The 72,089-nt window shown below is 39.7% G+C and overlaps 1 protein-coding gene and 1 pseudogene across 6 annotated transcripts in view; both read right to left on the bottom strand.

The window, feature by feature from the left end:
• Nucleotides 1-24,134, bottom strand: part of LOC129765356 (hemicentin-2-like) — a 958,618-nt gene extending 934,484 nt beyond the window's left edge. For 5 of the 6 annotated variants that reach the window (XM_055765587.1, XM_055765588.1, XM_055765589.1 and 2 more), the window contains exon 1: nt 21,685-24,134. The gene's annotated coding sequence lies outside the window, so the exon portion shown is untranslated. The remainder of the gene's footprint in view (nt 1-21,684) is intronic. The other variant, XM_055765590.1, reaches the window with a different exon arrangement.
• Nucleotides 24,135-47,643: 23,509 nt separating this feature from the next.
• LOC129766067 (ecotropic viral integration site 5 ortholog-like) lies at nt 47,644-66,306 on the bottom strand (annotated as a pseudogene).
• Nucleotides 66,307-72,089: the final 5,783 nt, after the last annotated feature.

Here is a 72,089-nt window from a genome sequence, read left to right as displayed (position 1 = left end):
AATACTAGAATATATTATTATAATATTTTATATAAAATGTATCGATTTTACAGTTTTTCCTTCTCAGGATACCTAAAGATAATCTCTGCCGCGTGTTGTAACACATAAGATTTTCGGATTTTTGTTTTGTCGAGAGGTCAATTTTCACATTTACATAATCACATCACTTACCGCAATGAATCCTGATTTTTCTTAACCATTCCCACTAACAACTATCCCTTCCATGATAAACGCTAGGGAACCACGCTATAGAGGCGACCCTTCTGGCCTTCGGGCGGCGAATATCATACTAACGTTCCTTCCCTTCCTCTGGTGACTGTAAGGACGTGGCCGGCGTCGTTATTGACCATTTAAAGCTCGAATCACCGAAAATTGCACAACGAGAATGATTTGCTAGTCCCAAGCGTCATTCTGTGTGTTCTTTGTGCAATTTGGTTGGTTCAGGTCAATCACGGAGAGCAACTACGAATTGTACAGTCTACCCAAGCTCAAGCTTAATATCAGCACTTCATAAACTAGTAACGAAAATCGAAAAAAAAAACACTTGAAGTCAAAGAGTTGCTGCTAGCCGCGGTCTTAGATATTGAAAGAGCATCCCACAATTCAATGAGAAATGCTATGATACAGCGTAATTTCGATGAACTGTTGTAAAATGAACGTTTCAAATGCTACAAAAAAAGAGAAATAACGTGTATAACGTGTAGAAGGGTCTACAGTTACGGTAAGAACTGTGAAGGAAGTTCACAAGAAGGGATTCTTTCACCTCTGTTGTGATCATTGATAGTAGATAACCTATTGTCACTTCTTGAAACTATAGGATTTGAAATCATTGGCATTACAGATGATATTGTAATTGTGGTTCGTGGAAAATATGAGCATGTAATCAGAGATACATTGCAATAGGCTTTATACTTAACTATAGTACGGTGTAAGGATGAGGGTTATCCTCATAAAACTACTGTTGCTCTTTTTACACGTAGAAGGAAAATGAAAATACCAGATTTGCATTTGTTGGGAACTAAAATAGTGTTTTCTCCAAAGAAGAAATATCTAGCAATGACTCTTGAACAACTATTCAGTGTGGCTGAGCCAAGCCGCACGGAATGGGAGTCATGGGGGACCTGATGTTTACCTAGGATCTATATTTTTTCTACACTGATGGTTTCAGATTGAACGAAAGAGCCGGGGCTGGAATAACCGGTCCTGGAGTGAACATATCAATTTCAATGGGCAAGTGGCCAATTGTATTTCAGACAGAAGTAAAGGGTGTGTCACATCAAATTGCATCACGGAAAAAACGCTGTAGAAATTCGCCCAGTAGACCGATCCTTTTGAAAATTTTAGACAGTAAAATAAAAACTGTTAAACAACTTTTGGCATTTTCTTTTTATTCATACTTCGAGCCCAAGCCCGTATGCTCGCACCTTCCTCTTTACCGCGTCCATAAGGTTCTATACAACGTCACCGGCGCGTTGGGCGGGTTTATTTCCTTTGGCACGAAGGTGACCCCGTTGGCTTCGTACCACTCCAACACGTCCTTTGAATAGTGGCACGAAGCGAGATCCGGCCAGACGACGGTCGGGCCCTCGTGCTGCTTCGATAGTGGTAGTAAGCGCTTCTGTAGGCACTCCTTAAGGTAAACCTGCCCGTTTACCGTGCCGGTCATCACGAAGGGGGCGCTCCGCTTTCCGCAAGAGCAGATCGCTTGCCACACCATGTACTTTTTGGCAAACTTGGATAGTTTCTGCTTGCGAATCTCCTCCGGAACGCTGAATTTGTCCTCTGCGGAGAAGAACAACAGGCCCGGCAGCTGACGAAAGTCCGCTTTGACGTAGGTTTCGTCGTCCATTACCAGGCAATGCGGCTTCGTCAGCATTTCGGTGTACAGCTTCCGGGCTCGCGTCTTCCCCACCATGTTTTGACTTTCGTCGCGGTTAGGAGCCTTCTGAACCTTGTATGTACGCAGGCCCTCCCGCTGCTTGGTCCGCTAGACGAATGAACTTGACAAATTCAGCTTATTGGCGACATCCCGGACCGAACTTCTCAGATCACGTCTAAACTGCTTAACTACGCGCTTGTGATCTTTTTCACTGACGGAGCATCCATTTCTGCCGTTCTTCACCTTCCGGTCGATGGTTAGGTTCTCGAAGTATCGTTTTAGTACCCTGCTGACCGTGGATTGGACGATTTCCAGCATCTTACCGATGTCCCGATGTGACAACTCCGGATTCTCGAAATGAGTGCGCAGGATTAATTCACGACGCTCTTTTTCGTTCGACGACATTTTTCCAAATTTACGAAAAATTGACAGTGAAGCATGGCCAACGTGATCTATACACTCTTATCTGATTATAAGCGAAAGATATAATTCCTAAAAATTAAATTTCTACAGCGTTTTTTACGTGATGCAATTTGATGTGACACACCCTTCACACGGAATTATTGAACATGCTAACTTATGCATTTTTTCTGACAGTCAAGATGCATTGAAAGCATTGAAGTCGGTTACCTGTACTTCTAATTTATTTTGGGAGTGTATCCAACTTCTTCAAGAGTTAGACAAAAAAAGGACACTGAACCTATTCTTGGTTCCTGGGCACTGCGGAATTAAAGTTAACGAAAAAGCAGATTTGTTAGCTAGATGTGGAACATCGAAACCATTCCTAGGACCAGAACCATTATGTGCCGAATATACCCTCAAAATGGAATTAAAGAACTGGGAAAATTCAAAGATAAATCCGTCAACTTTTAAACTACAGGACCGATTCAGATAATCGTCGTATAAAATTAAAGCCAATTAGTTGACATGCTTTGAAAAACTGCACTAGCAGAAAAACTTGATCTCCCATGTTCCTATATTCTGTCCAATAAGCTACCGCAACTAAAACATCTTAACTTTGGAAAATCATAACTGAAAAAGGATCCAAATTCACATGTCTGAGTTTTGGATATTTTATGTTGGAAAATCTCAATTTTCAAAAAAAAATATGAAAAAATATGGCACCCTTGGTCCCGAAACCATGTAAACTATAAAAAGCAAATACGAAAACAAAATACAACTTTTTGCGAGTATAATATTTTCCCGAAAACTAGCTAATTGACTTTAATTTGATCTGATGATCATCTGAATCTGTTCAGTAGTTCAAAAGATATTGTTCAAAAAATGCATTTTTGCTGTTCGAAGTTTGAGGCAAAAGTGTTCGGAATATGAGCCAGTGACAAAAGTGGTGTTCGGAAATTGAGACAAATGAAATTGGACTTTTTTTTAGTTTTTCACCATGAATATGTATTTGTACATCAATTTTTTTGTAGTTAAATAAAAAAAAGCTCTATTGTATCCAAAAATGGAATTATTTTCGCAAAAAAGTTTCATTTTGAGCAATGAGACGCTGTTTGATGGCCAACAAAGCTTAAGTGTCTGGAATTTGAGACAAAACCGTATAATGAAAACTTTCGAAAAAAATACTAAATATTAGTAATTGCACTCGCCCAACGAGCGGTGCTCATTTTCCGGCGATGCAACATCAATGTTCGATCATGGTAATGACACCTAAAAGTTCCGTTGTATTGTGTGCTTACCCTCACTTTTTGAGAGAAGTATTTTTGCTCAAACAAACCTGCACTCAAAGGCGGGGGCGCTCATTTTCGCGCTTTCGATCGTTTCGCGCTTTATTCTTCATGTAAGTGTTTTCCAATTTCCGGTACTCTTCTCGACAGCAGATTCGTGTTAACTGTGTACACGTGTACAGGGTGGCAATGGTTGGGTTGGAGGTGGCTAACCGGGAAACATTTTACGATTCGGGGAAGGATGTGTGCAAAACAGATTAATACGATACAACATTCAAAGGTGGTTGGTGGATTTGCACTTCGATGGTTTCTCAGAGGTTGATGTCGATTGCAATCGAATCGAATGTTTAACCACCACTTTCGGAAGTCTTGCCTTTGATGGAGACGCTTGCTGTATTTCAACGTTTCGATGTGTAGTGCGTCTCCACCAAAACAGGTTGGATTCCCGCAACTGCTTCAATCAACCTTTTTTTCGAGGCAAGTTCACGTAACTTTCTATATCAATCCCAGGAACAGAAGAAAGATTATCCTTTTTTGTTGGCTTCTTTGAATCCATACTAGTCAGTGTTGTTGATTGCTGGAAAACGAAACGCCAATTCAATCCAAAGATGGAGGATATTTTTCTAGAAAATTGGGCAGCAATCTCAAGTCGGACTTTCGTTCACTGAATCGAAACTGTTGATTGGGACCAGGATGGTCATTAGAACGCAAAGTCGACAATAACAATAAAAGCCTCCGACTGAAATCCATTTCGAAATAAGCACAGTGCTATAGGATCATGTAAGAATCTCCTATCGATAGGTTCTGATAGCGCTCAGGCAGACCACCACCATCAAGAGGAACGCCGGATGGCAATCAAACAGCGCGTGGTTAAATGCATACATATCCTTCGGACCGTTTGTTGTTGATTCGGGCTTCGCACAGTGCCCCTGTTATCGAATGCCGATTTCGCGTCCGAAATAACATTCCACTTTGTTGCGGGCCTGTCCAATCACATCACGAGCGTTTCCGGACGGCAAGACGTGCTCGATGGTGTGTTCGCTGTAATTACGACCGTAATTTTAAGAAGAATGGCACTTCCGATTGAGTTTTAAGCTTCTCCGGGATAGGGTGATTCAATTAATCCTGACGTGGCTGTTTTGGGGGACGAATCGTGACAGTGGGATTGACTGTTCCGGCATTTAATGTGATTTAAGCAAGACATTTTAGGACAGAAGTTCTGAATGGTTTTGACATCTTGAATGTGAATAATTGAGATGATTGCCTAACACCCCGGCTCCCAATTTAAATCTTTAAATGAAGTCGATGACTACCTCGCTGAACAAACAAAACCACAAAAACACAGGAATATTGATTTTACCCACTAATTTCAGAGAAATTGTTATATCATTTAAATCATTTTATTGGATGAGATACACTTGATACTTCTATCAACTCATCCACCTGATTTTAGAATATACGTGACAAACTTATTATAATTCGAATGAGGCTTCTGTTTTTCTGAATATCATGAGTTTAAAAAATATTGATTTTAACAAGCTTTGTGGAGACTGTTTTTCGCACAGAGCGTGTTGTCACGTCACACAATGTATGCCGATTTTTCAAAGTTCTTGCGAGTTTTTTGTAAAACTTAATATACAGGAATCCACGTTCATCCTTTGTTGACAAATCATAGAACAAAGTTTATTCGTAAGTTTTGAAACGGAACTGAGAATACAAAATTAATGGTCAAAAGTCGGAAACCGGCAAAAGAAAGGTGTTGTCACGTCACAAAAGTATTGATTTTACATTCTTCTGGGGCCGGAGGAATATTCAACCGAGGAATAAAAGTCCTGCCCAGTAATTTAATCGAAAACTGGCAGGCATTACGTTTTGTCGTCCATAGCCACACTATCATTAACGTTTATTTGCGGCATTTGAAGGAAACTGGGCCATTTAAAGTGGAAGGATTTGTTTTTGCAATAGCAAAGTAAAGAAGTGGAATTTTAAATTTTTTTTTCGAAATTCATTTATTTTGGTCCAAGGAGATTTGTTCTAACTACTTTTTGATTATGATATCTCGTAAATGACCGCCTCTGGCCTTGACCGCAAAATGTGCCCTTTTTTCGGCATTTTCCATCACTTTGCCCAATGTTTCGGCCGATATGGCAGCAATTTCTTGTCGGATATTGTCTTTCAGCTCAGCCAGGGTCCTTGGTTTACCAGTGTATACCTTGGATTTTAAATATCCCCATAAACAAAAAAGTCAGGAGGCGTCAAATCAGGTGATCTCGATGGCCAGTCATAATCGCCGTTTTTCGATATTAATCTTCCGGGGAACATTTCGCGCAATAATTTGGTCGTGGCAGCCGCTGTATGGCATGTAGCGCCGTCCTGTTGGAACCAGTAATTGTCCAATTCATTTTCACGAACAAATGGCAATAAAAAATCGGTTATCATTGTCCGATAACGCTCCGCATTAACGGTTACCGTTGCTCCATTTTCGTTTTCAAAGAAGTACGGGCCGATGACTTTATCGGCATAAATGCCACACCACACAGTAACTTTTTGGTCGTAAAGAGGTTGCGTTTCGATGAATTGAGGGTTTTCAGTAGCATAAAACCGACAATTTTGTTTATTCACTCCTCCATTCAAGTTGAAATGCGCCTCATCAGACATTATGATTTTTTGCCACGTTCATTTTTGGCCATTTCGATGGTCCATTTCGCAAAATGAAGTCGACGTGGTAAGTCAGATGGGTTAAGTTGTTGAGCCATTTGAATTTTATACGGAAACATTTTCAAATCAACACGAATTACGCGTCGGAGAGTGGTTCGAGCGATGCCTAACTCTTGCGAACGATGGCGACCTGATGTCGATGGAGTCTCTGCAACACTTGCTCGAACGGCATCAATATTCTCGTCGAAACGTCTTGGTCGTTGTCTGGACAGATGACTGGCATTACCAACACTACCAGACGATATAAATTTGGCATATAATCGACGTATAGTGTTGTCTCCAGGCGATGTTTTAACTTTATTTTTATTTTTCCACGCACGTTTAGTTAACACAATTGAGAAGTTATATTGAATGTACAGCTGAACAATTTCAGCGCGTTGTTTAGGTGTGTATTGTTCCATGGTTAACATTGTACTGAAATGACGCTTCCAACGCGGTATGACATTTGTTAATCTGACATCTCTGTCAAAAGTTATGGGGTTGCCAGATGCTTCCACTTTAAATGGCCCACCCTGTATATATGACTTTACATAATGTGGGATTTTCAAAACTATGGTATTTTATTTGACGGATTTCGCGCCAACTCGTCTATGGGGTTGGCATGACCTATTAAGAATTTAATGAAACATGAAGATCTTACCTAATAAAGCAACTTGGCATACCTAGTTTTCCGAAAATTTATCTAGACTAACTTATGGAAAGGGCCAAATATTTTTTACCATTTTTTTATAAAATTTGTTTTGTTTGTTTACTCGAAAATGATAAGTCCTACAAAAAAGTAATCTATGGAAGAGTTTTAGGGAAAAGATTGAATTCAGAAAAAATAACCGAAAACACTTTTGAAATCCTACACTGGATAAAATCGATTTCAAAGACTAAAAGTCGATTTTCTCAAAATAGTCATCTCAGATTTTGATAAAATGGTAGATAAATGATGGATAAATATGTGCCCTACAACTCTTCCATACATCGCAACTTGTGCATATTTGAGGCAAAAAAGTTATTCTAACAAAAAAATTTAATTAAAAAATAATAATAATAAAAATGTTGAACGAGTGTTTTAGAGGTCTTAGTTTCAAATCAAATGTAATAAAACTTATGAAATTTATTATGAAAATCAAATGTAATAAAACTCATGAAATCAAATGTAATAAAACTTATGAACGAGTGTTTTAGAGGTCTTAGTTTCAAATCAAATGTAATAAAACTTAAAAAACTTTATGAAAAATGTAATAAAACTTATGAAAAACAAATAGAGTTATCACAGTTCCGTTTTTGTGTGAAGAACTTTCCTCCGATATAATGATGAAGACATTTTCTCGTACCATGTCAAGACATTTGAAAAAAAATCACCTGGCATCCCTGCGACGCACAACCGCTTGCATTCTTGCTTGCATTTGTTTTGATGACATTTGTACCGTTCGCCCCAAAGTATATAGAAATAGCCTCCAGGTATGCTACATTACTCAATGCATTATTGTGAGTTCTTATATTCAATGTTAGCGTTTATTATAATTAATGAAAAAATTTCAACAAAACATATAAATATGACAATTATATTGCAAGTGGTTTGTGTGGTGGTTGTCTCGTTTCAAATACACTGCGTTTAGCAGTAAAACATATGCCTTCTATATTTGTTTATAGCTTGCGTAATGAAACACAGCATACCTGAAAATTTTATATGCGTTGCTCTCAAACGATCAATTGGTGTGGCCAACGCCCCTCTAAATATGAAAAAGAATATTCATGAAATTTCAATAAAAATAATTTTAAAAGCGATTTCCATTACCACTTAAAGCTAATACGTACAATAAAGCTTTGTTTTACGTTTGAGCCGATTTTTTTTCATGGTTATTAACCAGTTTTAGAACACATTTTATAATGCGCAAACCGTGAATGATTTTTGGCGAAATCGGAACCATGTCCGTATTTTTTAACCTACTTAATAAAAAGTTTTTCCGATTTGCTTATTTTTTTGTATCAGCAATTCGCTATTTTTCATCCATAGATCGCTAATTTTTTGGACGCTCAGATTCCAAGATATCGTCACTGACCAACTTACCCATATGACCAACTAGCCCCGCCCTACCCTACTTAATTCTAATTTCTTCGTAGCCTTGTGCGAAACTGAGCTGAGTTCTCGTTATAATCAAATAGATAAAACATGGAATTAAAATGACGCGTGATTGCTCGTATTGGTTCATTACCACTGTAGTCCTGTCTCCATCGTGGCAGGCGAAAGAATTCGAAGGTCCTAAGTGCGTAGCCAGGACCGTTTATGTCCACTAGTGCCAGGAGGTTAGGTGCGTCGAGTTCGACGTTCAGCAGCTTAGCGGCAAAAACAGCTTTCGCATTCTTCCTCCTTTGTTCTAATGTTTCCAGTCCTAGTAACTGGCATCCGTCCTGGTAGGGCAGCAGATTGACCGGATCGTTCCACGGCAAGTTGCGAAGCGCAAATCTCACAAATTTACGCTGAATGGCCTCTATGCGATCGGTTACGGTACTGTGAAACGGATCCCAGATGATCGAACCCGTCTCAAGAATGGGACGAACCAGACTGACATACAGTGATTTCAGTGTGTAGGGATCTTTGAACTCCTTGGTTACCTTTCCAATAAAACCAAGCTGTCGTCGTGCTTTCGAAATTACTTCTGAATGATGGTTTTTGAATGTTAAGCTCGAGTCCAAAGTAATTCCGAGATCGCGCACCGTCTGCACGCCCGTTAAGGGTGTTCCATTGATAGTGTATTCGAATTGCAGGGGGGCTTTCTTACGATGGAAGCTGATGATGTTGCACTTTGGAACGCTGAGGTTCATGTTGTTGGCTCGGCACCATAATGCAAACTAGTCCAGTAGCTTCTGAAGCCGGCGACAATCATCTTCGTTATCAACGATCACGAAAATTTTTGTGTCGTCAGCGTATATCAGATAGCACCCGTTCTCCAGAAGTAAATCTGCGTCATTCATGTAGAGCGAGAATAGCAGAGGGCCAAGATTGCTTCCCTGAGGCACTCCTGAGAGATTACAGAACCAGTCTGAGGTTGATGATCCAACCTTGACCGCAAGAGCTCTATTACAGAGATACGACTCCAGCCATTGAACACAATTTTCAGACGAGCCCATTTTACGCAGTTTACGTAGAAGAATTGAGTGGTCAACACGATCAAAAGCTGCTTTCAAGTCGGTGTAGATTGTGTCCACTTGTTTGCGCTGACCAATATTTCTGATACAGATCAAGGTAAACTCAGTAACATTTGTGGTTACACTCCTTCCGGGATAGAAACCATGCATTTCAGCAAGGCGAGCAAGGCAGATGAGTGACTTTAATATTGTTTGAGAAAACAAGCAATATTATCATTTCTACTTGAACAGATGGGAAACGATAAAAATGCAATCTCATCGTAGTGAAGCCTTCAAGTCGATAGCCTAACATAGCACCTGTTTAACTCGTTCGGAAGTGTGAAGCACAGATAGAATGAAAAAAAAGACAGCAAACTTTTCGTTTGCTCGCATCTCTCCAAATACAGTGTTGAATTCGAAAGCAGCGGATACATTTCTAATCAATAATCTGCACACGTTATACCATGTGCACATCGTCGTCGTACAATACATATTTGCATTTTTGAGTTCCTAGGGTCGTACGCCGGTGTTCTGGCATCGGTGAAACGTGTCCCGCATGATATCAGGTGTGGTGTGGTGGCGTTCATTTCGCACCATGATAGCCACCCGATTTCCAAACCCATGAAAAATCCACCGCAACCGCAAAGCATGGTGCGGATGGTGGAGGCAGCGGGGGAAAATAATCCCTAAAACGCACATCTGAATGAATGTTTTCCAGCGAGTACGGGGGGATGGGGGGGACGGAGGCCGAGGAGCGTGAGCACGAGAATATGGATGACATCCTCGGGTTGCGCCGCCGATCCGGGATATGAAAAATTCCAACGCCCATCCCCATCAGCCCGGGTACACTAATCCCAAAGTGGTTGAACAGCACGTGGCGCTTTTTCAAAACTTTCGCTGCCGAGCCAACAGACAGCTGGGATCCGGAGTGGATTGTGTCATTCCCGCCCAGGCCCGTGCTTCGAGACCGAATGGAAGGAGAGCACATATGAACCAACAGAAGATTATCATAAACACATTATAATTTCAGCAAGGCGAGCAAGGCGGATGAGTTGGGGGATGTGAGGGAAAATTACGAAGAGTGTTTCTAGGCGTTGCGGTTACGAAAGGAATCTACCGTGACCGTCCGTCAGCCCAATCGATTCGTGACAACTTCCTCCCAAGTATGCCACAAAGTTGCTAGGATGGTTTAGTGCCAGACGATCAAGCAAAATGGCAGACTGTCTAAGCTGATGTTTTGTTTCGTTGTTTTGCAAGCAGATCGGTTTGGTGGTGCAGACTCACTTTGTGTGGACAAGCAATTTGCGAAGTAAGCAGGGTCTGCCCTCAATCCATACCAAAAGAGGGAGAGCAGATTAATTCAGGTTGTTGGATGAAACTTAATTTCGACTAAAAGCTCTAATGAGATTATGCCCCGCATGTGAGAGCAGTTGATGTGTGTACGTGTTCATGCGATGGTCAGTTCTTGTCAGTATTCAGGTGTTCTTTACTTTTTTGCTCTCTGGCGATAGATAGAACAATGTGATCACATTTTGACAGGACGGATTATCTGGGCTTTGGTGCTTGTTGCGAACGGTCTGATGCAAACCGAAATTCATTAGAAATCCTCGCTGGGGTCCGACTGTGGGGCAGCTCGTGGTGAGCGTTCGATTGGAAAGAGTGATTAGGTTAATTGTGATGGCAGTGAAAAGCAATCGATTAGTGGGATGGTTTTTCGGAATTAGGGCATTGTTTTACTCCAGTTGGAAATGGCGAGTGAGGCTAACCTTTTATTCACTTTGTAGTTGTTCTCCGCGATTGACCGGAATCAAATAAATTGCACACTGAATGTTGTTTGGAAGTACCAATACATTCTCATTGTGCTAGTTTTAGTGTTTCTAACTTGGGATAGTCTGTTGCCGACTGGCCTAACAACAACCAGTTTGGAAAGTAAGAAATGTTAGTATGATATTTGACTTGGTAGCTGATTTTTCCGGAGGTGGAAGAGGATCATATTTTATGAAAAAGGACAGTCATTGAACTTTTCTTGTTTTCATATTTAAATTATTGTGAAATGGCTACATTTTAGTAGTAAAAACCTGAGAAGTTAGTCTTTTCTTGAGCATTTCATTTTAACTCTTTCTCACAAAATGCATGTTGAACTTGATTGTTTGTACCAATTGAATAGAAGCTCTCTATCCACTATATCTTTTTCTTAAAAATTCAACTCCTATCTTTCAAATTTCACTCCAATACCCTTCAAACATTTTACGATTGTATTGACATGTAATTCATAGTTATGTTCTTTTGAATCGAATAAAACTTTTTAAAAATACTAAATTTATTTTAAATTTATTTTTATTTGGACACAACCTAGCACTACAAAATTACGTAGGAAAAGAAGCCGAGCCACGTTGTCGGGGATCTTCTTCACGCTATTTGTGCTTATCTTGCACATTCCTATTGTTGCTCACTTGTCTTGACCAATAGCATTCGTTACATCATAAATCACAATTTTGCTGAAGATGTCAACCTCCTATCGGCTGTGTAACATTTACCCGAATACGATTCACTCGAAACATGTTTACCCGAAGCACATTGATCTAAATGTAGCAAATACTCGAATGTATCGTTTACCCGAACGGAGAATGAAGAAATCTGAAAAATCTGATTTTGAGTTTGTTGCGTTCAGTGTTACCCCCACTTAATGGCCTACCCTTGCATTCGCGCTGCACTTGCGTCTGGAAATTTCTAGTGCGTTTGCTAGCATCCGCTGTCACCAACACATACACAAGAGGAGCAAAATGTGCATGTTTCCCCCTCCCATGTTAGAATAAAATCAGTTCTAGTTCGATCACCGCACAACGAAGTTTAGGTTTTTTACTCCCGTTTTTCCCGAACAGTGCAAGCACGTTTGTACTAGTTCAAATTTGGTTTGGTTTGGTGAAAAATTGTCCCGCTTGGATTCCCTCCCAGTCACAACAGAGTTTGATCAAATTTTCGACCGGTCAGAACGCGTGATTTTCATTTGGATAATATCTGACATTTTCCAGTTCTTCAATAGTTAAATTCAAAAAAATGTATTTTTATTATTATAACTGGGTTGTAGAAATATTTATTAAATCGCAATATTACCTCTCTCATTGTCCTTAGAACGAACGCTGGATTTGATTCGCAGTGGTTTATAAATATTGTAAAGGGTGTGTCACATCAAATTGCATCACGGAAAAAACGCTGTAGAAATTCGCCCAGTAGACCGATCCTTTTGAAAATTTTAGACAGTAAAATAAAAACTATTAAACAACTTTTGGCATTTTCTTCTTATTCATACTTCGAGCTCAAGCCCGTATGCTCGTACCTTCCTCTTTACCCCGTCCATAAGGTTCTGTACAACGTCAGGTTGTAGTTTTTTTTTGAACAGAAATCCATTTTCTCTTGAAGTCCGCCTCCGATTTGACAACTTTTGGGTTCTTCCGGAGGGCCTGCTTCAGAATCGCCCAATATTTCTCTATTGGGCGAAGCTCCGGCGCGTTGGGCGGGTTCATTTCCTTTGGCATGAAGGTGACCCCGTTGGCTTCGTACCACTCCAACACGTCCTTTGAATAGTGGCACGAAGCGAGATCCGGCCAGAAGATGGTCGGGCCCTCGTGCTGCTTCAATAGTGGTAGTAAGCGCTTCTGTAGGCACTCCTTAAGGTAAACCTGCCCGTTTACCGTGCCGGTCATCACGAAGGGGGCGCTCCACTTTCCGCAAGAGCAGATCGCTTGCCACACCATGTACTTTTTGGCAAACTTGGATAGTTTCTGCTTGCGAATCTCCTCCGGATCGCTGAATTTGTCCTCTGCGGAGAAGAACAACAGGCCCGGCAGTTGACGAAAGTCCGCTTTGACGTAGGTTTCGTCGTCCATTACCAGGCAATACGGCTTCGTCAGCATTTCGGTGTACAGCTTCCGGGCTCGCGTCTTCCCGATCATGTTTTGCCTTTCGTCGCGGTTAGGAGCCTTCTGAACCTTGTATCTACGCAGGCCCTCCCGCTGCTTGGTCCGCTGGACGAATGAACTTGACAAATTCAGCTTATTGGCGACATCCCGGACCGAACTTCTCGGATCACGTCTAAACTGCTTAATTACGCGCTTGTGATCTATTTCACTGACGGAGCATCCATTTTTGCCGTTCTTCACCTTCCGGTCGATGGTTAGGTTCTCGAAGTATCGTTTTAGTACTCTGCTGGCCGTGGATTGGACGATTCCCAGCATCTTACCGATGTCCCGATGTGACAACTCCGGATTCTCGAAATGAGTGCGCAGGATTAATTCACGACGCTTTTGACGTAGGACTACGTCTAACCGGAAGATATAGGGGGTGAAATGGAAATCTAGGCACTCAACAAGTAGGAAAAAATGCAAGATTTGGAACGCTTATAACTCGAGCATTTCTCAATAGATCGCAAAGGTTTTTGCATCAATTGATAGGAAATATATCTACGCATCTATCATAACGAATAACGTTTCATTTTTCTTGAGATGAATAATTGAATAATTGTGAAATATCAAGCATTGTCAAAATGCACCATGTGCCCATTTTTGATTGGTCCATTTTGTGCTCCTCAAATCGTACCGACCAAAACGGGCAACCAGAGCAGCAGCGAAATAGAATGAAGCATGATTGGAAAGGAAAAAGAAAAAAATGAACGAGACATTGGTCGCAGTCTCACACATGCGTAATTCTCGAGCCAGCCAGTCAGCTTAAAAATCCCCGCTCCGCTGCCGTAACGATCATTCTCATTCAAACCGTACACCACATCGGTTCGCATCACAACACATCAACAAACCAACCCAAGCAGCCATGTCTGGACATGGTAAAGGAGGAAAAGTGAAGGGAAAGGCAAAATCCCGCTCGAACCGTGTTGATCTGGAGTTCCCCGCAAGGGTAACTAGACCGAGCGCGTTAATACCAGTGCACCGGTCCACCTAGCCGGCGTTATATAGTTTCGGCCGCCGAAGTGATCGAGTTAGCTGGCAAAGCTGCTCGCGACGATAAGAAAACCCGCATTCGGAACAGAACACATTCGGTTCGGTGGACATCAAGACAACAGGCAGATGCAGTGGCGAGTGGCGAGTGGCAAACGCAATCGTAAAACGGCATCAGGTAGCAGAAGAAAAAAGTTTGTTCTTTATACAAACTGCTTTGGTGGCAAATCCAGAACAAGGCGCCATCGAGGGCGTTCGAAATGGATTTTTTCAAAACCACGAGTACTAAGTTTTCTAAATTGGAATCATTCCATAAAACAAGGCGCTTTTCAGGGCCATTAAGCCTTCCAAAAAAGAGTTTAGGAAATACAGTTCAATGCTTTCTAAAACATTATCCAAAAGAATAATAAAACACAAATTGCTTTTTTCATAATTTGTTTGCCAGGATCTGATGAGTATGTGAATTTTGCAGTTGTTCTGAGCTTATTGGTAGTTGGGGACTTTCCTGATTATTCAATTTTCACCAATTCTTAAATTGTTTCTAGATTGAAAGTACAGTAATTTACAATTAGTTCGACATTTAGCTAATTGGACGGACATGTAATGCGACTTATTTAGTTGGACATTTTTGTAAACATAGAGATCCAAATTATGACCCCATTGAAAGTCGACACTGTACCACTGTCATCGCAAATGTTCAATTACAGTTTAAAATCGCCTCCAATGCGACACTGAGTGGCGCTTCGGCACGTCGCATTGAATGTAATTTACTGAACAACATGTCACAAGCTGTATGGGAAGAAATTTTCCAACTGTGAAAGCTGTGGCGAGTGGCAAACGCAATAGCTAAACAGGAAGGTTTAACCGAACAAGATGGGAATATCGAGTGATAACAAAAATACAACACCAAAGGTTCTTTTCAGAACCATCAACATATTCATAAAGAGTAAACAGTAAACTAATCCATTTTTCAGGTAGATAGGTAGGTATTCACGTAGGAGAAGAAAATAAAACAATATATTTAAAATATATATTTAACAAAAGCTGTCCCCTTTATATAGTCCTACGCCACTCCGGTTATGTCCCCGACATTACCCACCCGTCTTTTTTTCGTTCGACGACATTTTTCCAAATTTACGAAAAATTGACAGTGAAGCATGGCCAACGTGATCTATACACTCTTATCTGATTATAAGCGAAAGCTGAAGATATAATTCCTAAAAATTAAATTTCAAAAGCATCTTACCGATATCCCGATGTGACAACTCCGGATTCTCGAAATGATTGTACAGGATTAATTTACGACGCTCTTTTTCGTTCGACGACATTTTTCCAAATTTACGAAAAATTGACAGTGAAGCATGGTGATCTATACACTCTTATCTGATTATAAGCGAAAGCTGAAGATATAATTCCTAAAAATTAAATTTCTACAGCGTTTTTTCCGTGATGCAATTTGATGTGACACACCCTTTACCTCTTTTATGACAATATGACAATCACTTCATTCGAAAGATGAAATTCTACGAGTACCAAAAACAAGCTTCAATAGCTCAAAAACTGCTTTTGAACGCCGTCTTCATGCTTCACAGTAACACGAGCAGCATTCGTCCATGTAATTCGAGAGTAAGCTTACATGGAATGGTTTCTCTCTCCGATGTCACATTGCATCGAGAAGAGGAGGGATAACAATTAGCCAGTCTGTGGATACAAAATTCAGTTCCACTCGAGACAGTGATCATGCTACATGTTACATGGGCTGAAAAGTCCCGGGATTTTTAATGAAAACAATCGTTTTTTCGGCGAAGCTGTACATAATTTCTTTCGAGGGCAATACACTTGGTATAGCGAGTTTCCAACATTTCGATTCCCTTTCCGTATTAGGAAACGTCTAAGTCTTAGGAAAATATGCCTCAGTGCCACTCTGCAGACTGTCTATTGGACTCAGAAGTGTGGTAATGGATCCACGTTTCATCCATTGGCACAAAACGTCGAAAGAAGTCCACTCGATTACGCTTCAACAACGCCAAACCGGCTGTTGAATCATCAACGCGCCACAGTTTTTGGTCGACGGTCAGCAAACGCGGCACCCATCAGGCGGATAGTTTTCTCATGTCCAAAATGTCGTGCAAAATATATCCCACTCCCACTCCCACTCTCGCTATCTTACTCGATGCACTTTTTTTATGATTTCTGGATTCGTAGCCTCTTTTGGCCTTCCAGAGCGAGGTGCATCTGCGGTTCTCGTACGGTCCATTTTAAATACACTCAGGTTTTTTTTTACGCGGGGGATACGTACCTCGTAAAAAAAACCGCGTTAATTGGAGAAACCGCGTAAAAAAAACCGCGTTAATTGGAAAATCCGCGTAAAAAAACCGCGTTAGTTCGAAAATCCGCGTAAAAAAAACCGTGTTAATTGGAAAATTTGCGTTAATTGGAAACTCCCCGTAAAGAAAAAAAGGTCACATAAAAATCCTCTTGAGAATCGTGATGGGGTGCGGCATACGCTCTGAGGGAGCTTGAAAGGGAGAGATATGAACTGAGAGAGAGAAGTGATGTTGCTCAGGTTTACGCGCAAAAATCGCGCTTATTTCATTCCTAAATGGGATTGATGCTATGCATGAATTTCATTGTGTGTGGCTCTCGACGAGCGGACTTAAATACATGTACATGAATCTTTCTTCCCCCAGCCGTTATGTGAGGTTGGATGAAACTTCGTTGCACACGAAGGTTGTACGGAGGATTTCTGCTTCGCAGTGGTGTGCTCATCAACCCATTCTTGCACAAGCTTTATGCTATCTCGAGATACTTCTTCTTGCACTTGCAGATTCATCAGCTAGCGACCCAGCTTGTATTTCTCCTGGAAATGCTTTCTCTGCAGCGCTAATTGCCTCTGTTCCAACTCTAACTGCTTCTGGTCTAATTCTTTCTGTTCTGTCAGGCATTTGCGTTGCAAAATCTGTCCTCCGACTTGACGTGGTCGTTCCCATCGAAACTGGCATAGGCGGTGGTGAACAACGCGGGCAAATTGAATCTGTGTTCGCTACAGATGCATCGAACCTGGCACATAGGTGCGGCACTAATATCCGTCAATAGCACTAAGTTCCGTCATATGGTCTCAGGAAGCATGAGGGACAGATTTGATATTGCCCAGTTTTTTTTACGCGGTGACCGCGTTAAAAAAACCGCGTTAATTGGAAAATCCGCGTAAAAAAAACCGCGTTAATTGGAAAATCCGCGTAAAAAAAACCGCGTTAATTCGAAAATCCGCGTAAAAAAAACCTCGTAAAAAAACCGCGTAAAAAAACCGCGTAAAAAAAAACCTGGGTGTACACTAAACCGCCAATAATCTGTTGTTTTCGAAGGAGCAGAGAAGGAATAACATTTCGTCAACCACTTGATTGATTGTTCAAGAGTTTTTCCCATCAAGAAGCAATGTTCAATCAGAATATGATGTTTCTCTTTTTCCATTTTATAGACGAATGCTCAGGTGGTAACAACACTTAAACAACTGTAGTTTGTGAACAAATAAATGGAATGTCATGAATATTCACACATAAGCTAGTGACAGATGAACCTCTCGAAATGGATCTTGTTCATTTTTAGTGGAGCCAAATCCTGGGACTATTCAGCCTGTGTGTATATATGTATTTTTTTTTTCATTTGGTATTGAGGCAGGAAGGGGCGAACAAGAAATTATTGCGACACCGAAACTGTCATGCCTATTTTCTTATAATGTTTAGAATCAAACCAAAATTTTAGGGTAGTTTTATACATATATTTACTTCAAAAATCAAAAGAAAAGTTAATCGATGGAGCCTTGAGTGTAAAATTGAACGCATTTTCGCTTGATGCCCTCCATCGAAGTCTTTACAGTGTCATCCGGTACCAGTTTCTCAGGAAATGGAAAATTTTTTTATAACATGTCCTTCTCGTCTTTGACTGTCTTCTTGCTCTTCCGAAGTTCCCGCTTTATTATTGCCCAGTACTGCTCCACCGGGCGCAGCTCCGGACAGTTTGGCGGGTTCATGTCCTTTGGAACAAAATGGACAGAATTGGCCTCATACCACTCCAGGACACTTTTAGAATAGTGGCATGATGCCAAATCTGGCCAAAATAGCGGAGCTTCGTCGTGCTGCTGCAAGAACGGCAAAAAGCGCTTCTCGAGGCACTCAGATTTGTAGATCTCGCCATTTACTGTGCCCTTTGTCAAGAAAGGCTCACTCCTCAGTCCGCAAGAGCAGATGGCCTGCCAAACGAGATATTTGGAGGCGAACTTCGACATTTTCTTCTTCTTAAGTTTGTCGTCCACATCGAACTTGCTCTTGCCGGTGAAAAACTCCAACCCCGGAATTTGCTTAAAATCGGCTTTTATATACGTTTCGTCGTCCATCACACAGCAGCCTTATTTTGTCAGCATCTTCTCGTAGAGCTTCCGTGCCCGAGTTTTAGCCGTCGATTGTTGCCGCTCATCGCGGTTTGGGAAGTTCTGTACCTTGTATGTATGTAGTCCAGCTCTCTTCTTTACATTCTGGACGTAGCTCTGCGACATGCCGATCTTATTAGCCAAATCACGGCTTGAGACGTTGGGATTTGCTTTAACCATCCGCTTCACCATTCCCTCCGTCTTTTTGCTCTCCGGTCCCGGTTTTCTTCCAGCTCCTTTTGCCAACGTCAACCGCTCCTGGAACCGCTTCAAAACACTGGAGACGGTTGAATGGTGAATGTTCAACATTTTTCCCAACTGCCGGTGCGACAGGTCAGGAAATTCCAGGTGTTTGGAAAGAATTTGTTCTCTCGACTCGCGTTGGTTCACCTCCATTTTCGTTGAATCGAAAAACACCAATTTCGAGTTTGACAGCATGTAGACAATACACATTAATGAGAAAGTGTGCAAAATTTGGTTGATTTTTACCCAATGGTAAAAAAGTTATGCCCTGTTGAATGTGTCGCAATAATTTCGTGTTCGCCCTTTATTCTAGTCTAGAGATTTGAAAAAAATAAAAAAAAAACTTCATATTTCTGAAGTTTAGGCATTCAAGATATACCCTAGAAAGGACTTTTCGAAAATCTCACGATTTACCAAATTATCGTCATTTTAGTGATGCGGTATCTAATCTAGTACGACCATAACAATTAACTTCAAACGCGTTTCATTGGAAGGAAGTTTTATTGGAAGGAAATCCACAATTCCATTTCTTCTTAACAAATGTTTTCGATACTCTCCACTGCCCCACATCAGAAGAAGGCTCAGACAAAGGCCCACTGGTAGTGGACACTTACTAACAGAACCAAATAAAAGGGATGGGGAATCTAATTGCAAGCAAAAATGAAATCCCAGCGGAGCTTACTTGCTTCGAAGGGTTTCACTATATAAAAAAATATAAAAAGAAAAGACTAAACGATTTTAAAGTAAAATAATTCATGCCTCTATAGACTACAATAAACCAAACTTCTGGAGATAATTATAAAAACAAAAAGAAACTGCATGAATTGTTAGGTGGTTGACACTATTGAAGATGTGGAGCCGATCTGGCGTAGTGGTAACATCCATGCCTCTCACGCTAAAGGTCACGAGTTCAATTCTCACTCCCGACATTCTTCCAAAAATGGAAGTAAAAGTGACGAACTAGCCAAATGAGTTGAAAGTCACTATAATACAGACAAAAAAAAAACTATTGAAGATTATATTAATTCACAATCCTGATCATATAGTGTTTCGGTGAAAAGTGCGTTATACTTGAGATCTTGCCTGCTTTTTGCCAAATCTAGCTTACTATCTTCGTTCTTCTAAGCCATAATAACACCACCCTTACCAACCCGAATGTACTTAATATTCAATAATTCCTGAGATCCTCTAAGCTCTTTAAGGGGGAACCCTGTCTGGAAATCCAGAAAATAATGAATTTTCGTGAATTTTTTTCGAATGTTACGAATAAAGTGAAGGGTTCGTGTATTTTGGTTATGGTTTAAGGAATGTCTTAAAATGTATTTTCCATTTTTTGAGTGCGCGAATAATGAATATGACGCTGTTGACAGCTGGATGCGTAGATGCTTTCTGAAAATCGGTTCTGAAGCAACGGGGTGTCGTTGAACAAATTCCAATGAATATTTTGAAACTTTAGGACAATACCTGAAGCGTTACATAGGGGTTTTTCAAAATTCGAAAATTGCCAAAACGGCGGCCATTTTAGTTAAAAATAGGATATTTTTCAGGAAAAATCTTCAAATAGCGATTTTTAAAAAATAAAAAAAAATGAAATATCAAAAAACGCCTTAGATAATTCATTTTTACATGCTGATAAAAAATTTCAGCCAAACCGGTCGAGTAGATCCTGAAGTATCGATACCACCAGTTGAAATAACATGGTTTCGAGAAAAATGCGTTTTAAAATTCGTACAGCCATACTATATCCCTTGAGGTGACTTCATTCTATTAACTGTAACTTTCCAAGGAAATCAAATATCGAAGAATCCCTTTAGGCCAATATTTTTGATGGCATAAGCTTCCCAAAAATTCAAAAAACAAAAATTCATTTTTTTTCGATTTTCCAGATCGGGGTCCCCCCTTAAACAGTTCCAGTTATAATGGGGTAAGCTCATCGCGCAATGTCACGTTCATTGCTCTCCTATTGAAAATGAATTTTGAACAAAATCAGATTTATCTCCCAGTTCTAAACGGTTGAACACTTTTTCAATAGATGGGTAAGAGATGGTACAATCGAACGAGGATTACTACGAATAAAAATGTTTATAGATTTTCCTGAGAATTATGTGTTTTTCCATCGAAAAACCGGACTATTTCAACTTGCACACCCAGTATATGCGGTATTCAGTTCCGATTCTAGCCGCAAAATTACACATCACTTAATGCAATTCACTAGCCATCATAAGTTTCAAAACAAACAACAAAATGCGAACGCAGAATACCTCCTAATACAATAGCATATCAATAACCATCAAAATAAACAGCGATTTGGCTATGACACAAACCCACATGGCCTGGTTTCCCACGGAAACCAGCAAAACATAAACTACCCAATAAACCGTGACACTAAACAACAAGTGGAGCACACACATTCTTCCACATGGCCATCCACCCACTTCTCCTCCTCTCGTTCGCGAGCAATTTGCGAACATCGATGCTCTCTAATGTCTTATTCACATCACATCCGCCAACCCGACGCTGTATCGGTAGTCATATTACAAGCCTGCCGAAGCTGCCCCCACCCCCACCGTTAGACGCAAAAAATCATGAATACCTAAGTGGGGAAAATTCTCGCGGGAAAAGCGCGAATAGCATTAACATGAAATTAATATATTAACATACCTGGGCGTTTCGTCAGTGAAGCTTCCGCGCGAGCTCTGGTTCTTCTGCTTTTGATTGATATTCCACAGATCGATGCCCGACGGGTCTCCGGGAGTTTCCCACAGCCAACACAGGCTGAATTGCAACAGTTATTGCTGTTTTATAGACACACCGCACAGAAGCGATTGAGAGGGAAGAAAAAAAACATGCACCACCCACGCAGCACAAATACTTTTTTTTTCACCCCCCAAAGGCAAACAAACAAATCAGCAGTTTGTGATCTGTTGTGCAAAATAACGAACGGGGATGGTTAATGTGTGGCGCGCGGAAACCAGCCTTCCAAATCACAATTTATGGCGTTTTACTATGCTGACGTGGCCCGCCTCCGTTTTCCCTCGTTTTCCGATCACTTTCGTTGTTGTAGCTTTTCGGGACACTAAGCGCAAATGCACCCAAAACCACTCACACAAATTTTAAATTCGAATTTTTCACACCTAGTACCAACGGAAATCGATCACCGACTGAGTTGGGTCGATTTGCCCCTTCCGGTGTCGCGAGGGCGAATGTCGCAGCGCGGGCGGGCGATGTAGGCGGTGAATATTTGATGCACATAAATTTTTGGCGCTGACACAAAAATACTGGATTTTTTTTCCAATGGCGTCACCAAAACGGGGTCTGTTTTGCACTGCTATAGTTGGGTATTTTTGGAATGCACATCCACATCGGGGGGCTGCTTGCAAACGACCCACCGTGGACCAATGATTTTATGATTAATAGGATGCTTCGCTTCAATGATGACGGCGTTGATGCAGCTCCAACGGAACACACCGGGGACATTAATAATTCACCTTGTGTTATCTGCTAGTTAGGAGATTACTTTTTTTTCTCTCTGTTTTCATTCCGAAGAATCGAGCTTGGTAAATGGTTTCGGAGCACACACCGTGATGGGTTATACTTAGAAGCGCAGTTATCGTCGACAGGGGACACAGCTCATCTTATAAGTATTTCGATCGCGTGCTGAACTTACAATGGGAAAATGAATCACTGAGGGATACTTCACTGTTTGTACATGATTAGCGGCAAGTGTTTGCTTTTAATCAACCTATTATTATCTTCCAAGGAAAGACCACATAGTTGTTGGGCGTAATACTTCAAGTCACAAGCTTTTATGGAATGGAAAGAAGGTTTTGGTACACATCACTATTTTATCCCAACCGTAATCAATCAATTATTCTGTAATGACTTTGATTTGATTTATATTCAAACACTGGAAATCTCTTCAAAACTTGTACAGGAACACTCATCGGGAAACAATTTCCATTTTCAGCACCATATTACTTTACCACCAATCACTCGTATGGTTTTTTTGTGCAATATTATCAACATATATCCCATCTGCTTCAATATCTCCTGAAAAGTGCAGCAAATATCCAACCGTTTTAAAATTTGCCTATGTCTCCTCAATTAGATCTACACTTGTGACAAAATCAAAAACTTTGTTTTTTTGCCACAATTTTCCTCCCTTTTTTCCACATGAAACACTGGTTCACAGAAGAACGCTCACAAGTTTCACTAGAGCACAACTAATCCATGTTTGCTCGATTTCCGACCATTGGTCATAACATTACGTGGAATCTCCTCTCCTACGGAAATACACAACGATTGTAAAGGGACATCGGTCCGATTGTCGCCCTTGGAAGGCCAACCATCCGAGCACACAAATCTAGGCCACCGCACCGAAACTTAGTTCACGGTGTGGACACCGTCCATCACAAATCCTAAGTGGCCGGAAAACTTGCCCCCAGGATCGAAAAAGTTCAGCTTCCGGAGCACGAGTTTTAAACACCGCTACAGGCGACCCACCACCGGTCAGTATAAAACACGACTCGCACGGCTCGAGCAGCACGACTGTCTGACGATTCGTACGGCTCCAAAGCAGGACACACTCCGTGCCCGATTCGACGGGGTTTTTTTTCTTCTGCGAGGATTCTCAAAAACACGAATATCCTCGTTCTAGTACTGCACTCACGTGAGCCGACCAACACCTCACACACCCCAGTGGCGGTGGCACGGACCAAGTTTCACAACTACACGCTCAACCTACAATCGAATCCAAAGCTGCAGCTGATCGGTGTCGAATTCTCCCGCTCACAAGAAACGCGACATTGCCATCGGCGAGAAGAGATTTTGCAAAGCAAACTCCCACCATCCATCAAAATTACTTCCTTTTATACACCATAATCACACATAACGAGTTGCGAATATCCATCCTTCCCAATTACGACTAACAACATTTCATCCATAAGAAACGCTTTTTCAGGTTGTCAACTAAAACACAATTCGCACTCATGCGAATCCACTTGAACAGACTGCTTCGGGTTCCAAAAGCTGACACAATTTTCACAAACCGCAAAACTTCTTGCGAAAGCAGCAAGAATTCAAAACTCGCCCTATTTACGACTGCCAACCCCCAAAACAACTTTCGCGTGAGTTCGGGAAGCCACACACTGATCTGAGTCTGAGAGTTTCTGTTCCTCTCCAGCGTCTCACTCATTCAGCAGTCTCTCACTCTCGTCCTCTCCCAATTCAGCACCCGCTGAATCGAATCGCTTCGAAGACACACGTGAGAGCGGGAGTCCTTTTTCGCAGCCCTCTCAAACTTTCCTTCCTCCACGGGAATTTGTTTTTCGCCATGTCTGGTCGGAGGTTTGGCCGCCGCCTGTCGTCTACACTCCGAAAGGAGGTGGTGATGGTGGAAACTGTTTTGAACTCTCGCACTCTTTCCTCGTCGCGCTGCTGTTCGTTTGCTTGCCGATGCTGCCGACATTTTTAACCACCTTCCCTCGGATGCGTAGGTCTTCATCATTTTTCGTTCGCCCTTTCCGCCCTTACCCCACCTTCCCACCTTCCCGAACGGATGGGCAAATATTAATCAATCTCCTCAGAAGAGGGGGGGGGGTAGGGTTTCGCCCAGCGAAATGGAGGGAAACGAATACAAATTTGTTAGGATAAAATGGACCGCGCCGATGGATTCCACAGTCTGACGGCTGGAAGAGGCTGGCTGCGCCACCGACGAAGAGGTTGATGTTGAACGCCGCGAACGAACAGTGTTTTCCGCTGTTGGTAACACGAGAACTATCGATGTGCGCCGGGCTGGAAAACACATGGCGTTTATTTACATACTTGCGAGTCGTGAGTGCTTTGCGAACATATTTGCTCACAAGTTGCCAAGTTTGCTCATTGGGGCGTAAAGGGGGAAAAAAACAAGATCTGCTGATTGATACAAACGATGCTGTGTCCTAGTTTACATGTGTAAATCAAATACTGAACTGTCCATATAATTCGAGCATTTCATTAATGGAATAGTTAAACAGTTTATTCATTCTGCACATACCCTTACTGCTTCGTTCGAAATGGCGCTTCTTAGGAAACCATGTAATTTGCCATCAGGCCACCATATTTTAACCATATTCATAATTGTTCAAACAAATCAACAATTGGAGTGCTGTTTTATCCAATACCGTTTATTCGGCTGTTTTGACATGTCTTCAGGATTTTTTAGCTTCACAAAAAGATACATTCCGTTTCACAACTACAGAGCTTCTATTTCTAATTTTGACAGAGCAGGAGAAATTTGTCGAAATTATATAAAACTAGCTTTACAACCTTCATTGTTTTAGACGAGAGCGAAACATTCGAAGATGACCAAAATGACGGTGTTTCATAACTGTAGAGCGAGATTATTCCTTATCTTCTAAATTAGCGTCAATTTAACCCTGACAATGCCGAGGATTCAATTTTGTAACAATTGAACTTGTAAACTATGTTAATGATGCATATCGTTTTCCTGGTCGGAAACGAGAATTATCATAATAGCTCTCCGGTCCGTACTTGTTTAATGTTCACAATAAATTAAATTCTCGTGATACAAAGATACATGATTAACTTTTCCTGATATTAAGCTGTACCTAATCATGGATATTGCTACTTGTCAATCGACCAAATACACTTGTCCAGAACGAAAATCCCGAATTATTTTCCCTGCAATGAAATGTTTCGAAGCTTTTCGAAACAGTGCTAGATAATTCATGAAACCAGAATATTTGACGATTTAAACAACATATAAGGAGATTACGTCCAATGAATAACATTACTTTAATGAGGATAATGTGTGTAAGAGATGTCGCAGAGTTATTGCTGAAGAAATAAGTTTCAGAGTGTAAAGTACTCAAGACAAATTGTTCGAATTTCAGATTTTATATAACATTTGGTCATCAGGTTGAAGTTTGATGATGAAACTAAGGTGAATATATCGTAAATAAATAATCATAAAATAACATAAAAAAAATCAACACTTCTTCCACTTCTGATATTTTATCCTCATTTTATTTATCGTAGAAAATTTATTGCAACTGTTCGGAATTTATTGCAACTGTTCGGAAGTCTAGACCGGATAACCTATAATTTCTCTAATTTCTGCATCTCCATCTGTCGATAAATTTCCGGTGCTCGCAACTGGACAAAGACCAAGGCAGAAAAGTCGTGTCACATCAGGGCAACGTTAAACTTCATGTCTTTTTGGCAACACGGCAAATTATTTTGGAGTCTGGCTAGAAGGGGCTATCCCACCACCCAATCTACTTCAACTATACAACTTCAAGTCCTTGAAAACTTTACTCAAGCGCAAGAACTACGACTATATGGATAACATATAAAAAACCTTGAACAGTTTTCTACGAGAAAACAAACATATCCAGGGATGATAGAATTTTTGAGGTCCGTGAAAGATAGCGCAAGATTGTGGAACAAAACTGTGCATATAAAATTTGATATATGTATGTCTGCCTATAAAAATGATTGTTTTATTTTCCCAAAAATCGGCACGCACCCTCCGGACAACCCAATATGGTCTATCCTGATTTCTTCCTGAATATTATTTCCATTCTTCCTGATTTTTGAAAATTTTAGTTGGTAGCCCTGGTCATCGCCATTGCTATTCACACCGTAATCATCCCACTGCACACGTTTACCAGTGCGAAATAGAGGAGATGTGTCTGAAACGCGTCTGTCGGGCAATATGATCCGCCTGATTTTCTTGTAAACCAGCAAGAACAGAAATGCAATGGTTCTAGGTAATCGTTCTAGTCAATGATAGAATCCCACCATGCGAGTTTCAAATTTGCAACATGCCTTAAAAAAATTTGAAAAATAATTTTCTTTGGAAGCGATTATCGATGTAATGTTCTACATCATTTCTATAAGGTTTTTGTAGCTTGAAACCGATTCAGAGGCGATAACTGTAAGTCATATTTATTGAGTCGAGTTCCCAGTGGATATCTCAGATGAAGAAAATGGTAAGAAAGGATTCATTACCTTCTGAATTTGATATTGTCCGCATTAGCTAAACATCGGACAATACAGCATACCCTCGATCAGGGCAATTTGCTCGCTTTCGGCCGGAGAACATTCTCACGAGAGAAATCGCTGATATGTGAGCGATGCCAGATGATTTTTTTAAATATCTCTGCATGACACGAATAAATGTCTTCAAATGTAATCATAATGAACAAAAACGAGCAAACCATCACGATATTTCTAAATCACATACTTTGAAATGACCTCAGTAAGTTTTCACAAAATTAAATATCTTCAAAACGAAAACATGTCTTCACATCCGGTATCTATATTATGTGCTCAGAGAATGTAGGAAAAAAAGAGCGCGGACTGGAGAAATAATGTACGAATAGGGTAACACGGGGTGATTTGGTCATATGGGGTGATTTGGACCACCCCTTTATCTAAAAAATTACGGCTCAACTTGGATTTTTTATAATGTCATTTCCTTCTATTGTTGAACCGTATGTACCTAAAGTAAAAAAAACTTTGGTAAAACTTCACAAGTAGAGGGAAACGGTAGCATAAACACAGCAAGCACTTTGATCGTCAAAAAATGTGAGTTTTCCGATAGTGGTTTTAAGATTTTCCCCGCTAATTAAACAAACTTTTCGTGTATTGTGCAGTACAGTTCTGTTCGTCTAAGGTAGAGGAACAATTTGATGCAGCTGTAAGTTTGATAACAATAAATGAAATTAATTGCATTTTAATTTTTACGTGTTGTGTGTGGTGACATGGACACGTTTCTGTGGGGTGAATTGGTCCTACAGGTATGAGACTTTTCTTTACTTTACAAATTTACTTTACAAAAATAGGATGGACAGACAACGTTGGAAGAAGGAGGAGCTTGAAAGAGCAACGCAGGCCATCGAGAACGGATTTTCTTTGACCAAGCATCAAAAGTGTTTGAAAATGCTCGACCAACAGTGAAAAGATTCATGCAGAATTCGAGATGGTGTCAATCCAACTTTTCTGGTCTGGAATCTGGCCAAGACACCTGGTATCGATCCCAAAACATTGTTACTGATTGTAACATTATTCCAAAATACTTTACATTTTTTTTTCCTGTTGGGTACATTTTCCACTACGACCAGTTATTTCATCTATTCTGGCGGACCCCTATTTGTTGTAAGCCTTATCAGGGTGTCGTATCGCTATTAGTTGGAGTGATTTCCACTTGCTGACTGTAGCATGATCCCAATAAGGTATTATAGCACGAATGAACTTTATTGCCTCATTGGGGGAAGCTATCCAAACATCTGCAGGTTGCATTAAACCTTTATCAAAGAAATTGCGCCTTCTATGAAAAAGTGCTTCGCAATTGCATAATAAATGTTCCGAGCTTTCACTTTCTAGGTTACAGAAACGAAAGGTATCATCTTCTAATTTACCTAGTTTCTTTAGGTGGTATTTGCTTGGACAATGTCCTGTCACTAGGCCAGTGAAAGTGCATAGGTCTTTTTTTGTTAGGCTGAGAAGTCTTTCAGTTACTTTTTTACTTGGTGATATAAATGATTTAGCCTGTCGAGCTACTGTACTATGTGCCCAGATGCCATCAATCTTTGATTTTTCCCAGTTCTTTAATTCCATTTTGAGGGTACATTCAGGGGCCCCACAAAATGGTTCTGGTCCTAGGAATGGTTTCGATGATCCACATCTAGCTAACAAATCTGCTTTTTCATTACCTTCAACTCCACAGTGCCCTGGAACCCAGAATAGGTTGCTTTCAATGCAGCTTGACTGTCAGAAAAAATGCATATGTTTGCATGTCTATAATCGCGCCTTAGACAAATTGTTGCACATTCAATAATTGCCTGCACTTCTGCCTGAAATACAGTTGGCCACTTGCCCATTGAAATTGATATGTTCACTCCAGGGCCGGTTATTCCAGCCCCGGCTCTTTCGTTTAATCTGGAACCATCAATGTAGAAAATTATAGAAAATACTTTACATAAACATAAGTATGTTTTTTTTCGATGAAACACACACTAGACCAAATCACCTCACAGACGGTCCAAATCACCCCGCATCGAATTTTAATGTCCAGGAATCATCTCTTTTATTTTATGATATATTTGGTAGTTTGAAGCTTGGTGTAATGATTAAACATTATTGATTGAGAGAAAACAAGTGTAGCTCAGTATAAAATGTGACATTTTTGATTTAGACCGTATTGGTTTGGAAATATTAAGCGATTTGCTTAGGTGGTCCAAATTCCCCCCTTTTCCCCTACTGGGAGAACACCCTCACCGGAGAAACGGTTTCTTCTCTTCGCTGGTGGGCATGAAGTGAATAGATTGATGGAATCTCTGATTCATACAAGATATTTCTCTGAGCTTTATAGTCTCTGAGAGAAACAGCTTATGAGCATATTCTACTCCTGGTGGGCCATTTAACACCGTTTGATTGGAAAATATAAAATTTGGGCGCCTTCCAAATAAAATTCGTCGCACTTTGTTTATTCCGTATCTAAAATACCGAACGATTACAGATGACTGAGGGTTAACTAATCTACGTACTGACATAGGGGCTGTCCACATACCACGTGGACAACTTTAGGGGTGGTAGGGGGTACGAAAATGTCCACGCTTGTTCACGGTGAGGGGGGTGGGGGTACAGATTATGTCCACGTGGACACATTTTTTTTTTAAATACATTCATATCTGTTTTTAAAAATAAATTTTCAAGAATCTCTAAACTTTCCGCCCATTTTGAGTACTCCATATTTATCCATAAAATGGTGGTTATGTCGAATATTTTTCCATATCATCGAATTTCTGAAATATGTATTCTGCATGAAACTCACATAAACGGTGAGCGATCAAGCTTCTATTGGTAGTAGATGATCATTGTTTTCAACTTCTAAGCTACGTCATATTTGAGTATAAACTGATCTCTGTGTTATAGGTCCAGGTCTACGTGAGAGTAAATTTGACATGGTGGACTACTGATACGTTTCTATCTGCAGAGTACATGTGGGATGTTGATAACATGATGAAATGAACGGAATATTTAGAGGATTTTTCAAATAATTTGAGAAGGACTTAGCGAAACGAGTGCTATACAAAATTTTATAATACCTACTCAAAAACAGAGTTCATGCGCAGAACTCTGTACTGAAAGAAGCAGATTCAGGCCACCTTTTCTGATGGGCAGTACCCTCGTTCCCAAATGTTTCCCGAATTTAGCATACATTTTCCGACGTTATCTTTTAAACAGCTGCGTTAGGTGTGCTCAGCACCGGAGAGCAATTTTTTAAGGATCACTTTGTCCTACGAAAGATTAGGATGTTACATGTGAGATTTCTGTTAATTAGCAAATGTTATTTGTGTTTTTTTTTTCAAAAAGGCTTTGAATCCGGGATTAGATTACAACATCTACACCATAGCCAAGAGGAAAATCCTATTAATACGATCAATGTTATGGTCGAAGTCACAAGCGATAAGTCTTCCTGCTTTATAGTTGTAATTATACTTGACAAATCTACGTTCTATGGAATTAAACGCATTGAAAATATTTTTCTTCAAATTGGAGCATTTTAGGCACTATTAACTATTGTTTCTTTTGTTCTAATTTTCGCTTCTATATCAGAACTGGTATCTCGCAGTCAAAGTTCAGTGAAGAAGTATGCCTAAATTCAGTTGTTTCTTCATTTGAATGCTTTCGATACATTTTTTTAAATATTACATCGATTAGCTTCAAATAAAACTACATTCAATTGCACTAAATAATTACAGAAGCTTCAGAAAAACTCTTTTCGACACTCGTTTCTCGGAGATTTTCTGCAGGTGAATGATTTTATTACCAAATAATTTTTTTCAGATGTTATTTCATGCTTGACTGTAGCATTTTTTGCTTGATTGCGTAATTTTACTGTTGTACAGTCCTTTGAAGTCACCGAAGAAATGTTTGTAATTTCAGTAGGATTTTTCAGAGTGCAACCCTAATGTCGGATGGAATCAATGGCGGTTTTGTGTTTGCTTTGGAAACAATCTCCACGTTCAAATCATTAAAAAAGCAAATATGTATTTGTCGTTGATTCTTTCGAATGTTCTCGAAAACCGATTTTGAAGGATTAGTATTTTTGGGCAGTTATCATACTGGGATTATAACATAAATGATAGAACAGATTTCCATACGCATTAGAACAAATGGGATGAAAAAAGAACGAATTTTTGTTTTAGTAACTTTAACCCACCATTTCATACAATTGCCATAACCGAGCGTTTCTTGAAGCCAACGATTCCACATATTTTTAAACTCTCAGATATATTGGTAGTAAGTGGTGTAATAAATACTACATAAATGAAAGAATCAAAAAATAAATAACAACCGTTAGTACTAATAAAGCCCATTGGCATTATTTTTTTCAATTTAAGATTATCATCAGAGCAAAACGATGTCAATATTGCAGACCCCCAAAGTAAAGCAGTTTTCGTTGCATCGAAAGAAAGAGAATTGTCTAGTGTCATTTTGCCTCATAAGAACTCTAGAAATCATCTGGATATTCAATGCAGAATGGTTGCTGGGAATTTGTTAATAAAACATATTTTCAAAGCGCTCTTAGTCGATATATGGAATGGAACACGTCCTCTGAAAGTTTTCCCAACGATGACGGGAAAGGTTTTGTATTAAGCTGATAACGATAATCAAGTTGAGATACTGTAGCTGGACGAAGTACAGTTGAGAAGCTTTTGAACTTTTGCCTACTTAATTTTTTGAGTATGTGATTTGCGGAGACGAATGAATCGAAAGATTTTTAGTCTCCATTAACAAAAAAAGAACATGTTTTTTTCTTGAATTATTTTTTATCATTCAAAAACACCAAATACAAAATAAGACTAATTTAAAATTGAATACCGTTTTGTCTCAAATTCCGAACACTTCTTTTTTAAATGTAAATTTACTGAACTTTAATATTTTCAATAATTGAATAATAAATACCCTGATATTCTTTGTGGTGTAGGCTTCATTTTAACATCATTCACAGGTATCGATACTGTATATAATTTAAAATACTAAGCATTTGCAAAAAAGTGACTGTCAAAACCAACGATAAAATGTTTGCGTTAGCAAATTCGGAATTCGATTCAAGTTCCGCAGCACAATATCCAAATTTTTGGGAATGTTATATTTTTCCTAAGAATAATAGCTAATTCGCTTTGATTTGATATATCGATCATCTGAATCGGTCTAGTAGCTCAAAAGTTATGATTAAAAAAAAAATGCATTTTGGGTTTTCGGAATTTGAGACAAATGTAATCAAACATAGTTTTAGTTTTTCACCATGAATATGAATTTGTAAATTAATTTTTATGGTAGCCAAATGAAAGAAAAGGCTCTATTGTATCCAAAAACCACATTAATTTCGCGAAAAAGTACAATTTTGAAGAATGAGACACTGTTTAATGACCAAAAAAATTAAGTGTTCGGAATTTGAGACAAAACGGTATAGGCACAATGCAATTATTTCCTTTTTTCAATTGAAATACATGGAAGAATGTCCACGTGGACAACAGGGGAGGGGTATAGTCAATGTCCACGCTTGTCCACGGAGGGGGAGGGGGAGTCTAAAATCGTGCTTTTTCTGTCCACGTGGAATGTGGACAGCCCCATAGAGAGAGCACGGTCAAGATAAATTCATTCTCGCTTAGGGGGTGCGTATTACACACTTCTCCTATACTGTGAGTGAGAGCGTGAGAACGAGCACCGAACTGACAAGTACAGCGATGCCTGCGATCATCCGATCGAGCAGCAGTCATTATCGTATTAATCGCACTGATGTGCACTAAAAAGTAATAATTATTATTGTTATTGTTATTTTTTTATTAGGTTATAGAAATTATTTCAATTTTTTGTATTTATCAGCTATATGAATGATTACAGAAGGGCGGGGGTATTTTAACATATTAAGTACCGCACTTTTTGGAACAAACTTGTACGCTTCATTTGTTCGGATAGCAAGAATGAGAATGTTTTCTCCGGTGTGGAAACAAGGAGAGAGAAATAACGTGAGAGCATAGAGAGAAATATCTCTAAATTGTTTCTGTTCGAACCAGGGTTGCCAAATGTCTATCACAATAATCCGGAAGCATGAGAAATAAAAATTGGAAAATTAGGAAACATTAGCAGCAGTATCAGCTAATGAGAATGAGAAAAATAAGCTATTTTAGAATATCTCTTCGGCAGATACATGCCACTAGTTCAATTGAACGTCGGTCTCTAGAGTAAACTTAAAAGAAACGGTCGCTGAATTTCAACTATCCCAAAACGGGAATATAACAACCCCCTTTCGGTTGCTCCGGTAAGTCGCTTAACCCTTTCGCTACGAGCGTCGTTTATAGACGACATCCACGCGACGACCTGTGTGTACGAGTGTCGTCTTTAGACGACATGAAAGTGATACTGCACATCGTTCACACCAGCGCGATGTGCATCCTTTCGACACAGTGCTCCGTACAGCGGTAGCGCTTCGACGGAGCACACTGCCGTATTGAAAGGGTTAAGCGAGTTCCCGCATCAGAAGATTTATCTTCCGAAGAATGGTCCGCAAACCTCTGCACTCATCCCCCTAACCCACCCGTTTTCACTCAACCCTCAACTTCGTCTTCCCCATCAGTTGTTTCCCCTCCCGTGTCAAGGTCTATCTAGAAGATGCACCTGGAACTGGCTCGTGGGTTGTTTTCTTACGACCCAAATCAAATGAAAAATCTCTCAATGTCATACAGATCATGAAATGCCTGGAAAGATATTATTCCTCCGTAGTCGAAATTTCCTAGGTTAGAGCGAACAAACTGCATGACGTCGTGGCTGATCGGAAGCAAGCTAACGATAGTGTTGTCGACAAGCGGTTTCTATTAGAATATCTTCCCATTACGTAGAAATTTCGGGGGTTATAACCGAAGCGGTTCTGACGTGTGAATTAATTGAAAAAGGAATCGGCAAGTTCAAAAAGCGTCCCTCGGTGGAGATCAAGATCTTGGACTGTCGTGGGTAAACTGAGACTACCGGTGCGACTCTTCGTGTCAAAGCCCATGACTTGCTTCCATAAGTCCATAAGAGATACTTTTGCAGCAAACATGGCCCCTCCTTGCAATGATTATCTCTCCCAATGTCTAATTGCAAAAGAGCAGTCGTAGATATCACTGTTTTCCAGTGGGATTTTCGTAGTCTTCTCCCGAGAATGGATACATTTTAAATTTTTAATTCATAACATTAATTGTGATGTTTTTGCTCTGTCCGAAACATGACATCCTTCCCAAAATGATCTCTCTTTCCACGATTTTAATATTATACGCTAGGATCTTTATGACCTATACGGAACCGTGCCATCTGATATCAATGAGTGCCACTCATTTTTAGAATTGACCTTCCAACTATTAGAGGGATCGAAGCTGTTGCTTGTCATGCAAACATCAGAGGAAGAGTCCTCTGTATTGTCAGCTTGTCTTAGCCTCCGAAAGTTATAGTTAGCCGCAAGCAACTTGCTGACATGTGCTCACTCTTTCCTGAGCCACGGTTGATCTTGAAAGACTTCAACTACCATGGGGGGGGGTTGTTAACAGAACGACGACAACCGTTCATTGTTGATATATGATCTTTGTAACAACTTCAAAAAAAGGGGAAAGGGAAATTGTTGGTGAAAATGATCTTGTTTAGCCATAATCGATAGGTTGATAGAAAATCAGCTACTCTCAAGAACATAATATGGGTAGTGTTCGGACTGCAACGGTCGAGGAAAAAACTTCTCTGTAGTATATTTGCGGTCAAAGCTAAAAAATAATTATTTTTTAATTCATTTTCATTAATTATCATCTAACTTACATTTTTAGTTTTATCTCTGAGACTTATTTTATCTTCCCCGGTATGAGTTCAAATTGCCTTTGGGCATATACGGTTACCCGAACACGGTCCCGCGGCTGTCGCCGCAACTTCAAGAAACCAATGGGAAAAGTTCTGGGAGCTACGCGTGTATTCAACAGAGCGAAAATCACTTGAATGAATTGACGTTTTTTAATTTCGCCTATCTGGACTGCTAATCGGGGTGAGTAAAGGAATGTTATACAGTTTACTAGGTTTTGCGCGTTCTAGGTTCAAACAGATAGATTTAAGAATTTCGTGTAATCATTAACAGTGTTACAATCTCCTTATATCCCATCCTATTCCTGAAGAAAATATGTCACTCTTTTAAACTCGAGTGGACCGCGAGTATTTGATTCTCTACCTTAATAACCATAGAATTTGAGGGAAAAAAATATATGAGTAATAATATAATTAAGAGTTTGGATCCTCAAAACCAATGGAAGCCTGAGCCTGTAAAAATAAACGAATAAACGACATAATATACAATTATCAATTCCTTCCAACATTCAGGTTTTCTTACTATGAGCATGTTCATGCGTCCAATCGCAGAACTGTTCATTGATTGATCTTTTATTCGACCCCGTTGAATTTACTTTTTACTATAAAATTCCTAGTATTTCTAACAAAACTCATCATTATAATATTAGATTATTTTCGGACACAATTTTCTTTCAAGATTTTTCAACCACTTGCAAATAACATGTTCCTCCATTACATGGAATAAATGTTTTATACAGAAAATATGATATAATAAAAACAGCCCTAAATCGAACAATTCCTTCCTCGAGTTCTGCTCTTATCAACACATCCGGCGATCTTTTTTTTTGGTATAACGGGTGTTAATTAAAAAAAATTTTCAATACCTTTCAGTAACTCAAATAAAGAGCGTAAAATTTTCTTTCTCCAAGAAAATTGCTCTTTGGGCTCCCTAGAAACAGTAGGCGTGTTTGGTTTTGCTAGTTTGAATTTAGTCAAAGCAAAGATGGCGTCGAAACAGCACGTGCTCCGCGAACGCATTGTACGGTTCTACGAAACGCATTTCCAGCAAGGAAAAAAGTTCACGGTGGCACATTTTAAGGAAAAAAATGTACCTGTCAGTACGGTATATCGTATCCTGGGTTCCCTAAACGTAGAGCGGAAGGTCGGAAGTGGTCGTCCGGTGACGATAATGACGAAGCAGAGAAGACATCGTTAAAGAAGCTATTTGACAACAATGACGCAACCAGCCTGCGTGACGCCGGTCGGAAATATGGCTGCTCCCACGTATTGAACCATCGGACCCTCAAGATGGAAGGAATCATCTGCAGGAAGAAGACGAGATCGCCGGAGTACACGGAGGAGCAGATTGAGACGGTTAAATCACAGTGTCGGTGGATGACCAAAAAATACCGCGGGACGTCTTTCTTTCTGGACGACGAAAGCTATTTTCCGCTGTCCAAAACGCATATTCCAGGAAATGATAATTACTACTCCAGCCACAAGTCATCCACACCGCCTGAAGTGAAATACAAGTTCAAGCACAAGTTTGAAAAAAAGGATATGTTGTACATCGCCATTTCCGACCGGGGCATTTCAAAGCCTTGGTTTAAGCCGAGCGGTCTGGCAATCAACCAACAAATCTATCGAGAAGAGTGCCTCGATAAAATCCTGCTGCCGTTCCTGAACGAGCATCACGCGGATGGGAAGTACGTCTTCTGGCCGGACAAGGCGTCTTCCCATTAGGCCAAGAAGACGCTGGCGTATCTTGAGGAGAAAAAGTGCCGCCCAATAGAGGATTTCTTTGGCTCACTCAGTGCCTTAGTGTATAAAAACAATTGGAGGGCCAAGGACACGAAGCAACTGACTACAAGAATCCGGAATTGTATCCGGAAAATGGACGTAAGTGCCGTACAACGTTCTTGTAAGAGCATCGCGACAAAGTTGCGTCGAACAGCAGACTACGGCCCTTACTCAAACATTTACTGACATTTTTTTTGAAGAAAATACATTATGTTATTAATAAAAAATACTGAAATCGATGAAAAAAAAAATTTTTATATGTGATTGAAAAAATTCACATTTTTTAATTAACACCCGTTAGATAAGAGAAGATATAGGAGTGCGTTTCATCACATTGAAATCCATTTCCAGTTTCGAACAAAGATCAATGTTCGCTAGCGCAAATGGACTAACAGCACTTGTCAGTATGTAATTGTAGAACATATGGGAATTTAATTTTCCGAATTTTCCCTTTTTCCGTCAGAGTTTTCCAATTTTCAATTGTCATGTTTGGTTGGAATTTATTTGATTGAAATATGTGTAATATTTCTATGGGACCCCCTCTCCATTCCAGAGGAGGTAGGTGTGTCATACCATTATGGAAACATTTCTCATACCCAAAACCCTCACATCCCAAATTGTGCTTGATTAGCTTTCGAGTTATTCAGAAATTTGTGTTTCATTTGTATGACAGCTCACCCTTAGAGAGCGGGAGGAGTATCTAAGCACCATAGAAACATTTATTGCACCCTAAAACCTCCAAATGCCAAATTTGGTTTCATTTGCTTGATTAATTCTCGAGTAATGCAGGAATTTGTGTTTCATTTGTATGGCCCTTAGAAAGGGGGGTGGAGAGTCTAACTACCATAGAAACATTCATTGCACCCTAAACCTCAATATGCCTAATTTGGTTTGATTTGCTTGAATAATTCTCGAGTAATGCAGGAATTTTTGTTTCATTTGTATGGCAGCCCCCCTTTAGAGAGGGAGGTGGAGAGTCTAACCACCATAGAAACATTTATTGCACCCTAAAACATCAATATGCCTAGTTTGGTTTCGTTTGCTTGAATAATTCTCGAGTAATGCATAAATTTATGTTTCATTTGTATGGCAGCCCCCCCTTAGAGAGGGGGGAGGGGTCTCAAACCATCACGAAAACCTTCCCCGGCCCCAAAAACCCCTACATACCAATTTTCATGTTGATCGGTTCAGTAGTTTCCGAGTCCATAAGAATCAGACAGACAGACCGACAGACAGATAGAAATCCATTTTTATATATATAGATTGCTGTCGTCAAAGAAAGCTCTTATCAATTGAAAGGAGAGGAGATGACTAGTTTTCCTGTTTTCCGGCATTTTTTTGGCTCAGTGTTTGAGCTGTTAATGAACACAGAAAAAGCATTCGTTTGTCACATGACTAGAACAATACTGAAATTGATAAGTATGAATTGATAAAAGAATGCTAAAAATCAATAAAATACACCATGACACGTCTCCTTCCAGTACATTCTGTAAAAGACTATAAGTTAATCGTATTCATTGAAGTGAAACACTCCCTCCCTCTTTCGCAGCGGATTCACTCAAACATGAAGCACCAACAAACGAACGCAAACCAATCCAATGAGTTCAATCCCTTTGCTCCGTCGAAAACAAATAAGTTCCATATTATGCATTTAATGTAAAAATAACACCCCACGAGTGTTCCCCTAGTGATTCCGAGTACCATACAGCATACCAGTTGAGGTTACCTTGTCCGCACCCGCTTTCCCACTGTCCCGCAAGCATAATGTCAGCATGGGTTGGGCAGCAAGCAAGGTAATTTGCATCGCAAGCTATTAACATTATGTACTGCATGATACAGTCCGGAGGGTGCGATTCGACGAGGGATTGGAAATTGATGCAGGGAGAGTTTAGCAGGGTGGTTGCCTTCCAGGAAGGACGTGCAATCAGCTTCCCCAGGGAGAAAACCATACGCTGTATGGTTTGTTTGGCATGTTAAACTGTGAAGGGTGGGTGTTTCCCCATTCAATTTTCCGAAACGAAATTTGTAAACATAGAATACGAATTTATTTCAATTAGTCATTAAAAGTGGGTATCATTAGTTGTCAATCACTTTGATGCAGATAATAAAAGTTTATAACAGCAAGCCACTGAATAATTGAGTTAATTTAACAGTTTTCGACTACTGCCTCCCCGTGATTCAAGACAATGATCTTCGTTCGATGCTTCATCCCGATTAGAAATACGACTACGAGTGAATCGTCGTTCTGTTTTGTCTAGTTTTTGTTGTTCGGAACAAGATGCAACCCCTTCTCGTAGTTTAGTATGACGCACACGCTCACTCCGGCGCTACATATCATCCCACGAAACAGCCAACCACTTGTTTCATGACGTGATGAGGGGACGTAAAGCAAAACACCCCTTCTGCTGCAGGTCGTTTTGTGCCATTATCGATACACTTGCCCCCCATGAAATATGATACTCTGCTCGTACACACCAAGGGTACAAGAAGCGTTTATTTTGCTTAGTCCTCCCTCTTCGGGATGTGTTGTCTTGGAAAGAATTTATGTTCGTTATACAACAAATATGTTGGTCTCCCAGAGAATTGGAATGACATAAAAACACATTAAAAATAAATAATGATGATAATAATAATTTTTAAATCAAAAACTTTAATCGTGAAAAAACCAATTTTTGATTTTGCGTTTCACCACCGTTTCAAATGCAGGGTGTGGCTTTTAAATTACTAGGCTGATGCTGTTAAAAATTTGTTGATTCCTGATTTGATTTCTTGTTATCAAATTCAACATATATCCTTCTTGCATCACAAAAACGTACTATGCAATTACGGATGAGAGTGAGCTGTGAGACGAAATAGTCAACTATTGATTTTTATAATTATGTTGAATTAAATTATATTTGAACTACCATATAATATTGAAGAATTTTCAAAAGAGGAAAAATATTTCGGTTTGCAAGTAATCGTAGAATGTGTAATGCAGTAATGTACAAAATAGGTAACTCATTTGTAAGAGAACATAGTGGAATCATAGTGATGGAATGAGCTTCCAATATTTATTTCAGCCCAACGAAAATCCGATTTTGGTCCCTTAAAAAATTGGAATAGCTGATTTTTCCAAATTTTCCTGAAATCAAACTTTTTTGTTAGAAAATCATTACCCGAAAGGTTAAAATTGTATGGTGTGTTCATAACGGACAGATATAGGAATTAAATATTTGGGCGTAACCAAGCAGTCCTATAGGACAAGATTTCATTTAGCAAAACTTCCCAGGTCACCATGAGATTTTGAATGCTCATAACTCGATCATTTCTAGAAGGATCACATATATACTTGCATAAATCCAGTAAAAATATAATCATTAGAAAAATTTTGGAAATTACAAGAAAGCAATTTTGTTTGGAAAAAAAACTGAACAATTTAAAAATTTAAAGCATTATTCAAACGGAAACGTCATGTTCTGATCAGTTCATTGTTTCGAGCAATTTGCGCTCCTCCAGCCATGCATTTAACATAGCGGCGAGGCGTGCTCCAACAAACGCGAAACCAATAGATGTCATTTGTGATTTCGATTTTAGTATCACTCTAACTAGCGAGCTGTCAACATCGTATTATGTTCTGGCTGAGAGTCAATTTTTCAAATTTGATTTTTTTAATATAAATTCGTTTATTTTTACAGGCTCAATAACATATGTAGTATCTAAATTGGATTTGGCTACAAGATACACCTCGCACCACCAAACAACATGCTTGATGTCGCGATAGCCTTGGCCACAAACGCAGAGATTGTCGTCGGCAATATGGATACGAAGACCGATGACTTCACTCGTCTATCCCTAAGGTTAGCCTCAAACCGTGGTTCAAAAGTCTGGGATTGAGTCGGGACGTTATTCGCATCTTCTACCGAACCATGTACAATCACCGTTCGTTACGGTAACATTTATTGTTCCCTAAAACTTCCACATGCCAAATTTGGTTCCGTTTGCTTGATTAGTTCTCAAGTTATGCAGAAATGTGTGCTTCATTTGTATGGCAGTAACCCCCTCATTTATTGCACACTAAAATCTCCACAAACCTGTTTTGGTTTCATTTGCTTTATAAATTCTCAAGTAATGCAGAAATTTGAAAACTATCCACTCGCTTCCTCCCCGACGCAACGAGCAATCTTTTTGCCTAAATTCGGGAGTTAGCTCATAATGTGAGTTGATGCGTAAAATGGAGAGGCGATCGTACCGTCGTCGAGTATAGACGTGATTTTTTTGCTCCGCGTTTATTTTTATTTTTTTTTCGTCGTTCGTCATGGTTAATCGTGTTTCGGCTGAACTTGTTATAGTGTTAATTTGTGATCGTAAATTGTAGGTTATTCAGAAATTTGAAAATCGGTAACAAATCGTGGAAATCGGAAAAGCTGAAAATACGTTGTTTTTCTCTGAAATAATGTTTCATTTTCATAAAAAGAAAAATGTGCGCGTCTTCTTGTCGGTTCATTCTAGTTTCCGTCTGTGTTTTTGTGATGCGGCTTAGATTTTGTAGGAGAATATGATGGTGATGAGAGGAAGAATGTTTCGACAGAAGTCAATTTATAATTTTAATTTTTATGACGAATTCCTTTGAATGCATGTTGTGCTAACGGCAGAAAAGTTTAGCGTCATATTCGTTCGTCTTGTTCGTCGTCCTGCGCGTGTGTCATAAAAGTGCTCTCTGAAGTGTAGACAACACTTGATCAACACGAATGCATATAATAAACAGCAGTGATATTATCACCAAGAAGAGGAGCAGTCCGCGGCCCAAAATTCTAACAAGATTCTAATAATGTGATAGTAGTGGTAGAGCGTTTTTATTTTGGTACGACAGCGAGAGAAATTGTGGTAGTAAGAGTGGGGTATCGGTGTGGAGAGTTTTTCGTTAGCCATTTAAGGGAGAGTGAGTGGAAGCGGTTGAAGGAAATATAGTCTCCTACGATACGTCATCATCGCATTCGTTCACCAGAGACTTTTTTCTATCCCTCTCTCTTTTTTTCACATGTATTTGTGGTTGAGCAGAGGGAGGTGATTGTTTTCTCAGCTTAGATATTTACGCTTTGTATAAATCACAGCGCTGCTCTCTCTAAAATGAATCTCATGGCTCAAACAAAGACATCTAGAGATGCTCATGTTGAAAGGTATTATGTAACTTATAACATAAAAATTTGAATGACTATAAACACGTAAAGTAAATTTGTGAATAATTTGATCCATTCATTACAACGCATATCAGTATAAGTGGGGTGAGACATGTTTTCCTTGGAACTTGTTTTTTTTTCACCTGACGACATATTTGTTTCGGGATCTGTGCGGCCGATTCAACTAAATTTTCTTCAGCGGGTGGCGCTTATTCGATGTATTTTTTTTTATGGAGTTTGAGAAAATGTACGTGCAATTTTAGAGGCTTTTCTCGGTTTTTCTCAAATTTCTCAAAAATAACTTGATTGCAGCGTACGTGCAATGAATAACATAATATATGGCCTCGATTGATTTTTGGGATTCCAAAGATAACTCTAGCCATTCGCGATAGAAAGTAGGAGCGATAATTGATAGAATATATGAATTTCTCTCTATTACCTTCTCAGGTTTCTCAAAAATAACCAGGAGAATTATTTCGATGATACTTTTCATTATAAATAATAGAATATCTAGATTCATCCCGGCAAGGTTTCCCAAATATAACACACCGTCATAGCGATTGGATTTAGGTAGAAAGCGCGTGCGATAAATAAATCTTTTTCTTGAATAACGTTCCTAGAGGAACTTTGTCGTCTCAACGTAGTGTTACTTCCGTCATTTTTATTAGTACTTAGTTGAGATTTCTATGCCGAATAACACGCCTTGAATGCATTCTGAGTGGCAAGCTATAGAATACGCGAGACCACAGTGCAAGTCGGTGGAAATTTCTCTGACGAAAAATCCCCCCGACCAGAACGGGAATCGAACTCGAATCCCCAGCATGTTAGGTGTGACGCTAACCACTTGGCCACGGGAGCACGATAAATAATAGAATATGTAGATTTCTCTCGGTTACCTTCTCAGGTTTCCTAAAGATAACGCGGAGAGGTATTTCGATGAAAAGTATGTGCGATAAATAATATAAAATAGAAATTCCTTGGATTTGCCAAAGATAACACTCCGCCGTCGAGATTGAAACAAAAGTATATGCTTTAAATAATGGAATATACAGTCAGTCCAATTAATTTTACAGGTTTCATAGGTCATAGGATACCTAACAATAATTTCTACATTGAGTCGTAACACGAGATTTTAGGATTTTCGTTTTGTAGTGTAGTCAATAGTTCGCGTTCACATAATCACATCACTTACCTCAGTGAATCCTGATTATTACCTTTCCCTACTAACAAATATCCCTTCCATGGTAATCGCTAGGGAACCACGCTATAGAGGCGACCCTTCTCGCCTTCGGGCGGCGATTATCATACTAACATTCCTTCCCTTCCCCTGGTGACTGTAAGGACGTGGCCGGCGTCGTTATTGACCATTTAAAGCTCGAATCACCGAAAATTGCACAACGAGAATGATTTGCTAGTCCCAAGCGTTATTCTGTATGTTCTTTGTGCAATTTGGTTGGTTCAAGTCAATCACGGAGAGCAACTACGAATTGTACAGTCTACCCAAGCTCAAGCTCAAGCTCAATGTGAGTTGATGCGTAAAATGATTTATTCTCCATTTACCGATAATAGGCATTAATTTTATATTATATTGTATGTTGTCCAATCAATTTGTGCTCAATTCACGTTTTTGTCGTGTAGGTTTCACTACTAACTATTTGTGTAATTGTGGTCCAGGATGTCATAATATCAAGTATGTTGTTTGGTTATGTGAAAATGCAACAAATGAATTTAAAAAGCCCTGATTTAGAAGATCTTAAGGATATACCCACGTAAATCAGATTATGATAGCTTGAGTATTCACGATCTTACAGGGCTATGAAGTTATTACAAACAATGTTCCGGACAACGTGGTAATGAAGGAGATAATTCTATTTTTATCTATAATATATTTTTGTAGTCAGAGATTGATTTGACTCAGGCTTATATTTATGTAGGTCGTAACTATTTAGTCTTGTGTTTAAAAATGATACATGATGACTCTGCGTCTTCTTCTGCATGATTGAATAAACAGAAGAAAAGGGTAGTAATGGCTTTAATGGTATTTTTGTGTACATTTTTGAACAGAATGCGGTTATAGTATGCTACCACGTTATGTCATCTAACCCGTTTAAAGGATACAAGTACATACAGGAAACGGTTTTCCCAGGTCATCCATTTGATGTATAAAAGAGGACAAAATACAGATTTTGAACAATGAAAAACTCAATTTAAATGCAATTACTACACACAATCACAGTCCCATGTCAAGATCCCGTCCGTGCCCCTAGGCTCAGACCGATCAACTTTTGTGACGATATCCACGCAAAAAAGGTAGGAGAGAGGATTTCAGAACATGTATGTAATGCTTGAATGATGTGGAAGCTATTTTGAGCATTCTGGTTGCACAGAATCCCACCCACACCATGCGCCTCCACCTCCACCAAAATTCCTGGTTGAATAACAATGTTCCTTCTTTCGTAAATCACGCCAGTACCCGTTGAAGTCATTAGGACCATCCACATTGAACTTTTTACGTCACTGAAGGTAACCATACACTGAAGAACTTTTCGTTATGGTGCATAGCAAAATATATTCTTTTGAAAATATTTTTCGTCACAACATACCATGTTCCACCGTCGGTTCATGTGAGCTTTGGCAAAACTCAGACGTCTTCCGATGTGAGATGGTGTAAGATGAGGAGTTTCAACATTCTAAGCCCTCTTTATTGTGAGGATTATTTACCAAAACTTGACGAATTGACACCAGAGTAACATTTAAATTGAAATATTTCTTTATTTGCATAAGCGATTTTGAGGTATTCGAAGCTGTTCTAACTATTTCCCGCTTATCCCGGTCTGAGAGCTTCGATTTACGTGGAGCTCTCTGTTTCTTATCGTATTCTTGAGGATTTGCGAAATAATTGAGCACTACTTGATGCAATCGTCCAATCAGGCGAGCAATTTCTCTGATATCAACATTTTCTTGGTGAATTGCATCGATTTGTCTTTCTTCCCACTCCGTGAGCACTTTTCCCTTCGGCATATTCAAGATTTATTAATCAAAATAACTAAAAAAAACGGAAAATGTAACTGGTCTTATAGAAACTTGACACTTAAAAATACAAAAACCTTCGTTTACACTCAGCGCTTGCACACACACACATATGAAAACCATGCAGTGTATGGTAGTCACCAATCCCTACACACTAGAATATAAATGGAAGCATTGTTTGTTTACAATGATACAAAGCAGTAAGATCGTCGCCTGGTCTTATAGAAGTTGGACAGAGTGTATATATTATTGATGTTTGCATATTCACTCAAAATTTTGGCTACATTACGATTGCGTCAAATTGACGCATATCCGTAGATTGACCGAAATTGACGCATACCACATAGAGAGTTCCGATATTTCAACACTTTTGAAGAGAATAGACTTCAATATATATTTACCTCGATCAATGGATAAAAGTGATAACAGGAAGTAAAATAAAAATGCAACCATTTTTTGTGATTTTCCTCATTAAATTCGAAAAGCGTCAAAATGACGCGTCCCATAAACCTAGTGTTAACATGTCCGTCTTTCCCCCACTTCCCTTAGACCTGCCAACAGAATTAAGGAAAGTTGAAGATGATTTTCAATTATTTTTTTTCAGAACGGAAAAGAACTAACATAAACCAAGTGAGGTTCCCTAATACTTCACTTCTTTGTTTTGAGGAGGCTTTAAACTTTTCAGTTCATTCGCCTCTAAGTATCCCTAATAGCTCAAAGTATTATGAGTGCAAAATTTTCACTCCGTTCACAAAAAATTGTGTTAGCTACAGTAGATTGTTCATAGTGACAACTGATTCTGACAGCATCAGAAAGAGTAGACCTCTACTAATAATATTTAGTTTACACTGCCTTGAGCTACGTATAAAGATCTAGATTACAATTGTTCCCGTTATTTGATTTAAACCATGCAGTCATATAGTGTATGCCAGAAATAAAACTGTAATAAGAAGGAAAATATCCAAAGTTTGTGGTACCCTGGTTTATCTAATGTTAGGAATGGCTTCGATGTTTCAGCGATGGAGATTGCCATTTTCCGTTTAGAATTTCCTCCACAATGTTTAGTAACCAGATAAAAAATGGATCAATATTTTGAATAAATTAATCAGTATAAACCTTTACCTTCATGTTTAGATTTGTCGAAAAGAGGATTGAATTAACAATTCGATGATGTTTCGATGGGTTTCTGTCCTACTATGTATGTCTACAGTCTATTTCAAATACTGTGGAGTGTTGCTTTGAAATTCGAGGATTTAATTTGAATATGCTTGTTTACAAAATTTAGATTAGAAAAAAGCTAGCTGAAAAAAAGCAAAATAGAGAAAATTGGTTTCTAGAAAACCCTGAACAAACAAAAATCTGTTTAACACGATGTACAAATTACAAACACAAGACTTACCATATACCACTTGCCACTCATCACCAGGGTTACCATCTAATCCGAGCGATTTTGCTGGTTCACTTTAAAGCTGCTGATTCTGATAATCGAAATTTCGTGTTCCGCCTCGCTTAGCACCGTTCGTCCGATTCACTTCCAAATTGAATTTGACGACTCCACTAAATAATTCAAAAAGCCTCTATCACCTCATCAAGTACGGATTGAAATTTCATTCTTATCTAGATTGATCTGATTATGGGCTCACACCACTATCGGACAGAAAAAGTACCAGGCGGGAGCAGTACCAAAGCAAATACCTCCCAAAAGAAGTTTTATCCCGTTTTAGGGAGACGGGGACGAAGGACACACGAGCAACAGTGAACAGTGCAGTGGAGAAAAAAAATACTACTCGAAAAAAGGGGGAAAATGTCTGGAAATACTGCTAACATGACCTATTTAATCTCATTTCCGTGCTGTTTGGAACTATTCTAAAAGACTTTCGGTCCTCTCCCGAATTTTATACTCATTGCTTCCTACGAGAAATGACACTAGTGGGTTTTTTATCCGGCAGTTTTTGCACCAACTCAAATGCATACACTATCACACAAAACCAACCTCTCGGTCAGAGCATTCAACCGTCCGACCCGGCAATCGAAGCAGCGACAAGAGCAACGTCAAGCATCAGCATCCTCTTCATTTTCTCCAGTTTAATCCCCCAAACGTACCCTCTAAGCAGCCCCGTTTACCACTGAATTCCGTGGAAGAGCTGACGAAGGACGGGAGAACTTGGTGCAGTCGATGCAGTCGCTTGATCTGGTCAACTTCAACGTCATCACTGGCGAACGGAAAAAGGAACTGAAATTAAGATCCTACGCCGAGAGTACTTTTTTCCGGTTTCTTGCATTCCCACCATCAATTGCCCGGGTCAACTCTGTAGAAATGCCGCAAAGGGCGATTCAGCTGAGTCGCTGCATGGTTCTTTTTTTCTTTTTCTGCATCAGCACCATCTGGGCTGTGGATAACACGGATAAAATTAATTATCGAACCTTAGCAATGATTCTAAAATAATAATGTGAATGTGATGCTGTTGCATCTGTGACCGCAAAAGGTTACAAATCAAAGTGTATACAATGCATCTGACAAAAATCATACTCGATTCTTCAAATACAAAGGGAAATTAACATCTTTAAATATAGATACTGGAGATTGGAATATGGATGATAAATAAAGAATATAATTTACCGTGAGTATAGATTTGGTCTCTCGTACCAGATTTCGAATAATTTCGTGTTCAATTTTCATTTCACTTCTGCTCTCCACACTATTTTCCGCGCCGTAGATCAGTTTTGGGGCCTCCCATCCAATCAAACCTAAGCACTATTCCCAGCTGTTGGATTCCAGACAGATTCGGCTGATTGGTTTCTTCGCCTTCGGTGAGATTGACACCGATGATGATGACGAGACGACGACTACGATGGTCGTCTTTAGCTTCATCAGTTCCGCAAGATTCCGATTACGATCTTCGGAACGAGATGATACTGTCGATTGTGGTGTGGTGGCGTTATTGCCACTGGATCACAAGAAAAAATAAATCCATTAAACACCTTGGGCTGCAAGATACGAGAAGAGATGAGAAGGCTGACGCGGGAGATGGAACAGATGGAATGGCCTGCGCTCGTGTCAACTTCAGCCATTGGTTTTTATTCAGTATTTTGTTTTGATGCCGAGAGTGAAGTAGATGGAGAAAAGACATCTTCGAAATGAAAAGCAATCAGGCTGTGGAAAAGGATTATAATAAATTACGTCGATGGGGGTATTTTCAACAGCTGAAAACAACCCTATAATTTCCCCACCATTCGGTAGTTCGAATGATTTGTGTGTCAAGTTTGCTTTGCGAGAACAACAAAAATGGTGATATCTTACTTGAACGGAGAAACGTAGCTCTAAGCCGGTAATGAAATTACGAAAGCTGTATGATAAATATTATGCTCAGGCTGGAAATATTTATTTGAGTTCCAAACGCCAATTTTTCCGAAAAACAGCCGATTCTGATCCGACCTCCCACAGCTCAACGGCAACGGCTACGGCTCAACAAATTGGTAGAGGGTTTAAAATAAAAATCTACAATTTGAACATGTAACTAAATAATAAAATTCATTTCTTGACAGATCACAGAGATGTTAGTGGCACTGGCAAAAATGAACTACATATGTAACGACGAGCACTGGGAAACAGCTTCAGCTCCGCTTTTGTACAACAATCATACTTCCGCTAAATAATAAAGTGCTGCAAATAAATTGTTGCTTTATGGAATGTTCGCGCCCAAATCTTTCGATTCTGAATGCATGCTTGTACTGATACCAACGATATAACATTCGTATCAAAAGGTCACCCAACAAGCAACCAAACGACGAATGAGTCGAACCCAAATGAAGCGCAAAAGTTTGAAGGCTCTATAATTCATCTCTCTCTTTCTCTCTCTTTCTCTCTCTCTCTCTCTCTCTCTCTCTCTCTTTATCTCTTTCTTTCTCTCTCTCTGTCTCTTTATCTCTCTCTTTCTCTCTCTCTTTCTCTCTCTCTCTTTATCTCTCTCATTCTCCCTGTTTCTCCCTCTTTCTCTCTCTCATTCACCCTCTTTCTATCTCATTCTCTCTCTTTCTCTTTCTTTCTCCACTATTCTATACCCAAAATTAATTTTTGGCACATGTTTTGGTATCCCGATTCATTAAAATAAGTTACCATTAACACTTTCACTACAGCAGTGTACTCCGTCGGAGTGCTACCGCTGAACGAAGCACTGCACCTAAAAGTATGCATATCGCGCTGCTGTGATCGATGTGCAGTATCACACTGACATCACGCGGATGTCACCTATAGACGACGCTCGTAGCGATAGGGTTAAAATAACAGAAAATGCGCTATTCCCCAGAACTTGGTTATCATTCGTATAATACATATGCTTTAGCAGTGAAAATCAATATGAGAGAGCGAAACAGGAGACACATTGCAAATAAGCACAGATGAAAGCTTTTCATATAGTTTGCCAAACACACGGCCCAGACCGAGAAAGATAATAGCATCTCGTTAATGCTCTTCTTTTTACTCTTAGAAAACACTTTCCAACTTCATTTTATAATGAGGTGTAATATTATCACGCATTTGTGCAACAGCACCAGTAACTATGTGGATAGCATGGTCGTGTTAAACAGCCTCGCGTTCCATCTGGTCTTCGTTCGATCCCCGTTGTTAATCGTTATGGACTTTTTTTTTGGTACAATCCCAAAAGAGATGAAAAAAGAAAAAAAGAAAGAGATGTCTGCTCCCACACATAGAAACATTCTAAAGCTTTTGAAACTCATTATTTGCTCTTTTGACCGTTCAGCCAGGGCCCGTAAAAGTCATATTCAACTGAGGATAGACCATGAAGAAAGTCGCCTTCGTATTCAATTGGAAATGAGGTTTGGATTTTTCCAGCAGTTTCTCCGTCATCATGATTCAGCAGTCAGTCGGGCGTTTAGTTGCTATCTCACTCTACGACTCGACTATTGCATTTCATTCTTGAAGTGACTCCCCCAAAATGTGTATCGATGTTTCAGTTCAACGTAGTTCGACATATACTACAGGTGAGCAAGATTTTTTTTGTATCGTACACGAAAATTACTCACACATATAGAATAGCTTGCTGTGTTGTGTTCAGAAAAACTGAACAATTTGTGAATGTTGTTAACGCAAACTCGTTTTTCTGTATGTTTTTCACAAAAATGAACTCGGAGACAAAGTGAACTAACATTTAGTTTACAATTCCTCTCAAACTGCACGCTATTTACTAACACTAACGAGAGCATACCTGATAATTTTCTAAGTTGGTTGGTTTGAGTTCACGGTGGTTAGACAATAAAACGTCCATTAATTGTGTAACTACTTTATTGCATCCAAAATCAAGTTTACGTTCCACTTTATAAGGACGTAAAAATAAGATTGTGTACGCGGGTAAAGTGATTCGTGTCAGAGGGAAGTAGAAGTGTGGATTGAAGTCAGTTGAATGTAAAGACAGATTTGTATTCATGATTCACGTCATCATTAGTCATCCTCGCACTCAACGCTCGTCAATTCATGTTCTTGTCAATTAAAATTATGTTAACGGCGATTGACGAGGTAGTTCTAGTCGAAGCGAACCTACTGATAGGAGAGTCGATTTTCATTTTCGAAGATTTTGGGCCCTGGTTAGGGTTATTCATATAATTTTTCGGCGGATTTAAAAAAAAACGGTTTTGAAAAAACAGGATTTAAACTTTTAATTTTTTTTTTCAGTGTATTTTTTTGGTATTTTTTTCATACATTTTTGAATTTGATTTTTTTTTAATTTATAAATTTCTTACATTTATTCCGTTAACCAAAATTTTGTCTGTACATATTATAATTTTTGAGTAACAATTTTTTGTAAAAAATAGACTTTGGCCTTTTTCAAAAAGCATTCAATTTTTTTATTAAGCTTTCAAATAACCAATGTATTTACGCTCACAACGATTCACTGGTATCTGAGATGGTGCTGCCAACTCTTAAGACGAGTTGGCATAAAATTCTTCATTTGTAAAATCAGCATACAAATGGGCAAACTTATAAATTCCAAAAAACGCAAACGTGAATTCCCGAGATTTCAATGTTTTATGACAAAATGTCAACTTTCTGAAAATGATATAAAAAGCTGGGTTCTCGACACCTTGTAAACAACAAAAAGCGAACATTTTTAAACCAACGCTTGAAAGTAGATGAGCCATATTTTGGTGCCATGTTATATTTCCTCTAAAAAGTCTATTAATATACCTCTCATTTCATTTAAGAAATCGCAGATCGGTCGAGCGGTTCAAAAGTTCAAAAACGTGAAATAAAAGTGAAAAAAAATGTGGGCCAGCCTTAGTTTTGAATCATGCGTCCTTAAGGGTTAAATAAAAAATATGTCAGATTTTTAAGAAAAAGAAAAATAAACGAGATTTGAGCAAATATGTCAGGTTCTGTAACCTCGACGGCCTTGTTGACATCAACAGAAACCGACGTGATTCACAGAAGGAGGATCACTATTTCTCTATTCAGAACATGTGATGAAACATGCATGGTTTAGGCTGGATTTTGTACAATTGGAACGCTGAATATAGCTTTTACACCTTCAAAATGGAAAACAAGGACTACAAGCCTCTGGAGAGGTCTTTTCTACCCCCTCGGCTCGAATATCGTAGGAAACAATCTGCGTTTCAGCAAGACGAAACCAGTATTGATACAAACAAGGGAACCAAACAGTGGATCAACGATCAGAGAACAGATTTTATGGACTGACCAGTTCGTCCTCCGGACGTGAGCTCTGTGAAATACCATTGTGGTCCAACTTTGAAGGATTTACCCCGAGGAAAAGTGGTTTGTTACGAATCAGCAGTCGAATTTCGAACCAAATCGAATGTGTGGTATGGTGGTGTTTTCGACAGCAACCGCAGTGGAATAAATTTCACCTGCAGTTTTCCACCGAAGAACGCCGCTCTCACCACTGAAAAATACCTTCTTCACGTTTGGCCTGAAATGTGTTACACTTTAATGCAACGCTCGAATCCACGAAAGTCAATTGATCAGATCGGAAAAAATCACCAATACGTTTCCCACGATTTACCTAGCTAGCGACCAGATGGCAGCAGCAGCAAGGCTTTTCCTCCGAGAGCTGCGGTTAGCCGCAAACAACTTGATGACATGTGCTCACTCCTTCCTGAGCCACGATTGATCTTGGGAGACTTCAACTCTCACGGAACTGCCTGGGAGGAACAGTACGACGACAATCGTTCATCGATGATATATGACCTTTGTAACAGCTTCAATATGACCGTTTTGAACACTGGGGAAACAACACGTGTACCTAAACCTCCTGCTAACCCAAGTGCTCTTGACCTCTCGCTTTGCTCGAATTCACTATCGTTAGATTGCAAGTGGAATGTAATCCAGGACCCCAACGGTAGTGATCACTTGCCAATCAAAATTTCCATCACCATTGGGTCGAATTCTTCTGAATCTATAAACATGGCATATGACCTCACAAGACACATTGACTGGAAAAAATATGCGGACGCGATTGCTCTAGCCATCAATTCCAGAGATGGTTTACCTCCATTGGAGGAGTATAACTTACTTTCTCGTTTGATCTATGACAGCGCGGTTCGCGCTCAAACGAAACCCATCCCAGGTTCGAAGGCCTCCCAATCTATGGTGGGATAGCATATGTTCCAAGCTTTATGTAGAAAAATCGAATGCATTTAAAGCTTTTCGAAAACGTGGAACCCCTGAAGATTTTCAGACGTATTTGGACCTTGAAAATCAATTTAAAAACTTAATCAAAGGGAAAAAACGTGCTTATTGGCGAAATTTCGTGGGAGGTTTGTCACGAGAAACGTCAATGAAAAAATTATGGAAAGTGGCTCGAAACATGAGAAATCGCTCTTCAACGAATGAAAGCGAAGAATATTCACATCGATGGATTTTGAATTTTGCACGGAAGGTTTGTCCTGATTCCGCTCCTGTGCAAAAAATGGTTCGAGATATACCACAAGATAGGTGCAATCTTGATTCCGAGTTTTCGATGGTAGAATTCTCTCTTGCTCTCCTTTCATGTAACAATTCTGCTCCGGGATCGGATAGAATTAAGTTCAACTTTGCTGAAAAATCTCCCTGATGTGGCGAAACATCGCTTGTTGGACTTATTCAATCGGTTTCTGGAGCATAATATTGTTCCAGATGATTGGAGACAAGTACGAATTATAGCTATTCAAAAACCCGGAAAACCCGCGTCCGACTTCAATTCGTACCGCCCAATAGCAATGCTGTCTTGTATACGGAAATTGTTGGAGAAAATGATCTTGTTTCGCCTTGATCGATGGGTTGAAACGAATGGCCTACTCTCAGATACACAATATGGGTTCCGCAGGGGCAAGGGAACGAATGATTGTCTTGCGTTGCTTTCTTCAGAAATTCAAATGGCTTACGCCGAAAAAAACAAATGGCTTCAGTTTTCTTGGACATAAGGGGGCCTTTGATTCTGTTTCAATAGAGGTTTTGTCAGACAAATTACACTCTCGGGGTCTGCCGTCTCTATTGAATAATATGTTATATAACTTGCTTTGTGAGAAACATTTGAACTTGTCTCACGGAGATTCGGCAGTAAGTCGGGTCTCTTACAAGGGGCTCCCCCAGGGCTCATGTTTGAGCCCCCTATTGTACAACTTCTATGTAAGCGACATCGACAATTGCCTTACACAAAATTGCAGCCTAAGACAACTTGCAGATGATGGAGTGGTGTCTGTCGTAGGATCAAACGAATCCGACCTGCAAGGACCCTTACAAGATACTTTGAACAATTTTTCAACCTGGGCCATTGGGCTAGGGATCGAATTCTCCACGGAGAAAACAGAGATGGTGGTTTTTTCTAGAAAGCATAGACCAGCAAAACCAAAGCTTCAACTTTCAACTTTCCGAATGGCCTTTTTCAAGGCTAGAAACGAATGAAGTGAGAGTCTGAGAAAGCCTCGATAATTCGAAACATCGTCATCATTACACCAATAAATCCAAACACGCTCCAAAATTCACAGAAGCTCGCTTCCAACAAAAAAGTAGAGGAGTCTGAGCCTAGAGGCACGAATGTAAACTTAGGACTTCAAGGGCAATTGCTTTTGAATTGAGTTTTCTGCCAGTTCAGAAATCCATGAGTTTGACTGAATAAAATTACAAATGGTGACCCTAGAAAAACCTTTTGTTATATGAACTGAACTGAACTTCAAACCGAGATGATGAAAAGATGGCAGAAAGAATGTGAAACCATCAATTATTAATAATTTCTATTTTCAATAGTAAACTGTTCAAAACAAACTAATAGATATTTCAACGTCAACATGAAAAACTCGATATTCTCTGGTTTTCTTGTCTAGATGTTCAGAAATGTACATAAGAATCCTTATTAATAAAACCGTCTCTACAGAAATATTAATCGACCTTTTTTCTTTTTCTTTTTAATTGAACTGAATACGATACGAAATCATCATCTTACAGTTTATAAGTAGCTTAACAGCGGTTCATGACCTGGCATTGATATTGTCTGAATAGAAAGGATATTTTTTAATTTGCATGGAATTTATTTTCTGTTAATTACTGGGGAAAAATTGTGCCTCTTATTTAAAAGTAGCCAATTGAATATTAAAATATGTGTCTCACCTGATAATGTTGTATGTAATAACTTGATTCGGCCAACTTTTCATATTTTCTGTTGGGAATCAATCTAGGTTCCATCAAAGATAATATTTAATAATTGTTCAATCAGAGAAAAAAACATGGTGGTCAATGGTCTATGGTGGTTAGACACTCCACCCCCCTCTCTAAGGGGGGAGGGGGGGAAGGTCTGCCATACAAGTGAAACACAAATTTCTGCATTACTCGAGAATTAATCAAGCAAACGAAACCAAATTTGGCATGTGGAGGCTTTAGGATGCAATAAATGTTTCTATGGTGGTTCGACACTGCTCCCCCCTCTCTTCGTGTGGGCTGTCATATAAACGAAAAACAAATTTCTGTATAACTCGAAAACTAATCAAGTGAATGGAGCCAAATTTGGCATGTGAATATTTTAGGGGACACGAAACGTTTCTGTGGTGAAAAGACACTCCTTTCCTCTCTAAGGGGAGAAGAGGGGAGGGGTCTGTCTTTATCCTATCATATTTTCTGTATCAAACATTTATTCCATGTAACGGAGAAACATGTTATTTGCAAGTGGATGAAAAATCTTGAACGAGAATTGTGTCTGAAAATAATCTTATATTATAATGCTGAGGTTTGGTAGAAGTACTAGGAATTTTATAGTAAAAGGTAAATTCAACGGGGTCGATTAGAAGATCAATCAATGAACAGTTCTGCGATTGGACTCATGAACTTGCGCTTAGTAAGAAAACGTAAATGTTTGATGGTATTGATAACATAAAACAAATTTTGAGCGGGACGAAGTTTGCCGGGTCAGCTAGTTTCATATAAAATTACATTCTCAAAAAATGTATTATCTGTGACAATTCATTAATACAATACCTTTCTACTATTTACATTGACTGTTTTTTTAAACCGTAACTAATCCTTGTCGGAAAATTAAGAAGTCGTCGGTAGTGATTTGAAGCTCCACAAACAGTTTCCGTATAGATCGTTCCTACAATTTTAAGCAGACCCGGCAAACTTCGTCCCGCCCAAAATATATTTCTCGCAATTATATCCACATTGTCATACTAAGCGCACGATCATGGGCCCAATCGCAGAACTGTTCATTGATTGATCTTTTAGTCTACCCTTTAAAATTATTTTTGACGTACAACTACGTCCTTCAGGAAGGGTGCAAATCAGAAAACAGGTCACGTTTTATGAAATAAAGTTAACGTTGATAACTATTTTCGCTGTGAACGAATTCTCATGATTTGCATACCGATCGAATGGGAAATTCTCTAAGATTTGTTTGATATTCTAAACATTACAATTCGCTAATCCCCAAACGGTTTAAATTTATGAAAATTGAAAGAACTTCCTTTTTCCCCATAAATTTGTTCTGCCGATTTGTGTGCTAAACCTACCCGTATTTCGAATGCTTATAACTCGAACAATTCTTAACACATTGGAAAGATGTTTGCATCAATTAATAGGAAATTAGAAATTCTACGCGTCTATCACAATTAATTAAATGTAATTTTTCATGAGATGAACAACTGGATAACTGTAAAATGTCAAGCGTTATCTAAACGCCCTAACTGTCAAGTTTTGATTGGCCCGATTTACTGCTTCCACACAGACTGCAAAGCCTGGAAAATCGTCATTTCAGATCCTAGAGGTGAATGAACTTTCGCGGTTCGAGAACTACGTAAATATGAGATGTGCAATAATTTCACAGAGAAATGTAAAATGCAATGATCGTTTGACAATTTTTCCGTTCACATATTTTTAATAATAATAATAATTGTAGAACACATGCGAATCGAATTTCTCGAATTTTCCTTCGGAGTTTTCCGAAAATTTTCAATTGTCATGTTTGGTTGGAATATGTTTGGTTGAAATATGTGCATTATTTTTATAGGACCCCCTCTCCTTTCCAGAGGAAGAAGGTGTGTCATACCATCATAGAAACGTTTCTCGTACCCAAAAACTTTCACATCCCAAATTTGGCTCCATTTGCTTGATTAGTTCTCGAGTTATGCAGAAATTTATGTTTCATTTGAATGGCAGTACAGTATAAAAACCTTATTTTTAGCGTTACGTAATTCGTGCATGACGCCTTATGACGACCATAAATTGGACGTAGTGCTCTTAAAGATGAGGCCATTGACTCCGAATTTCGGTAGTAAATATTAATAATCTCGACTCGTTGTTGGATCGTGTATCTTTCCATTATGAAATGGCAAACCTTACTGAAGGGAAATGTCAAGAGAGCGGGAAAGAATGCTGTCGTTTGCTGTCCCTATCGGACTACTTTTGTAGCGTCCCTACTGAAATGCTCTTTATAACATCTTTTCGTTAACTGCTGGATTTGTGAATATAAATATCTTTGAGCATCATAGTACTCATTTTGTTTAGCTTGAGCAAACCATCACAAATAAATAAGAGCGAAAGATACATCCCACCCTCCTTAGACAGATCTACATCGAAAGACGCCATAAATGAACACTCGAAACGGCGTCGCAACCAAAGTGTTAATTAGCGATAATAGCAAACACAAAATTATTAGGATTGCTCATGACTATGTATGTCGCACAAGCCGCCGTATCATCCTCGAATGTTTCCATCCAAACGAAGGCACGCAGCGTGGATTGATCAGATATCCAGCGACGCATGGAGCCACCAATTCGCTACTCACTCGCAAAGAACCAACTACCTTTGATATTTATTTACTCTATTACACGTATAATTTATGACCATTCAAGAGTATCAACATAGCATTCATCAGCCCGTAGTATATCGTGCCACAGGGAACTGCCACCGCCGTGACGGGGCAGGGATGGAAACCGTATGCGCTTTGATGCCGTGAAAGCACACTTCACGAACCCAAAGTCGAGGGGTGCCAGAATGGAGTGAAATCCAACCGCACTCGAACGCATACCTTCACTTTCCTGCGCTCCATCGCTCGAGAACCAGCGGTTCTGATCGCTTATCGTTTCGCATTGGGCTCCTGCTATGGAGCTATTGGAACAGCAACACAGCCTTCCCACTTTTTCGTACCCTATCACTATTTTATGCTTTTCTGATAAGATGAAATGTTTCCCGAACGGTAGCATAAATTCCAGCGAAACACACACACAAATCATCGTTAATTAAACATGAAAACTTTGCGTCAAACGTTGTTACTTTCCATTAAAATTATAATGTGCTGTCGCGAACCGAATCCCAAAGCTCGAAAAACATGATTTAAGGAGGAATAAATTCTAACTATCACAGCTGCGAAAAGTACGGGTCGAGAGACGATAATAGCATACGCATAAACTGAAAGGATATTAATGACATCTCGAATATTTGAAGAATTGTACGCAGTTTAGATTGAGGGGAGAATCAATTTATCAGACGATGGCGAAAATTTGCAGACAAACTGAGGTTTCGTGGGAACAATTTTGAACATACTTTGAATGAATGGAGGGCAATTTTTCTCTTCTTTTTCTGCACCGCGACACCTACGCGCGAAGTTTGGAGGAATTCGTGCTGGATTGATGGTGTTTTTGAAACAATAAATGCGAATTCATCACGAAACACATGGAATGATAGATGAATAAATAGTAGCTGTTTGATAAATTGTAATACAGCTATTGGATTCCAGCGGGAGAACACGCTGGGCCAATTCCATCTCGAAGCACTTTCTTTCTTTCCATATCTCAAAACCGGGTGATGTTTATCAAGCAGAGTAATTCATTTTCGTTTTATAAAATAATTCAAGCTCTCGTTATATCATGTCTATAAGATAACCAATCACAATTGATGCTTCCATAACTTCGAAACCACTAAGTTTATTGTACACTAGTTGACCCGGCAAACTCCGTCCCTCCCAAAAATTATTTTTCGTTTTCACATTCACGATTTTTTTTACTAAGCGCACGTTCATAGGTCCATTTGCAGAACTGTTCATTGCTTAGAAAATCTACCCTTTGAAATTACCTTTTACTATAAAATTCCTAGTAGTTCTAACAAAACTCGTCATTATAATATCAGATTATTTTCAGACACAGTCCTCTTTCATGATTTTTCAACCTCTTGCAAATAACATGATTCTCCGTTACATGGAATAAATGTTAGATGCAGAAAATATTATAGAATAAAGTCAGCCCCAAACCGGGCAATTCCTTTCTCGAGTTTTGTTCTTATCAACACATTCGGTTATCCATTTTTATTTATATAGATAGAAGAAGATATAGGAGTGCGTTTTATCACATTAAAAAAATTGCAATTGTCATGTTTGGTTGGAATATGTGTATTATTTTTACGGGACCCTCCATTTCGGAGGAAGGAGAGGTGTCATACAATCATAGAAACATTTCTCATATTCAAAAGCCTTCACATACCAAATTTGGCTCCAGTTGATTGATTAGTTTTTGAGTTATGCAGAAATTTGTGTTTCATTTGTATGATAGGCTCCCCTTAGGAGAAAGGAATGTCAAACCACCATAAAAACATTTATTGCTCCCTAAAACCTTCTTCTTCTACTTCAATGGCACTAACGTTCCTAGAGGAACTTCGCCGTCTCAACGTAGTATTACTTGCGTCATTTTTATTAGTACTTAGTTGAGATTTCTATGCCAAATAACACGCCTTGAATGCATTCTGAGTGGCAAGCTCTAGAATACGCGTGATCACAGTGCAAGTCGGAGGAAATTTCTTTGACGAAAAATTCCCCCGACCAGAACGGGAATCGAACCCGAACACCCGGCATGTTAGTTATGACGCTAACCACTCGGCCAAGGGAGCACAAAAACCTAAAACTTCCATATGCCAAATTTGGTTCCAATTGCTTGATTAGTTCTCGAGTTATGCAGAAATTCATGTTTCATTTATATGGTAGAAAATGCGGAATTCTGAGCTTCTCGCACGCGAAGTTAGTTAAATCAAACTTCGAGCAGTTTTCAAGAGAGGAGTTTCACATGACGATAGAAAAAGGAAAGTTGAAAGACCATCAACCTATCCAAGTTCCCCAAAAATACCTGGATCTGGCTTCGTGCTATTGTAGGAGAAGACAATTGAATATCGCGGCAATCATTTCATTGGTGCCCAAAGATCACATCACTCCCAGCACCCCAGAGCTTTTGTAGAAGGTTTTGTAGAAGCAGTAAAAGAATGTTGATTGATGATTCATTCTTATCCTCGCCAAAACAATACACAAACAGGACATACAGACAACCGCAAAATTGAGTATACATCTCGTGCCGGTTTTTTAGTTTTGAGTTGCTCGGGGTTCAAAAGTAAATAAATCAATGCGACTTATATTCATCGTAAAACCGATCCATTTTACTCTCATATCCTGCCGTTCTGCGCATAGTTGTCCCATGTTACTTTTTCACAATTTTCGCTTTTCTTCATAAAACGTTGTTTTTATGCATAATCTTACGGAAAAACACAAAAAAAAACATATAGTTTGTTCCCAGCTTTTAGAAAAAACAACATCTAGCTCAATTGTCCCATGTTGATATTCTATTCATAACTGTCCCACCATGTATTTTTTGTAGATCCATATCAAATAAATCGGTTCAAGTACAAAAATTTCATGTCACACTTTCAGCAGGGCTAATGCACTCATTCCTGGTTTGGAAGAAAGAACTAATTCTCAAACAAATAAGAAAAGTTAGCGAATGCCTAATAACAATGAAATTTATATTCTGCAAAGGTGTTGCAGATCACTCATTTATTCATAAAACGATGTTTCTATGCATAATCTTTCGGTTAAAACACAAAAAAAATATTGTATATAAAAAACAACATCAAGTTCAATTATCCCATGTTGATATTCTAGGCATAGCAGTCCCACCATGAATTTTAAAAACCGTAATCAAGCATGATTGATTCAGTGAGGGGATCTCATCACATTTTATTAATCAATAGTATAGTGCTTCTAAAAAAACCGGTATATTGCTAAGTTGAAATGCTTAAAGCTTTTGGTAGACAAATATGCGAGAAAACTTTGATTGCGTTTTTCTCAGTTGCTGATTTTGGAACATGGGACAACTATGCGTAGAACGGCAGTATAGTGATAGGAAAAAAAATAAATAAAAAAAATCTCCAAGACGTGTCAAAATTGAGTGTATAGTTTAAGGAAATTGAAATCAGTGCAGAAATGTTAACAGAAATCAATCCCCTAGTATTTGGTATGGCCCTTGCGTAATCATCGTTTTGAGTTCCGCTTTGTTCCCTGGATTTTTATTCTCCAGATGGTTCTTGATTTCCTCCATAGATGCTCAATAGTGTTCAAACCCGGTGATTGGGGAGGTGTTTTGAGTTGATTGGGACGTTATAGAGCAGGCATTCCCGCACGATGTGGTCCATTTGCTTCGGGTCATCATTCTGTTGAAAGTAGTAATCACGAGAGCGACCCAATTTCTGAACGGGAGACTGCAGGTTATGTTTCTGGACGTTCAATTAGGCCATCTTGTCCATCGCCGAATTGATAAACTCCATGGTTCCAGTTTAAGAAGCCGCAAATGTACCATACATCAACTGACTGCCGTGTTTTATTGTGGACACCAATTGTTGAACCTGAAGCACAGATCCTGGTTTCCTCCACACCATCTGTCTTCCTTCTGATTCAAAGAGATTGGTTTATAAATAATCTCCAAAACTCCTAGGTCTATTTACAAAGGCCTTAGTAAACTGTAGTCGTTTTTTCATATTTACCTTTGAGATGAAATACTTTTCACGGCCAACACGACCTCTCAGTTTGTTCCTGTATGCTGCTCTTCGGACAGTGTCTACGCTGACAGCTCTTCCAATGATGCCGGCTGCTTCAGTCGCCAATTTAAGAGTATTTCTTCTAGGGTTCTTTCGCAATGTTCGCACAATTACCCGTTCATCATCAGAAGATTGGATCCGTCTGCGTCCTCTACCCGGAGATTTTCCATGGTTCCTTCGTATTTCCACTTGTTTATGGTTTTCTTTGCTGTATAGTGGGTTCTTCCAACTGCTAATTCCTGCAATGTCTTTCCTCGACAAGTATTACTTATTATCATTGTACGTGTAACAATATCTATTTCTTTCCTCTCTAACTTGCCATTTTGATAAAAAAAACAAAAACAAAAAAACATTTTTCAAACATCAATAAATAACAAAAACTAACACTGGCCAAGCAGTGGTTAAGTGTAGACACCAATCACTGACGAAAAAAAATACTCTAATTACCAAAGAAAAAGGTTAATTTGTTTGGAGAAATTTAAGGTGCAGACTCAATTTTGATTGAATAAATAATTAGCAAAAACGTTTCGCGAAATTTTCTTGCGCGCATAGTTAATAAAATGTGTGTATTATCAACATGCATCAAAAGAAGAAATGTATTCAAAATGTATATTTGTACCGAATAAATGGAAAGTATCTTCAAGCAGCATTTGTACACTCAATTTTGCGATAGACTGTACGTCACACTTTGCTTTCCTTACGGTTTTTCACACAGTCGACATACACCTGGTTAACGACGATTGTATATATATTACACCAGCAGAATTATTCCACATTTCCTAACCATTCCCACCTACCTTTGACAAGACAAAAGAAAACATCAACAATATGTGCGTGTGATACAAAAATACAGAAACACTCTTCACCAGACGGCATGGAAATCTAAGTTTTCCGAACAAAATTGCATGATTGAGTGCTTCATTTTATTGTTTGCATTGTTTGTACACTATGCCAAAAACAAGCTTATCCACCACTTCTACCCCTATACTAGGTGTTATGTGTGTTTTGCGGATAGTGTCTATTTTGCAACTTTCTCAAATGTAAACATTGTGTCTAGCTGTCATTTAGTGTTCCTTGAAGATTTTGTGCTCAAAATTTCAGTTTCGTGTTCAAAATTTAAAGTTATTTCTTGCAAAATGCCCAAAAACGCACAAATTTCTATCAGCATCCGAAATTTGATTATTGAATGTCACAAAACTGGCAAAAGCTACCGTGATATTGCCGATATTGTCTATTTCACCAGTTAAGCGATCAGGGTGTCCTTCAAAGACAACTAGCCGAATTGACAGAGCTATCGTGAAGAAGACGGAGCTAGACCGGGGACTATCCGAAAATTGCGAAACAGAGAGAGAGAGAGGTTTTCATTCAACTGACATCAGCATCCGTACGAAATCGTCTTTATAACAAAGGTCTCAACATTAAACCTACCGATATTTACCAACTACCACAACGGGTCAAACGACCCATCTTTCAAAAAAAAAAAATTTGAAATTTTTATTTCCAAAAATTCTACGCATTCTAAAGTTTTGCCGTGGGAGTTCTTGCATGAAGATAGAACTGTTTTGTGATTATTGGTGACTTTTTCCGATCAATCATTCAATCTTCACGATATCGTATATTGTTTCTAGGTTATGCGGGCACTACACGATTCGTCCAACGTTTCACTCGAATGTTGGACTCAAACATTTGGCTCGATGAATCGACAAATGTTGTGACGAATGTGCTGCTACACGGTGAAGTGAATGTTCGATACAATACACTCGGTCCAAACATTCGGCGAGTATTTGGATCGAATGTTTGTTGTTTTTTATTTACCATCATAAACATTAGGAAACTGGATGACGATGCGAGTATTGAAATTGCTGCCGTAGAAATTGTACTGATATCGGGCTGTAAATTAAAAATGCTTGAAATCAACATTATTAAACTGCAATATTTTGCCGAATATTTTGAATTTTATGAATCAATTTCATAGTTCCTTCATCTAAAACTTGTAAACAAACCAATCTGTCAAAGATAGATTCGGACGAATCGTGTAGCGGTGTATCGAATGTCATCGTGTGCCGAATCAACGAATGACAAAAATCCTTTGACTCGTGCCACTCGCGTTGGAAGGTAATCCACAACGAACGGCACTCGACATTGGAGGTTCGTAGCTCGTCAGTCGACTACACGATGCGTCGAATCATCGAGCGTCTAGCATTCGAGGGTGTTCGTAGCATCGTGTAGCGCTGGCTTTAGAAGTGGCGTCGAAGTGCAGCGAGTGGAATTCGTCGGATGTGAAAGAGGTATTTCCCAGAGATGTGGGCAAAAAAATTGTTGATTGATTCAGGTCCGCCGGTTGGGTTAGGACCACCTTCCCCTATACCAGAATACCTGCATTTGAAATCGCAAAAAAGGTTATAAAGCTATATCATACACATTATTAACTTGTGTTCATAAGAAAAGTTCCAACACCATTTGATAAACTTGTGTTTCAAGGAAACATAAATTCACGAAAATTTCTGATGGCACACCACCACATATCACAAATTTCTGTTGACCAAGCTGTTAATCAGCATTTACGTTAAGAAAGTTCCGTAGCATATACACAGCTCATGGACTCTACTACGGAATTAATATGTTTCGCTATGAAGTTATCGATTCTTTAAATTCAACATAAGAGCAGGTGATTCAGGCTTTCTGAAGTTACAAAGGAAATAATTATTTATGATTTGTCTGTCATTAAAAGCTGAATTTTTCTAAACTGTAGCAAAAACATAGTCGATTTTGGAACGCAGTTTGCTCCAACTCATTGTCGTATTGTATTCAAAGCCATGAAGATCTTTGGAGAAATCGAGGTCAGGACCACAACAATTCAAACCCGCCCTAAACAGAGCAATATTTTCTGCTTGGAACGACCCAATTTTGTAATGTTAATAGTTGTTCGGAATTGATCCTTGATTTGCCCTGAATTAGGAGTATCTAAACAGACCTATTTTCATTGGCCAAGGTAACTTATATGTTGACATCCTTGAGCAATTTTTTTCTGATGACTAGTATGCAATAACGTATCTTCACGAACATAAAATTCACATAAATATTAATCATTTTGTATCGATTGTGGCCTTTCATAAATTTGTAGGTTAATAATAATAAAAAGCACATACGAGGTATGGCTATTAAATAACGAGACTGCCCCCTAGATGGGTGGAGGGAAAAACGAATAGTGCATTCGGTAGTGTTGTGATAGAATCGATGGGAGCTCTTCCAGCCAAGAATCAATCAACCGTGTATATGATTTGATCCGCTTAAAGCTATAAATGTGCATTTATTTAGGATAGGTTAGATAACAAAATTCATTTCTCGCTTACATTTCGGTCTCCGCACAATGTTTTTCTCCTATCACAAACTGTATTAATTACGAAACTTACGTAACAATTTACTAGACTGTAAATAGTATTTGGCTTTTAATCTATATTAACTGACGAATAATAGTTTACCTCTGCTCGAAATATAAATGATTTTAACTCAAATTCGTTTTCCAATAGTTTTCCAAATCACCAAATCGTTTTTTCTCTAACTTTTGTTTTTGTTTATGTTTACGTTTTGCATACTATCGCTATCTCCCATACTCCGCAGATCATCCGATAGGGTTGCATTACACAACCGTCACAGACCTGTCGCCTTAACTTCTGGTTCAGAACAACCACCACACCACCCCCCCCCCCTGGCGCCATAACTTCTAGTTCAGCGTCACCAAATTTTCCTCCGTTCAGCAAAGCCAATTTCGTAACAGGTCTCCAGTCGAGAAATCTGGTGCTTCAGTTCAGTCACCGTCTGGCTCTGCTCGATGAGCTCGAATTTCACGTTAATTAGCTCGTCCTTTATGCGTGATTCGAGATCGGAATATTGGTGCTGTTGTTCACGAACTTTGTTAGTCAATTCTCTCTCCCGAGCCAATGCTTCCTCTAGTTCTTCCTTTACTTTTTTTTATTCCCCGTCCTGTCGTCTGAGCTGGTTGATACATGCACCTGCGTCTCCAACTCCATTACTTCCAGCCGCAACTCTTTGAACTCGGTCAGTGTTTCCATCTCCCGAATCCGAGCGATCATCAAATCCTCTTTCAGCTTTTGGATTTCCGCCATTCGAGAGGACTTCCAAAACAGAAGCTTCTTTGCTCCCGACTCGCTACTTTGGGCAGCTTCGTTCCGCTGCTCGGAAAGCTGCTGTTGTCACTGGTTGCTTAACTTCTGTACGCGCTGTTCAAGATCCTTCAGTGAGAGGCTTGTTTCCGCTTCCCGTAACTTACTCGCTTTCAGTTCATCCTGCAGATGTGCTATCGAGTTTTCGATGGTCGTCTCGCGGAGGCGGGTCTTGTCCTCTTCCAATTCCTGGATTTTAGTCTTCAAATTCCGTATCACATCTTCGCCCTCGACTAGACTCTGGCGCACCTTGACGAACACCTCCAGCAAACAGGAAACCTCTCGTCTCGTCACGCTGTTTTAACGCTTCCTCCTTCATAATGAGCTCATTGAAGGAATTCTGGCGGGAGTTGTGTTTTCGCAGACTTCCACATACCGCCCATCCGATTCTGGTTTTTCGTTGCAATTGGTTCATTTGATTTGCCCTCCCGCAACCTCAATGTTGCTAACAGATGACAATTACTCTGCCCGATCAGGATACCTGGAACAGCCGACCTGAAGCTATTTACCGGAAGTTCCCTTAGATGAGCAAACTGTGCAGCTAACTCGAAGTAGTCCGTGGTTTGTTGTGGTAAACTGAGATTGTCGACAGTGTAAACCTCCGATGGCCCGTACCGTTTGCTTCCACTGACTTCGGATATCTCCATCGTTACGACCTCTGCTTTGTCGATAGTCTTGTTGATGCCTCCAGTCCACTCAATGTGCAATGTTTCCATCTGGCCGTTGACTCCAAGGGCGGTCGCGATCGACCGCTCTACAAGTGTCACTGATGACCCGTCGTCGAGGAATGCATAGGTGTTGAACTGTCCGCTTTTACCGAACAATGTAACGGGAGGGATACGGAATAATGTTGATGACGACAACTGACGATGGACTGACACTACCGCATTGGTAGTCTTCGGCGATACCGGTGGGTCGAAATGGAGTAAACGGTGATGTCACTTTTGGCAATCGTTGATTCCACAAATTTCACCTTTACATGGCCATCGTGGATGTGAGGTGAGGCAGCGAGCACAAAGTTTGTTTTCCTTCACCGCCTTCCATCTACCATCCAAATTCATCCCTTTGAACGATGTGCGGTTTTCTTTCTGATGATCATCGACACTGCAGACTGAACAAATTTCGACCCCGGCAATATCTTCTTTTTTCACCAAATGAGTTGAAAGTCACTATAATACAGATAGAAAAAAAAATTCTTTTTTCATTTCACCACTGGTACTGGCTTTCTCCTCTTCTCGGCGATTCGCCTTCGGCTACTCTGTGGACACGTGCTTGTTGACGAATGATCTCTCCTTTTGTCGACTTAGCTCATCTTTACCAGACTTCTGCGTAATAGTTGCAAGCTGTGTTACACCACTCGCCGCTGATGATATTTTCGCCATATAGTCACTGAACACGTTCAAGTCCACTGAACACGTTAGCTTGTCCACCAACTCCAGGAGTAAGAGCGGATTTGCGAGATGCCGTTCTAGCCCAACTGCTTTCAAGTGCCCACACAAATTTTGGACTACCAGCCCAAAGGTGACTATGGTTTCCAACCGGTCGGGTTTCGGGGGAGGGGTAGCCCTAACCTTGCAATCATATTATTGACGATTTGTTCAGGACGTCCATACAGTTGCTGAAGAGTGGACAAGATTTGAGGTACTGTCGCTGGGTGGAGTAAGAAGCTGCTGACTGAGTCTTTCGCACTGCCTTTCAGACTACGTTGCAAAGATATTCGGCGTTAAAGTACTCACAAGCTTCCGTTGAATGGTGATAACTACTTATAAATAGCGGCCAGTCAATAGGATCGCCGGAGAAAATCGAAAGCTCCCTGGTGATCACTGTCTAGCAGCTATCTGTTGTGAAGATGGCCCAAAAGCACCACTTGTGTAAGGCGGATTTACACTCTGAAAGAACATCTGCTGATGAATCGGTACAGACGGAATTCCACCAACAGAAACTACGGGCAACAGAAACTACGGGCAACAGAATTATCCGGGTTCAGAGAAGAAGGTGGAGAGGAGGAGGAGGTAATGATGAATCCACATCGCATTCATTTGCATTTGACAAATCCCAGTATTCTTTCTCCGTTTCTTTACGTAGACGAATTTCTTCATTTTCACGCCGACCAACTGCTTCTATTTGTAGTTGCAACTGCTGCTTTGTTGCACGCAGACCCTGAATTTCGCTCTCCAGCTCTGTCAGCTGAAGTTGCGACTATCGATTGCGTCGCTTTAGCTGATCCCGCAAATCTGCTTCCGAAGTGCACATTCGCTCGCTTGTCTCGAAGAGTTGAAACTCTAATCTCTGTATTTGCCTTTTCGCGTTTACAGATTCAACATCACGTTGCTTGAGCTGACCCCGCAAATCTACCTCCGAAGTGCGGATCCGTTCAATCTCCTTATTCAGGGTCTCAACCTGACTTAACAGCTCTACCTCTCGTTTTCGCCTCGTGTCAATGTCTAATTTATGTTTCACCACAAGTGCTTCCGTGTCTCGATGTTCCGCTTCCGTTTGCTGTTGCTGCATTCGGAGCTCACCGGTTTCAACACTCCAGCGCTTGTAACAGTGTGGACGATTAACTTTCGGGTACGTGGTGGTTGGCGCTATTTCTTTCACTCTCAATGTGTCTTCATATGGTTGAAGATCGACGGTAGGCAGAACTGACTTGTTCTGCTTATCTACATCTACTATGCCGGCACCTTCAAGAGAATCCTCAGCGTTTTCTCCAACAGTCATACTCTCAAATGCCCGTGGGATCGATTTAACCTCTGATCCCATACCGTTATCGCATATCACCACGGATGCTACAGTCTTCAGTGGCGTTGACGACGGATGCACTCCCTGCGGGTTTCCCAGACTTGAATCCTCCGGACGATCGGCACTCGTAGACGTCGATGCCGGAACGATGGCCTCGCCCGCGGCTGTTTCGGTTTGTCTAACCCAATCCTCCGTTCGTTTCGTACTTCTCTGGCTGCTTCGCATACTGCGCACACTTTTTCTTCCCTCGTCGTCCTGCTGGTTCAGTAGCTCGGGCTTTCTTGCGATGAACTGCTTTTCACGTTCCATTTTTTCCCGCAGCTCTTTTTCGTTTAACGCGCGTTCCTTCTCAATCCTTTCTCGACTCAAATCCTCCAAAAGTTTCCGTCGAGACGTTGCAGTTCACGAGCCACTCGAGCTGCTCGAGCACTTGCCGTGCTAGAAATGCCACTAACTTGACTCAACGCCAGAGCTGGTTCCAATGCACTGGAAACCTCATTTCGCATGCATGACTCACATACGAAACATATAGAACGTACCGTGGCCATATTTACATTCGCACAAGAGAAATGATACCAACGATTACATTTCAGGCACTCCACCATACATCGATCGTAGCTATTGGGTCGGTTGCAATCGGCACATTCCTGCAAGTCACCTCTGCTACTGTCAACCTTAAATGGGATGAACGAATCTTCCGAAGAACGTTCCGATGACTGATCATCACCCGGTGTAAGGTTAGCATTCACCTGCTGAGCCCTTGTCCGCGATCGAGTTTGTCTCACATTCGCCTGTGGATTCATTTTACTCCGGTCGAAATCTTTAAGGATGTTGTGATAGAATCGATGGGAGTTCTTCCAGCAAAAAATCAATCAACCGTGTATATGATTTGATCCGCCGATAAGGGAAAACCAAAGCTTGAACATGCCCCGTACTCGCCAGATCTAGCCCCATGCGACTTTTTTCTATTCCCCAAGATCAAATCCGTGTTGAAAGGTACCCGATTTCAGTCCGTAGAAGAGGCGAAGGAAATAGCGATGCGGCTTTTGAACGCCATCACAAAAGAAGAGTTTCAGCACTGCTTCGAACAATGGAAGAAAAGTATGGAAAGGTGTGTGAGTCTCGTTATTTAATAGTCATACCTCGTACTAAAAACAACCACGCATACTCGACCTCAAAAAATAGACGTTTGTTGCAATATATTAAATAACGATAAGTTTTTTCCTGATGCTATCTCCCGACCAACTCTCAATCATTTTTATTTCATTTCACAGCCTTTTTATTTGAATCTGATCGAAAACGCCTTTTTGCTTTTACACATTAATGCTCCATAGCATCGTTCTTCAATTGGAATCGTTCTCGCGAACGGTTGATTACCCTTCCATTGGAAGATCTTCCCTCCGCATTTTATGTAAATTACATTTTGATGACAGCAACCAGCGGGGGAGAAATTGTTGCTGACAGCTGGAGTAACAGCGAAGAACAAATGTGACTATTTGCAGAGTGCTACCATCGCTAGCAAAGCACACAGACTGAGAATAGGTACTATCAAAACGTATGATGCCGCAGCTACTTGCGCTTCCTTACCCTGTTGACTCTTCTGGTACTCACTGACAGTCAGACACATCAAATCAGACAAGAAGGTTAGAGCGTTTAAGAGTGATGTACAAGAATAATAGCACGAAAACTGTTGTTGCGAACCGTTATTATGCTGCTCATGCGTATCTTAGTTTGTACCAAGAAACTTCTTTTCAAGGCGCGTGTTCACAATTCCATTCAAACAGCCGCGATGATTAACAGGTCCATTAACTTGAATGTTTTATGAATGGCTAACATAGATGTTGCAACGAGATTAGCATTGGATGGGGCTGATTATTCAGAAGATCAAATGAAAATAGTACCACGAAGAAGGGGATGTTTCGGGAAGTGGGATTTTTTTACCAGTTTTACCAAGCTTGAAGGGTTCATATATGAAAAAAAACGTCTATGGATGAGCGAAACTAACGAGCACAGGTGGCCAAATTAATTTTAAAAAAATCCTACTTATACGAACTGTTTGGTAGAACACCTGCAATATAATCTGAAATCTTCAGTCAACTTGAAACGACCGCCTAAAACGATGCGACATCAAATTCACTTTTTTTCTCGTTCTTGTTCACACAAAAGTTGAGCAACAACGTAAAGTTGGTCATATTTTGCAGCTTGGCGGCAACAAACTCCACCGGTGACTCTACGTGTTGTTTTATTTATCTTTATGTGAATAATTTAAGGGATCTGCGAGTTGGGTCGCCTTTCCGATCTTTTCCTTTTTTTATTTTGCGCCGACATCATTCGAGGTAAAAGCTAGGATGGTGGCATGATAACGGAAAGTGCGCTGGGCGCAAAGACAAGTTGTCCAACAGTAGAAACTCGATCCACTCACAGCGTGGGCGAGAGGACGTTATTTATCAATTAGGATTTACCTTGGCCCGCTTTTGGGACACGGGCGCTAACGGTCACTGTAATCGGAGCACCGAGAGAGACTAGGGTTCGATTTGAATTTTTTTATTATTTTTTTTATTTTCATATTCCCAAGTCGGAGAGCAAATATCTCGAAGCCAGAAGCAAAATAAATATTAAGTTTGAACATGTCTGGAAAAACAGAAAAGTAGCAAAAGTCAACCCCATTGGAACGTGTTATCAAGATGCAGAAAAAGGGTTTCTAATTAGGTATGGTTTACGTTGTGTGCTCACGTTTTTGTTGCTGTTTGTTGCCCCGGTCCCTTGCCAGATTTTTTTTCCGGGAAGATGCTGATATCGCCGGGGCAATTTATTCATGCGGCCGTTTGGGGAGCAATCGGTGGCCGGGAGCTTGGGGAGTTCCCGTTTCAAATGATTTGTTTTTCAATTTGTTCAAGATTATTATAATCTGAGAAAGTTGTGAATGTTTTCACTGTTGGGAATCTCGTTTCGGTTATTAATCCTATCAACTGATTACCTGAAAACGCGTGAGAGCTTATGACAAGATATTTTTCAAGAACGATATGAAATATATCCTACTCTAGTCGAATGTGCTGTTTATATATTTTTGGGTTCTCTTCATCAAGATGTGACTTTCTATAGTGACTTTATTTCTAAATATTTTTATGAAAAAAAACAAATTCGAGTAAAGCCACCTCACTATTCTTCCAAAAGATTATGAATAACAAACTACTTTTAGTCAGCTTATTGCTTCGAAAGTGACAATAGTGGAAAAATAACATAAGAAAGCGATAAACAAATGTAAAAAACGGCCTCAGTCGAGAAATAAGATTCTTTCATTCAAATTACACTATTAGATTATTCTAGGATGAAAGGAAAATTGAGAATTAAAAATTTAATAGAAAATATAGTTGACCCTGAAAAGAGTTGATGGTTTTGATAATTTTGTCTTTGTGTTGCATTGGAAGCTTGAAAAGCATTTACACACTTGGTGCGCTTTATGGGCCATTTAAATGTGCAATAAATGATCCGTTTTCTTCAGATATGGTGTCAGATAAAATGTAACAGTTAATAGTGGCCACTACAGGGCCATAAACATCGACTTTTTCGTACTGCAATTGGGTGCCTCTAATGTTGAGGAGCTTTGAACCCTTGAATAGGTCTCCAAGATCATGCGGTATAACACAATTGAACTATTTTTGTGAGGCTATGTGAAGTCTCTGGCATATGTCTGCAAGTAACACTAGTATAGGCATTCATTGCTGCAAAAATTGGTTGTAATTGGACTTCTTCCGAATCAGAAGAAGTCATAAGACAAACAATTATCTCTCAATGAAATATATGAATGAGTACAGAATGAAAAATGAATGTATTGAGTGTTAAACACGACACGACTGACGATTTTACATTTTCATCTTCTTCGAAAACACTCAATTAAAAGTTTAAAACCTATACTACTATCTAGTACCC

Source organism: Toxorhynchites rutilus, chromosome 2 (assembly GCF_029784135.1).
Source record: "Toxorhynchites rutilus septentrionalis strain SRP chromosome 2, ASM2978413v1, whole genome shotgun sequence".
Taxonomy (NCBI): domain Eukaryota; kingdom Metazoa; phylum Arthropoda; class Insecta; order Diptera; family Culicidae; genus Toxorhynchites; species Toxorhynchites rutilus.
Note: the sequence above shows the minus strand (reverse complement) of the source record. Positions and strands in the feature narration are given on the sequence as shown.